At 40.2% G+C, this 72,089-nt stretch overlaps 1 protein-coding gene and 1 non-coding gene across 2 annotated transcripts; one reads left to right on the top strand and one right to left on the bottom strand.

Moving 5' to 3' along the window:
* Window positions 1-35,326: 35,326 nt before the first annotated feature.
* Window positions 35,327-36,529, bottom strand: LOC130981000 (uncharacterized). The gene has a single exon (XM_057904643.1). It carries the CDS (start codon window positions 36,527-36,529, stop codon window positions 35,327-35,329), a length of 1,203 nt encoding a protein of 400 aa, XP_057760626.1.
* Window positions 36,530-37,216: 687 nt separating this feature from the next.
* On the top strand, window positions 37,217-37,324 carry LOC130984149 (small nucleolar RNA R71). The gene has a single exon (XR_009088100.1). It is a non-coding gene; the product is annotated as a small nucleolar RNA R71 (small nucleolar RNA).
* Window positions 37,325-72,089: the final 34,765 nt, after the last annotated feature.

Raw genomic sequence — 72,089 nt, 5'->3', positions numbered from 1 at the left:
TTCACCACCATACGATCCTTATCCACCCAATACCAATCCAATTACTCCCAAGAACCACCACTGCCCCATACACATTACCCATATCCATCAAAGTCAGAATCACAGGTTAGTGGTGCGCGAAATTGTGATCACTACACAACTTTGCACAACTAACCAGCAAGTGCACTGGGTCGTCCAAGTAATACCTTACGCGAGTAAGGGTCGATCCCACGGAGATTGTTGGTATGAAGCAAGCTATGGTCACCTTGTAAATCTTAGTCAGGCGGACTCAAATGGGTATAGTGATATACGAATAAAGCATAAAGATAAAGATAGAGGTACTTATGTAATTCATTGGTAGGAACTTCAGATAAGCGTATGAAGATGCCTTCCCTTCCGTCTCTCTGCTTTCCTACTGTCTTCATCCAATCCTTCTTACTCCTTTCCATGGCAAGCTCATGTAGGGTTTCACCGTTGTCAGTGGCTACCTCCCATCCTCTCAGTGAAAATGTTCCTATGCTCTGTCACAGCATATGGCTAATCAGCTGTCGGTTCTCGGTCAGGCCGGAATAGAATCCAGTGATTCTTTTGCGTCTGTCACTAACACCCCGCCTGCTAGGAGTTTGAAGCACGTCACAGTCATTCAATCATTGAATCCTACTCAGAATACCACAGACAAGGTTAGACCTTCCGGATTCTCTTGAATGCCGCCATCAGTTCTTGCCTATACCACGAAGATTCCGGTTAAAGAATCCAAGAGATATTCACTAGAGCCTTGGTTGCTTGTAGAACAAAAGTTGTTGTCAGTCACCTTGTTCATAGGTGAGAATGATGATGAGTGTCACGGATCATCACATTCATCAAGTTGAAGAACAAGTGATATCTTGGACAAAGAACAAGCGGAATTGAATAGAAGAACAATAGTAATTGCATTAATACTCGAGGTACAGCAGAGCTCCACACCTTAATCTATGGTGTGTAGAAACTCCACCGTTGAAGATACATAAGAACAAGGTCTAGGCATGGCCGTGAGGCCAGCCTCCCAATGATCTAAGAACTAGATGTCCAAAGATGAAAATACAATAGTAAAAGGTCCTATATATAGAGAACTAGTAGCCTAGGGTGTACAGAGATGAGTAAATGACATAAAAATCCACTTCCGGGCCCACTTGGTGTGTGCTTGGGCTGAGCAATGAAGCAATTTCGTGTAGAGACTCTTCTTGGAGTTAAACGCCAGCTTTTATGCCAGTTTGGGCGTTTAACTCCCATTTTGGTGCCAGTTCCGGCGTTTAACGCTAGAATTTCTGAGGGTGACTTTGAACGCCGGTTTGGGCCATCAAATCTTGGGCAAAGTATGGACTATCATATATTGCTGGAAAGCCCAGGATGTCTACTTTCCAACGCCGTTGAGAGCGCGCCAATTGGGTTTCTGTAGCTCCAGAAAATCCACTTCGAGTGCAGGGAGGTCAGAATCCAACAGCATCTGCAGTCCTTTTCAGTCTCTGAATCAGATTTTTGCTCAGGTCCCTCAATTTCAGCCAGAAAATACCTGAAATCACAGAAAAACACACAAACTCATAGTAAAGTCCAGAAAAGTGAATTTTAACTAAAAACTAATAAAAATATACTAAGAACTCAACTAAAACTATTAAAAACATACTAAAAACAATGCCAAAAAGGGTACAAATTATCCGCTCATCACAACACCAAACTTAAATTGTTGCTTGTCCTCAAGCAACTGAAGATCAAATAAGATAAAAAGAAGAGAATATACTATAGACTCCAAATTATCAATGAAACATAGCTCCAAATTAGATGAGCGGGACTGGTAGCTTTTTGCCTCCGAACAGTTTTGGCACCTCACTTTATCCTTTGAAATTCAGAACGATTGGCATCTTTAGGAACTCAGAATCCAGATAGTGTTATTGATTCTCTTAGTTAAGTATGATGATTCTTGAACACAGCTACTTATTGAGTCTTGGCCGTGGCCCAAAGCACTCTGTCTTCCAGTATTACCACCGAATACATACATGCCACAGACACATAATTGGGTGAACCTTTTCAGATTGTGACTCAGCTTTGCTAAAGTCCCCAATTAGAGGTGTCCAGGGTTCTTAAGCACACTCTTTTTGCCTTGGATCACAACTTTATTTCTTTCTTTTTCTTTTTCTTTCTCCCCTTTTTTCTCGTTTTTCTCCTTCTTTTTTTTTGTATTCACTGCTTTTTCCTGCTTCAAGAATCATTTTTATGATTTTTCAGATCCTCAGTAACATGTCTCCTTTTTCATCATTCTTTCAAGAGCCAACAATTTTAACATTCATGAACAACAAATTCAAAAGACATATGCACTGTTTAAGCATACATTCAGAGAACAAAAGCATTGCCACCACATCAAACTAATTAAGCTAGTTTTAAAGATGAATTCGAAATCCTGTACTTCTTGTTCTTTTGTGATAAAAACAGTTTTCATTTAAGAAAGGTGATGGATTCATAGGACATTCATAACTTTAAGGCATAGACACTAATGATCATAAGACACAAACATAGACAAACATAAGCATGAAAATTTCGAAAAACAGGAAAATAAAGAACAAGGAGATTAAAGAACGGGTCCACCTTAGTGATGGCGGCTTGTTCTTCCTCTTGAAGGTCTTATGGAGTGCTTGAGCTCCTCAATGTCTCTTCCTTGTCTTTGTTGCTCCTCTCTCATGATTCTTTGATCTTCTCTAATTTCATGGAGGAGGATGGAATGTTCTTGGTGCTCCACCCTTAGTTGTCCCATGTTGGAACTCAATTCTCCTAGAGAGGTGTTGATTTGCTCCCAGTAGTTTTGTGGAGGAAGGTGCATCCCTTGAGGCATCTCAGGGATTTCATGATGAGGAATTTCCTCATGCTTGCTCCATCCTTTCTTAGTGATGGGCTTGAGGTCATGCCTTCTCAATTGAACTGGCTTCCCTCTTGAGTTTCTCTTCCATTGAGTGCCCTCTTCACAAATGTTTGTGAGGACTTGGTCCAACCTTTGATCAAAGTTGACCCTTTTTTGAGTTTGAAAGGGACCTCGGGGATCACCTTTTTCAAGGCCACAACTTCATAGAAGTGGTCTTGATGCACCCTTGAGATGAATCTCTCCATCTCCCATGACTCGGAGGTGGAAGCTTTTGCCTTCCATTTCCTCTTTCTAGAGGTTTCTCCGGCCTTGGATGCCATAAATGGTTATGGAAAAACGAAAAGCAACGCTTTTACCACACCAAACTTAAAAGGTTTGCTCGTCCTCGAGCAAAAGAAGAAAGAAGAGAGTAGAAGAAGAAGAAATGGAGGAGAGGGAGATGGCTCTGTGGTTCGGCCTTTATGGGTGGGTTTGGGTAGGAGAGTGGTGTGAATTTTGAATGGTGAGGTAGATGGGGTTTTATGAAGGATGGATGTGAGTGGTGAAGAGAAAGAAGGGATAGAGTGGTGGGGTTGGTGGGGATCCTGTGGGGTCTACAGATCCTGTGGTGTCAAGGAAAAGTCATCCCTGCACCAAATGGCATTCAAAATCACGTTTTGAGCCATTTCTGGCGTTAAACGCCGGGCTGTTGCCCATTCCTGGCATTTAACGCCAGGTTGTTGCCCTTTTCTGGCGTTTAACGCCAGTCTGGTGTCCCTTTCTAGCGTTAAACGCCCAGAATGGTGCCAGACTGGGCGTTAAACGCCCAACTGCTAGCCTCACTGCGTTTAAACGCCAGTGGGTTCTTCCTCCAGGGTGTGCTGTTTTTCTTCCTGTTTTTCATTCTGTTTTTGCTTTTTCAATTGATTTTGTGTCTTCTCATGATCATCAACCTACAAAAAACATAAAATAACAAAGAGAAATGGATAACCTATAACATTGGGTTGCCTCCCAACAAGCGCTTCTTTAATGTCATTAGCTTGACAGAGGACTCTCATGGAGCCTCACATTTTCTCAGAGCAATGTTGGAACCTCCCAACACCAAACTTAGAGTTTGAATGTGGGGGTTCAACACCAAACTTTAGAGTTTGGTTGTGGCCTCCCAACACCAAACTTAGAGTTTGACTGTGGGGGCTCTGTTTGACTCTGATTTGAGAGAAGCTCTTCATGCTTCCTCTCCATGGTGACAGAGGGATATCCTTGAGCCTTAAACACAAAGGATTCTTCATTCACTTGAATTTTCAGTTCGCCTCTATCAACATCAATCACGGCCTTTGCTGTGGCTAGGAAGGGTCTGCCAAGGATGATGGTTTCATCCATGCACTTCCCAGTCTCTAGGACTATGAAATCAGTAGGGATGTAATGGTTTTCAATCTTCACCAAAACATCCTCTACAAGTCCATGAGCTTGTTTTCTTGAGTTGTCTGCCATCTCTAATGAGATTCTTGCAGCTTGCACCTCAAAGATCCCTAGCTTCTCCATTACAGAGAGAGGCATGAGATTTACACTTGACCCTAAGTCACACAGAGCCTTCTTGAAGGTCATGGTGCCTATGGTACAAGGTATTGAAAACTTCCCAGGATCTTGTCTCTTTTGAGGTAATTTCTGCCTAGACAAATCATCCAGTTCTTTGGTGAGCAAAGGGGGTTCATTCTCCCAAGTCTCATTTCCAAATAACTTGTCATTTAGCTTCATGATTGCTCCAAGGTATTTAGCAACTTGCTCTTCAGTGACATACTCATCCTCTTCAGAGGAAGAATACTCATCAAAGCTCATGAAAGGCAGAAGTAAGTCCAATGGAATCTCTATGGTCTCATTTTGAGCCTCAGATTCCCATGGTTCCTCATTGGGGAACTCAATGGAGGTCAGTGCACGCCCACTGAGGTCTTCCTCAGTGGCGTCCACTTCCTCTTCCTCCTCTCCAAATTCGGCCATATTGATGGCCTTGCACTCTCCTTTTGGATTTTCTTCTGTATTGCTTGGAAGAGTACTAGGAGGGAGTTCAGTAATTTTCTTGCTCAGCTGTCCCACTTGTGCCTCCAAATTCCTAATGGAGGACCTTGTTTCAGTCATGAAACTTTGAGTGGTTTTGATTAGATCAGAGACCATGGTTGCTAAGTCAGAGGGGTTCTGCTTAGAATTCTCTGTCTGTTGCTGAGAAGATGATGGAAAAGGCTTGCCATTGCTAAACCTGTTTCTTCCACCATTATTGTTGTTGAAACCTTATTGAGGTCTCTGTTGATCCTTCCATGAGAAATTTGGGTGATTTCTCCATGAAGAATTATAGGTGTTTCCGTAGGGTTCTCCTAGGTAATTCACCTCTTCCATTGAAGGGTTCTCAGGATCATATGCTTCTTCTTCAGATGAAGCATCCTTAGTACTGCTTGGTGCATTTTGCATTCCAGACAGACTTTGAGAAATCAAATTGACTTGTTGAGTCAATATTTTATTCTGAGCCAAAATGGCATTCAGAGTATCAATCTCAAGAACTCCTTTCTTCTGACTAGTCCCATTGTTCACAGGATTCCTTTCAGAAGTGTACATGAATTGGTTATTTGCAACCATTTCAATTAGCTCTTGAGCTTCTGCAGGCGTCTTCTTCATATGAAGAGATCCTCCAGCAGAGCTATCCAAAGACATCTTGGACAGTTCAGAGAGACCATCATAGAAAATACCTATGATGCTCCATTCAGAAAGCATGTCAGAGGGACATTTTCTGATCAATTGTTTGTATCTTTCCCAAGCTTCATAGAGGGATTCTCCTTCCTTCTGTCTGAAGGTTTGGACTTCCACTCTAAGCTTACTCAATTTTTGAGGTGGAAAGAACTTTGCCAAGAAGGCATTGACTAGCTTTTCCCATGAGTCCAGGCTTTCTTTAGGTTGTGAGTCCAACCATGTCCTAGCTCTGTCTCTTACAGCAAAAGGGAATAGCATAAGTCTGTAGACCTCAGGGTCAACCCCATTAGTCTTGACAGTGTCACAGATTTGCAAGAATTCAGCTAAGAACTGATGAGGATCTTCCAGTGGAAGTCCATGGAACTTGCAATTCTGTTGCATTAGAGAAACTAATTGAGGCTTAAGCTCAAAGTTGTTTGCTCCAATGGCAGGGATAGAGATGCTTCTCCCATAGAAGTCGGGAGTAGGTGCAGTAAAGTCACCCAGCACCTTCCTTGCATTGTTTGCATTGTTGTTGTTTTCGGCTGCCATGTCTTCTTCTTCTTTGAAGATTTCTGTTAGGTCCTCTATAGAGAATTGTGCCTTAGCTTCTCTTAGCTTTCGCTTCAAGGTCCTTTCAGGTTCAGGGTTAGCTTCAACAAGAATGCTTTTGTCTTTGTTCCTGCTCATATGAAAGAGAAGAGAACAAGAAAATGTGGAATCCTCTATGTCACAGTATAGAGATTCCTTGAGGTGTCAGAGGAAAAGAAAAGTAGAAGACAAAAGTAGAAAATTCGAACTTATCAAAGAAGATGGAGTTCGAATTTTACATTAAGGAATAGTGTTAGTCCATAAATAGAAGGATGTGAGAAGAAGGAAAGTAATTTTCGAAAATTAAGTAAAGGATTTTGAAAATATTTTTGAAAAACACTACTTGATTTTCGAAAATGAAAGTGGAAAAGAAATCAAGTGATTTTTGAAAAAGATTTTGAAATTAGAAATCAAAAAGATTTGATTGAAAACTATTTTGAAAAAGATGTGGTTAAGAAGATATGATTAGTTCTAAAAAATATGTGATTGAGAAGATATGATTTGAAAACAATTTTAAAAAAGATTTGATTTTAAAAAAATTAATGACTTGCCTAACAAGAAAAGATATGATTCAAACATTAAACCTTTCTCAACAGAAAAGGCAACACACTTGAAATGTTCAATCAAATCATTAATTGTTAGCAAGTATCTTTGAAAAAGGAAAGAAATTGATTTTGAAAACATTTGATTGAAAAGATATGATTTAAAAAAGATTTGATTTTGAAAAACTTTGAAAACTTGAAAAAAAATTGATTTGAAAACAAAATCCTCCCCCTTGTGCCATCCTGGCGTTAAACGCCCAGAATGGTGCACATTCTGGCGTTTAACGCCCAATGCACTACCTTTTTGGGCGTTAAACGCCCAACCAGGTACCCTGGCTGGCGTTTAAACGCCAGTCTGTCCTTCTTCACTGGGCGTTTTGAACGCCCAGCTTTTTCTGTGCAATTCCTCTGCTGTATGTTCTGAATCTTCAATTCTCTGTATTATTGACTTGAGAAGACACAAATTAAAAATATTTTTTGGATTTTTAATAATCAAAATGCAACTAAAATCAAATAACAATGCATGCAAGACACCAAACTTAGCAGTTTGTACACTACTGACACTAATGAGAATGCATATGAGACACACAAAACACTCAAGTCAAGAGAATTTAAAGATTAGAGTAAGAAATCATCAATAACATCTTGAAGATCCTTAAGACACATGAATGAATGCATGCAATTGACACCAAACTTAAAATGAGACTAGTGTCTCAATAAGAAACATAACATATTTTTTTGGTTTTTATGATTTTGTAATTTTTTTTTTCGAAAATTATATGGAAAAGAAAATAAAGGTATCAAAATTCTTAATGAGAATTCCAGGAATCATGCAATGTTAGTCTAAAGCTTTAGTCTAAAGGAATTAGACATGGCTAGCCAAGCTTCAGCAGGACATTGCATTCAAGAGCTAAATTGATGAGAATCAATCAGCTTTGGTGATGATGAGAACATCACCTTGAAACACTAGAATTCATTCTTAAGAACTCTGAAGAAAAACACCTAATCTAAGCAACAAGATGAACCGTCAGTTGTCCATACACAAAACAATCCCCGGCAACGGCGCCAAAAACTTGGTGCGCGAAATTGTGATCACTACACAACTTTGCACAACTAACCAGCAAGTACACTGGGTCGTCCAAGTAATACCTTACGCGAGTAAGGGTCGATCCCACGGAGATTGTTGGTATGAAGCAAGCTATGGTCACCTTGTAAATCTTAGTCAGGCAGACTCAAATGGGTATAGTGATATACGAATAAAGCATAAAGATAAAGATAGAGGTACTTATGTAATTCATTGGTAGGAACTTCAGATAAGCGTATGAAGATGCCTTCCCTTCCGTCTCTCTGCTTTCCTACTGTCTTCATCCAATCCTTCTTACTCCTTTCCATGGCAAGCTAATGTAGGGTTTCACCGTTGTCAGTGGCTACCTCCCATCCTCTCAGTAAAAATGTTCCTATGCTCTGTCACAGCATATGGCTAATCAGCTGTCGGTTCTTGGTCAGGCCGGAATAGAATCCAGTGATTCTTTTGCGTCTGTCACTAACGCCCCGCCTGCTAGGAGTTTGAAGCACGTCACAGTCATTCAATCATTGAATCCTACTCAGAATACCACAGACAAGGTTTAGACCTTCCGGATTCTCTTGAATGCCGCCATCAGTTCTTGCCTATACCACGAAGATTCCGGTTAAAGAATCCAAGAGATATTCACTAGAGCCTTGGTTGCTTGTAGAACAAAAGTGGTTGTCAGTCACCTTGTTCATAGGTGAGAATGATGATGAGTGTCACGGATCATCACATTCATCAAGTTGAAGAACAAGTGATATCTTGGACAAAGAACAAGCGGAATTGAATAGAAGAACAATAGTAATTGCATTAATACTCGAGGTACAGCAGAGCTCCACACCTTAATCTATGGTGTGTAGAAACTCCACCGTTGAAGATACATAAGAACAAGGTCTAGGCATGGCCGTGAGGCCAGCCTCCCAATGATCTAAGAACTAGATGTCCAAAGATGAAAATACAATAGTAAAAGGTCCTATATATAGAGAACTAGTAGCCTAGGGTGTACAGAGATGAGTAAATGACATAAAAATCCACTTCCGGGCCCACTTGGTGTGTGCTTGGGCTGAGCAATGAAGCAATTTCGTGTAGAGACTCTTCTTGGAGTTAAACGCCAGCTTTTATGCCAGTTTGGGCGTTTAACTCCCATTTTGGTGCCAGTTCCGGCGTTTAACGCTAGAATTTCTGAGGGTGACTTTGAACGCCGGTTTGGGCCATCAAATCTTGGGCAAAGTATGGACTATCATATATTGCTGGAAAGCCCAGGATGTCTACTTTCCAACGCCGTTGAGAGCGCGCCAATTGGGTTTCTGTAGCTCCAGAAAATCCACTTTGAGTGCAGGGAGGTCAGAATCCAACAGCATCTGCAGTCCTTTTCAGTCTCTGAATCAGATTTTTGCTCAGGTCCCTCAATTTCAGCCAGAAAATACCTGAAATCACAGAAAAACACACAAACTCATAGTAAAGTCCAGAAAAGTGAATTTTAACTAAAAACTAATAAAAATATACTAAGAACTCAACTAAAACTACTAAAAACATACTAAAAACAATGCCAAAAAGGGTACAAATTATCCGCTCATCAGTTAGCCTCAAAGAATCAATGAAACAATGTACTGCGATCCTTCATCAACTGGAGCAAGCAATAGTGGAGAAGTTAAAACAATTATCTTCCAGACGCTCAGCCCCTCAACAGACCCCCATGGCTTTATATAGAGAATCCAATGAAGAACGCAGTACAAAAGAGACGCTGAAAGCTCCAGTGAACAGCATAGAGCATAACTTCATACTAGAACAAGTAGAGAAAGCTGTCATTACAGAAGAAGAAGAGTCGGTTGTTGTGAAGAACTCCGTCAAGGATGTTACAATTGATGCTGAGGAGGATTTTGCACCGCCTCCACTGCAAATATCTTATGAAGAACTGAACGAAATAACCCAGGACACAGGTTTCCTTGATGATGATGATCACGAGTCCTATTCTCATAGCGGCGAACTTGCATCCACAACTGATTTCTTTGAGACAGAAGAATCTTCCCCGAGTGAATATGAAGATGATGCTAAGGTAGATCTTTCTCAACCTCCAATATATGACTTGAGCGATGATGAGGGAGAAATTGAAGACTCTGATCAAGAGATGGTTGAAGTGGAAGAATTCACAGAAGATTATAAGGGAGTAGAACTTACAGAACCACTGGAAACACCTATCCCAAAGCCGTTACCGAACCACTGGAAACACCTATCCCAAGGCCGTTACCGCCCACCACAAACTATAAGTGGGTAAAATCCTTGTCTTTTATCTTCAATATTCCACTTGAATATGGTTTGCTTGAAACAGATGGCCATCTTAGAGCTCTCTGCGGCTTTAAGAGTAAAAGGGAAATGGCTCATACTCAGAGCCGGTGCACAAGGTTCGATAAGATTCCACGCTTCAACTCGAAGTGCAAGGATTGGTATCATGCTCAATTGAGTGGATCACGGAGAACATTTGGTCGCCGTGGTGAGAATCTAATTTCCAAACCACCCAGATGGAAAAGTATAGATCAAAACGAAAGCGGATTTGGAACCAAAGTTTGGGATCCTGGAAAATATTCTGATATTCATCACCCCAGGAGCCTGAAAATCTGTTTGAAGCTGTTCAGAAGCTTCACATGCCTATTTTGGGACCCCGGAGGCTATTGGCATTCCAAGCATTGGTGGAGATTTCGAGATGAATTTAAACACAAGCCGCCATAACAGGAAGCTCAACCAACGTCCAACTTAAGGACTTTAACCAAAAGTGCTAGGTGGGAGACAACCCACCATGGTATGATCGTTCCTTTTTCATTTTTTTATTTAGTTTTAGTTGTTTTCAAGTTTTATTTTATTTTTCATTGAACCTGGAATTACTCATATCATTCATATCATTTTGCATTCTGCATATTGCATAATTACATATCTGTAAAAAAAAAATGGCGTGCGACGCGACCACATCAATCATGCGATCGTGTCAATTGCGATAAAACACTCCCACGCGTCCGCGTCACTCACACGGTCACGTGCCCTGGAGATCGGCGTATAACCCCAACGTCCAGAAAGTTGGGCTGGAATCGTGCTGCCCTTGTGCTTTTCGCGCAAAAGACCCACGCGATCGCGTCCCTGACGCGATCGCGTCACATGTACATAACCAATTCCACGCGACCGCGTGAGCGATGCGACCACGTCACATGGACTGCACAACACCCTAGAAGGAGACAGAGAGTTGCGCTGAGATGACGCTGGAGTCGTGCGTCTCGTACAAATTCCAGTCGCGCGATCGCGTCCACCCCTCTCCTACCCCTCCCATGCGATCGCGCAATCCACGCGATCGCGCCCACCCATTTTTCACCCCTACCACGCGACCGCGTGCCCCACGCGGCCGCGTGGGTTTCAAAATATAACCCCCCAGCCACGCGAACCCTATCAGTCGCGCGCATACCCCCCACCCTCTTCCCCCTCTCTCCTTCCTCTATCCTCCACCACCACCCAGCCACCATTGACACCACTCAACCACCACCCGGACGCCGCCGACCACCCAGACGCCGCCGCCATCTACCCCCTCTCTCATCTCCCCTTCTTTCTTCTTCTTTCTTCTTTCTTCCTCCTCCTCCGCCACTGCCCACCGCCAACCGCCGCACCGGACGCCACCATCCCCGACACCCCCAGCCACCTCTCTGCCCCACTCTCCTTCTTAGCCTACCAGGTTCTGCAACACGCAAACCCTTTTCTCCATTCGTAGTTCTTCTTATTTTTTTCCGTTTTATGTTCCTGGTTAGGCTAGTTAGATATGCATGTTGTAGTGGATTTTAGGTTGTTAGGTAGCCTAGGATGTGGTTAGTGGATTTAGGTCTGTTTACTTGCACTGTTCATGTTCCTGTTTTATCAAATCTGCAATTCTGCTGTTGCTGTGACCTTGTTCATTTGCTGTTTCCTGCATTTGCTACTTATTACTCCGAATTTTCATGTTTATATTCATTATCTGTAACTGCAGCTTAATTTTTAATTCATATGAACTGCTTTGCCTGTCGTTTATTTTTCGGAATAGTCCAATTTTAGCCAGAATGCTGCCCAAATTTCTGTGAAATATTTTCATTCATGTTTTGGTTTGGCATTTTAAACTCTGTCTTCCTCTGCTTTATCCAAGCCATTTGTGATGTTTTGATTCCAATTTTTCTTTATATCTCTTTGAATCAGCATCTACTTGTTTTCCTTGTTTGGTTATGAGTTACTCATAGTTCCTACTTGTAAATCCTTATAACATGGAATATTTTCTTCTGCCACTTACTTTAACCCACTTTTTACTGACTCACTGATTTTAAACGACTAACTTCTTTTTCAAATTCTAACCAAACTAACCTTTTAAAATCTCTTTTTTGATTTTTCACTTTCCCTTAACATACTCACCATGGCATATTGAAAGTTTTTCTATTTAACATGAATTCAATTACATTTTGGATTGTGATTTTTCTTTTTGAACCTTTCACTCCTATACAATCCTTAATGCATATTTAATAAACTCATTTTCCTTATTTTATTTCCCCTTGCCACTTTGTGTTTTCTTTGACTATATGCCTATCTGCCTTCCTATTTTTATATATCCTGGTTTTCTGTTTCTCAGGATGTCTACCTCACAAAGAAAAGGGAAAGACAAGGCTACTACTGGCAAGCGTAAAAGAGGAGACCCCTCCCAGTCCATCATAGATCTAATGCATGATTCCTCATGGCGGGAGAAGAACTTTACCCAGCAGAAAAAAGTTGACCAGCTGCTCCCTGCAAATGATTCCATCAAATTTGCAAACCGGTACTGTGAGCTGAAGTATCCGGCATTTGCCGACTCCAGAAACCTATACCTGGAGAGAACTTTGAAAATTCCAGAAGCACTCCAGCAGTACACCACTGAGCAAATCAAGCAAAGAGGCTGGTTCTTTCTGGAGAGAGCACTGACAGAGGTCAATGCATCTTGGGTTAGGGAATTCTACTGCAACTACTACATCACTACCCTAGATGCAGTGAACCTGAGAGGGAAGCACATATTGGTCACTGAGGAGGCCATAGAGGATATTCTACAGCTCCCACCTAAGTCCAATCAGCCTGATGGTTACAAAAAGGCTGAGGAGGACATGCGTTTCTTGAAGTTTGATTGGGATGCTGTCAAGGCAAGGATAGCCCTGGACCCGACTGTTCCTTGGGAGATGGGTCAGGACACCACCTTGCCCAAGGGTATTAAGCGGGCATACTTAAATGATGAGGCTCGGTTATGGCATCAGATCTTGAGTAATTATGTGATGCCGAGTACTCATGAGACAGAGATTCCAGCTACTATGATCACCCTCCTATGGTGTGTGATGGAGGGTAAGGACCTGTACTTGCCATGCTTTATCCGGCATTATATGGCCAGGGTCCACGTCCGAGGCACTCTTCCCTTTCCTTATCTGGTTACACAGCTAGGCCGTCGAGCTGACGTGTCATGGGAGGATGCCGATGAGAGACCACCGGCTGCGGACTGCAGGAAGATCATTCCTCACAGTAGGAACTTCCTGGCTTTGGGCTACAGACCACCACCTTTCACTGCTACTGATGAGACAGCCCCACCGTTTGCCGGACCCTCTTCATCCACAGCTGCCCCTGCTGCCACCACTGCACCCCCACCTGCCTCAGAGCCCGTCTACCGCCTCGTGCACCCTTATTTCGACAGCTTGATCAGATGGAGCGTCGTAACCGGCGACGCTATGAGCATCTGAAGCTGATGATCCGACAGGGCAGTGACATCCCTTCCGAGCCTGACTCACCATCAGAGCCATCAGAGGAGGAGGCGGATGAGCATGAGGAGGAGGCTCATTCCCAGGAGGAGACCCGTCCGCAGGCAGGCACAGAGCAGGCTGCTCCCCAAGCAGAGGTTCCACATCAGATTGAAGCTACAGATCCTAAGATCCCGATCCAATCAGTACCTCCTCTACAGCAGCCAGACCCTCAGCCCACCACCACCATAGAGCCTCAAACTACCATCCCTACCAGTGATGACACCCCTTCACACCTAGTTTGACTGAGCATTAGGGACGATGCTTTATTTTAAGTGTGGGGAGGTCGCCATCTCTGGCGTTTTATTTTGGTGAACCACTACATCTCTTTTTCTTTTATTATGGATATTTTTCTGTATTTTTCTTTTTATTGTTATTTTCTGAGTACTTATACATTGCTACTTTGATGTATTTCTACTCTATTTCTGCATTTGGCATTTTTAGTTCATACTTTAGCTATTTAGTTTATTTTAGTTATTTAGTTTAGTTTGCAATTCTGACTTATTAGTGGATTAATTAGTATAGTTTACCCTTTTTAGTATATTATAGTTGACTTAATTGAAAAATAAAAAGGAAGTAAGCTAGAGACTTTAAACAAGATCAACACAATCCACACACTTTGTATATAAAGTATTACATCATGTAGTTAAGTTAACAACATTACATCAAGGAAGAATACTAGAACTTTAGCCATCTAATATATTTTACATTGAGAATAATGGGAAATTTTAACTAAACCTCCATGACATACATGAGTGATATATGATTTATGAGTTGGAGAACATACAGCCTGTGAGTTTTGAGCTTAATTGTATGGTTACATTTAAACCATAATATTTTATTCCTGTGTGTTCCACTCTTCTTTTTTATTCTGATGTTCTTTGCTTTGTTTTAATCTATATGTCCAGTTATAGAATATAGATACATATCAAGAGAGTGATTGGGGCCTTGTTTGATTTTAACTCACTATCCCAAATAAATCCTACCTTTTATGCCATCCTTGTTAGCCCTTTGAACCTTTTAATCCCCTCTTGTTCTATAACCACATTACTAGCCTTAAACAGAAAAACAAAATAAAATCCCAAGTTGAATCCTTGGTTAGCTTAAGATAGAAAGTTGTGTAATTAATTAAGTGTGGGGAAACTTTATGGGGACATGGATGACAGAAACAAGGGTAGAAAAATTGAAAATAAATCAAGAATTTTTGGAAAACAGGCTCATGTGGAATTAAAATAATTAATTACCACGTGCATTAAATATATATATATATATATATATATATATATATATATATATATATTTTTGCAAAATTAAGGCAAATGCACATGGTATAAGAACAAAATATGGGCATGTAACAACAAGTGGGAAAATATGGGAAAATAGGTAAAGAAGTTTTGTTTTACTGAGTATGTATGTTAGGTGAGATCTTAGACTAATTAAGGATTCACTCATTAGCTCATTCAGCCTTATACATATACCCTTACCTTTACCTTAGCCCCATTACAACCTTAATCAAAGACCTCATGATTTTTGGTATGTCTATATTTTATAGTTATTGATTGGTTAGATGAAAAACAAAGTTATAGAAAGTAAGGATAAAAAGAAGAATATAGTGATTAACCCAATAAACACCGAGTGATTAGAGAGTAAACACAAAATCCAGTGAGGGTTCACTAACTCATTAACATATATCTCTGTTTAAATTACTAATTGTCCTGCGAGTTTATAAATGGTTTTTTTCCATCTCAATTGTAAAAGTGCTTTATCACTATCTAAGGTTGGCTATATATATATGAATCCTTGAGAATGTGAATTGATTTAACTACATGTAAGCTTTATATATGAGTGAATAAAATTAGAATTGCATCATGCATTTAGTTAGTTGCATTTAGATTAGAATTGCATTGCATGGCATTCAACCACTTCAAAACCTTACTTTTTACCTTGGACATAGCATGAGGACATGCTATTACTTAAGTGTGGGGAGGTTGATAAACCCATATTTTATGATATATTTTATGCTTAATCTGAGTGATTTATTCTATCCTTCACCCACTTATTCATATTAATTATATGGTTTTACTTCTCCTTCCTTATTATGTGATGTATGTGAAAAACATGTTTCCTATGCTTTTAAATTAATTATTTTAATCACCTTTAATTCCATTCGATGTCGTGATTAGTGTGTTGAGTAATTTTAGATCTTCTAAGGCAGGAATGACTTAAAGAATGAAAAAGGAAACATACAAAAATGGAAGGAAAGCACAAAATGGAGTTTCTGAAGGAACTGGCATCCACGCGATCGCATGGACGACGCGATCGCGTGCCAGAAGCGAAGAGGCAACGACGCGGCCGCATGACTGACGTGACCGCGCGACTTGAGCAAATCGCATACGACGCAGACGCGTGACCGACGCGACCGCATGACAAGGAGAACTCCGAATGACGCGACCGCGTGACCCACGCGGACGCGTGACAGAGGCCACACACCAGAAATTGCAGAAAATGCTCATAGCGGATTCTGAAGCCCTTTTGGCCCAAATCCACGTCCTGAAGTCATAGATTAGAGGTTATGAAGTGGGAGAATGCATCCATTCGAAAGAGGGGAGAGAGAGAGCAATTTTCTGTTACTTTCGATGATTTAGATCTAGTTTTGAGAGAGGTTCTCTCCTCTCTTTTCTTAGGATTTAGGATTTAGGTAGGATTTTTAGAAATTAGGATTTAATTCGACTCTTCATCAGGTTCAATATTTCCTTTACTTTATATTTATCTCTTATCTTAGATACTTTAATGCTTTTATTGGTATTTGATTTGTGTTGCCCAATTGGCTTATGAACCTTTCATGTTAGGATTATACATTATTGAGATGTTTTTAGATTTAGGATTTCAATTCAGCTTTCCACCTTTTTGGTCTTGGTTAAGAAATTAGTAACTCAGGAGTTATCTTAGCTCAACATAATTGATAACTGTTATCTTTGCTAATTGAATTGAACTTAAATAATCCCAACCTTTTCTTAGGAAATAAATAGGATTCGAAGGTCAAACTAATTAGTCCCTTGACTTTCCTTTGCTTTAGCAAAGGTTAACTAAGTGGAATTAAGATTCAACTTCATTATTATTGATAAGAATAACTAAGTCTGGACTTCCAATTTCTTGTACCTTGCCAAATGGTTTGCTTTACAGTATTTATTTATTCTAATTGCCATTTAAATTACTTGCCATATTAATTCTTCATTCTCAACCCCAATTTACAATTTCCATAACTAATAATAAGAACATACTTCCCTGCAGTTCCTTGAGAAGACGACCCGAGGTTTAAATACTCGGTTATCAATTTTAAAGGGGGTTGTTACTTGTGACAACCAAAACGTTTGCACGAAGGGATTTCTGTTGGTTTAGAATCTATATCTACAACGCGACTATTCTTATAAAATTCTTTACTAGCAAAATTCCTAACGTCAAAATGGCGCCGTTGCCGGGGAATTGCAAACATGTGCCTTATTATTGGTTATTATAAATATTTTTCAAAAAAAAATATTTTTCTTTTACTTGTTTATTTGTTTCTCCTTTTTCCCCTTATTTCTGATAACTACTATGAATTCTCACCCCTCTCGCTTTGAGTTTGGTTCTAACTTTGTTGAAGGAAATAAAAACCACAGCAGGAATATGCATCAAGGTCAGACCAATCAAGGATGGATGGAGCCAAGAGGATCAGATCAACCCTTTAGACAACAACACCTTCCAAGATATCATGGACGAAGACCATTCTGCAATGCATACCAAAATGATAGATATCCTCAACATGACTTTGGACCAACATACTCACAAGCCTCTTTCCACTAAATACCTCCATATGACCCTAATCCTTATCCACCACACCAACCACCCTACGAGCCATACTTAGAACCACCACCTCAATATTCACCATCTCCATATCCTTATCAAGATGAACCACCTTCCTACCATGAACCCTTTCTCCCAACAAATGAACCCTCCTATCCACCCCAAACCTCCATGGAGAAAGCATTTACCAATCTAAACTCTACTATACAAGCTCTCGCCGCCTGAATTGGACCATCAAATACCTTTAACATTCAACCTTCAAGCTCTAGTGCACTTTCTTTTCAACCACATAATGATCTACCCATTTCATCACCACCCATCCTATCACCACCATCCATGGAAGAACACCCACATCCATCAATCCAAGAGCAAGATGATCCCAGTTATGCTATTGAAATGGAACAAGAGTCAAGGGAATGTCTCAAGGAAACAGTAGATCAATTTCATGCAACCCTTCATCAATTGGAGCAAGCAATAAATCAATTACCTTCCGGACGTTCGGACACTCAAGGAACCCCCATGGCTTCATGTGGAGAATCTACTGAAGAACGTAGCATGAAGAAGACACTAGAGATTCCAGTGGACAATAAGGAGCATAACTTTGTACTGGAACAAGTGGAGAAAGCCATAATAGTTGCAGAGGAAGAAGTGGTTGAAGATTTAGGAGATGCAGAACCTCCACGGGAACCTCAAGTCATAGAACCCTCTTCTAAGGAGTTTGAATTTGTTGTTGAGGAGGGTGTACAACCCCCAAGGCATGTTATGGTTGAAGACTAGGAAGAGGTTGATCAAGAGATGAAGATTCAAGAAGAAAAAGCACAACCTTCCATGCCCTTGGTGAACAATGAAGAGGAAATTGAATCAGAAGAAAGCTACCAAGAGGAAGAGGTTGATATTGAAAAAGCTTGCAAAGAGGTGGTAGTTATCAAAGAAGAGCACAAGGGAGTGGAGCTTGCACGTTCATTAGAAACACCTCCCCCTAAGTTGCCATCATCCTTCACAACATTCAAGTGGGTAAAATTCACATCCCTTAACTTTCTAATCCCACTTGAATATGGGCTACTGGAGATGGATGGTCAACTTAGAGCTCTCTGTGGCATCAAGAGTAAGAGGAAGATGGTTAGTGGTAAGTATTATCCTGCAAGGTTCAACATGGTTATGTGCTCAAAGTTTAAACGTAAAGGTTGGTGTAGAGCTCAGTTGAATGGGTCCAGGAAGTTATTTGGTAACTCCCCTGAGGATTCTAGAAAGTCATTTGACTGCTTAATAAACCCATATGTCATGGTTTATCTTGTGCTCAATTGAGTGGTTTTTATCAACTCTTTACCCACTTATTCATACTATTTGCATGTTTTTACATTTGCCTTCCTAATTATGTGCTTTGATTGAAAACATGTTTCTTTGGACTTATATTTGCTTATTATTAATCCTCTCTTATTACCATTAGATGTATTGATATGTGTGTTAAGTGTTTTCAGATATTATAAGGAAGGAATGGCTTGGGGGATGGGAAGGAAGCATGCAAAAGTGGAAAGAATACAATAAGTTGGAGAAATTGCTAAGCTGTCCAGCCTGACCTCTTCGCACTCAAACGGCTATAACTTTAGCTATAGAGGTCCAAACGACGCGGTTCCAGTTGCGTTGGAAAGCTAACGTCCGGGGCTTTGATTTGATATATAATTTGCCATAGCTGCTCCGACACCAGACGACACGAACGCGTGAGTCACGCGGACGCGTGACCTGGCAGGAATGCAACCCGCGCGGCCGCGTGAGCCATGCTGCCGCGTCACTTTTCTGCGACCTGTACGGACCAGAAAGCGCTGGAAGTGATTTCTGGGCTGTTCTGGACCCTGTTCTCGGCCCAGAAAACACAGATTAGAGGCTATAAAGTGGGGGAATGCATCCATTCATAATCATGCTCTGATAATGCTCTCATAATTCACTTTTCATATTTTTTAGATGTAGTTTTTAGTGAGAGAGGCTCTCTCCTCTCTCTTAGGATTAGGATTAGGATTAGAAATTAGGATTTTTAGAAACTAGGATTTATGACTTCTCTTGGTTTTTAAGAGTGACTCTCGATTCAGGTTCAATGTTCCTTTTTATTTATTTTTCCAATTAAATTTATGAACTCTTCTATGTTACAGATTACTCTTTTAATTTAATGCTATTTGAGATATTTCAGATCTATGATTGCTTTCTTTAATTTATGTTGTCGTTACTTATCCAAATTATTTTCATTCGAGTAGATAGTTATCCTTTTGGCTTTGGTTAAATAACTGGCGACTCTTGAGTTATCAAACTCATTGTTAATTGAAAATTGGAATTCATCCACTTAACTTACCTTCATAGTTAGAGGTTAACAAAGTGGGAGAAAAATCCAATTCTCATTACAATTGATAAGGATGACCAGGATAGGACCTCCAGTTCCCATATCTTGCCAAGAGTTTATTTTACAGTTATTTATTTATTTTTATTGCTTTGAAAATATACTTATGTCCATTGCCCAAATTCCAAAAACCCCAATTTTACCTTTTTCATAGCCAATAATAAGAACATACCTCCCTGCAATTCCTTGAGAAGACGACCCGAGTTTTAAATACTCGGTTATCAATTTTAAAAAGGGGTTTGTTACTTGTGACAACCAAAACGTTTGCACGAAGGGATTTTTGTTGGTTTAGAATCTATATCTACAACACGACTATTTTTATAAAATTCTTTACTGGCAAAAATCTTAACGTCAAAATGGCGCCGTTGCCGGGGAATTGCAAACGTGTGCCTTATTATTGGTTATTGTAAATATTTTTCTAAAAAAAATATTTTTTTTACTTGTTTATTTGTTTCTCCTTTTTCCCCCTTATTTCTGATAACTACTATGAATTCACCCCTCTCGCTTTGAGTTTGGTTTTAACTTTGTTGAAGGAAATAGAAACCACAGCAGGAATATGCATCAAGGTCAGACCAATCATGGATGGATGGAGCCAAGAGGATCTAATCAACCATTTAGGCAACAACACCATCCTAGATATCATGGACAAAGACCAGGCTACAATGCATCCCAAGCTGATAAATATGGTGGACCACCATGTAGCTACCAACAAGCCCCACCCTATGCCAAGAGATCATCCTTTCAACACAACCTCAACCCACCACACTCACAAGCCCCTTTCCGCCATTCACCTCCATATGACCCCAATCCTTGTTCACCACACCAACCACCATATGAACCATACACAGAACCACCACCTCAGTATACACCATCTCCTTATCCTTATCAAGATGAACCACCTTCCTACCATGAACCCTTTTTCCCAACAATTGAACCCTCCTATCCACCCCAAATCTCCTTGGAAAAAGTAATTGCTGATCAAAACTTTACTGTACAAGCTCTCGCCGCCCAAATCAGATTACCAAATCCCTTCAACAATCAACCCTCAAGCTCTAGTGCACTTCCTTTTCAACCACAGAATGATCTCTCCACCCCATCACTACCCTCCATGGAAGAGCACCAACATCCATCACTCTAAGAGCAACATGATCCCACTGACACTATTGACATAGAACAAGAGAGAAGGGATCATCTTCTCGAATCCATACTTCATAAGGAGCTAGAGGAGGCACTAAGGGTGAAGGTAGTAGACACCCTTGAAGTTGACAGCGCGATTGAAGAACTAGTGAAAGAAGACAACAAGGAGGACTTTGTGATTAAAGGTGAAGAAATAGTTGGAAGGAAAATCATTGAGGACGAATACGATTGCATACTTAAATACCTGGATCAAGAAAGAAATCGACTACCTTTCCAACGTTCGGACATTCAAAGAACCCCCGTGGTTTCATATGGGAAACCTACTGAAGAATGCAGCAGGAAGGAGAAATTGGGCACTCCGGTGGATAGTGAGCAGCACGATTTGATATTGGAACAAGTGGAAGAAGCCGAAATTATTAAAGAAGAAGAGGAGGCAGTGGTTGAAGACTTAGGAGATGCTGAACCTCCATGGAAAAGTCAAGACATAGAACCTCCTTTCAAGACGGTTACATTTGATGTTGAGGAGGGTGTACAATCTCCAAGGCATATCACAGTTAAAGACTTGGAAGAGGTTGATCAAGAGATGGAGATTCAAGAAGAAGAAGCACAACCTCCCATGCCCTTGGTGAGCAATGAAGAAAAGATTGAATTGGAAGAAAGCTACCAAGAGAAAGAGGTTGAAATTGAAGAAGCTTGCAAAGAGGTGGTAATTATCAGAGAAAAGCACAAGGGAGTGGAGCTTGCAATTTCATTAAAAACACCTCCTCCTAAGTTGCCATCATCCTTCACAACATTCAAGTGGGTAAAATTCATATCCCTTAGCTTTCTAATTCCACTTGAATATGGGCTACTGGAGACGGATGGTCAACTTAGAGCTGTTTGTGGCATTAAGAGTAAGAGGAAGATGGTCAGTGGTAAAAATTGTCCTGCAAGGTTCCTTATGGTTGGAAGCTCAAGGTTTAAACGCAAAGGTTGGTGCAAAGCTCAACTAAATGGGTCTAGGAAGTTGTTTGGCCACTTTAGTGAGAATTCAGATTGCCTGCCACCCGGTTAGAACACTAATGATCAACAAGAAGATGGGTGTAAAGGCAAGATTTGGGATCCTGGAATTCGCTCTGACATTTGTCACCCCGGGAGCCTAAGAATCTGTTTGAAGCTTCTTAAGGGCTTTACATGCCTAGTTTGGGATCCGGAGGACACTGGAATCACAAACATTGGTGGAGATTCCTGGATGAGTTCAAGCACAAGCCACCATAACAGGAAGCTCACCAAATGTCCAACTTAAGGACTTTAACTAAAAATGCTAGGTGGGAGACAACCCACCATGGTATGATCATTCCTTTTTCATTTTTATTTAGTTTTATTTGTTTTCAAGTTTTTTTTTTATTTTATTGTATTGAACCTGGAGTTTTGCATGACATTCATATTAGCATTGCATACTGCATACTTGCATATATATATAAAAAAAGAAAGAGAGCACGCGACGCGACCACATCAGCGACGCGTCCGCATCGCGAGGAGAGGGGAGAAAATAAAAAAACGAACAGAGAGTCACGCGAGAGCGTGGCTGGAGGCGTGCCAATGGCACAAATCGTCCCACGCGATCGCGTCACTCACGCGACCGCGTCATGTGGAACTTTGGCCTCCCACGCGACCGCGTCACCCACGCGGCCGCGTGCCCTGAAAATCGACGTCAAAAAGGTGCATGGCCGAAAGTTGTGCTGGAATTGGGCTGGACTCGTGCTAGAAGCCCAATCCCTCCCACGCGAACGCGTACCCCACGCAGTCGCGTCATTTTTCAAAAAATGGCCATCCACGCGATCGCGTCACCCAAAATTTGGCAAAATAAGATTTTGAACAGAGAGTTGTGCGAGCGCGAGGCTGCCCTCGCGCCAGTAGCCTAAATTGAGTCATGCAACCGCATGACCGACGTGACCACGTCGATTAACTTACAGCGCAAGTCGCGCGACCGTGTGCCCCACGCGTCCGCGTTGCTTGCGCCGTACTGCTTATCCTAATTTGCCAAATATCTTATCTTTTCTTCCCCAATCCTAATTTCTTCTATCTTTTCTTCTTTCTTCTTTCCTTCTTACTTACCTCTTCTTCCTTTCTTTCACTTCTCATTCTTCTTTTCTTTCATTTTATTTCATTTATTTGCATACTTTCATTCATTGCATTGTTTTCATTGGTGTTGGAATTTTATTTGGGTCATTATTTTTATGTTGCTTATGGATTGTTTAGGATTTGTTTAAACAATTGCATATTATTATAAGGGTTAATTGCATGTTCTAATTAGTATTTTCCATACCTTATTTAACATGCATGCTATGTGTTTGTGAAAACGCCCATATGGCATTTTGCACTATTTTTAGATTTCTTCTAAATCTACTACTCTATATGCCTGCTTTTCACAAAACCCCTTTTCTATTTTATTACTTAGATATAATTGTTTTTACAAACAACTTATTAATTTGAGCGACTTGGTAAACTAATTTGGACATTGGATGCTTGACCTATGCTTCTCATGCCCTTTGCCGGCATGCCAATAAACATCTTGCATTCAATTTTCCTCACATGCACTTGCTCTATTTCCACTGTTGATTTGCCACGTGTAGTCATGACCATGTGTTCACATCATTATCCATACCTGTGCATTGATTACCACCTTTCCTATTCTTCTCCTTGCTATAAACCTTGAATGCTAATGTCTTTTCTCGTTTCCTTTCAGGATGGCCACCAAGAAAGGTAAAGAGAACGCTACTCTTATACCACTGGCAAGGAAAGGAACACAAAGAGCACAAGCTGCGGAACAACCCGTCCACCTGTACATCTCAGCATGCACCGAGGACGGTGCAATCTTTAAGTGTGGGGAGGTGATAAACCACTATTTTATAGTTTATATTGTGTTTAATTGTGTGGTTTTGTCATGATCCTTACCCACTTATTCATCAATTTAGCATGCATTTAGATTTCCTTCCTGAATTTATTACATGTTTGAAAATTGCTTCCTAGAGACTTTAACTATTTAATTTTAATTCTCCTTTATTCCATTCGATGCCGTAATCTGTGTGTCAAGTGTTTCAGGCTTTATAGGGCATGAATGAGACGGAGATTGGAGAGGAAGCTAGCAAAAATGGAAGGAACACAAGAATTTGAGAAGATAACCAGTGAAAAGTGACCGCGCGAAGGAGCGCAATTCACGGTGACGCGGCCGCATGGCTTGCGCGGCCGCGCGGATTGGAAAGCACAAGCAACGCGGTAGCTTGGATGACGCGAACGCGTGAAGAAGAAAAGCGCAAGCGACGCGACCGCATGGACGACGCGATCGCGTGACATGCGCGATCTGCATAATCTGCAGAATCCGAAACCTGCGATTTTGGACCCTATTTCAGCCCAATTTTCGGCCCGGAACAGCAGACTAAAGTCGGAGAATATGCAGAAACAACGGGACACATTCATTCAGTAGTTTAGATCTAGTTTTTCGCTCTCTTAGGTTTTCTCTCTATAGCTTTTAGAATTTTAACTTTCAATTGGTCTTAGCATTGGAACATTGAGAAGAGTTATTTCCTCATCAAGACTTCATCACTCTAGTTTGTTCTCTTAACTTGGTTTTATTCTTCCATGTTCTTTGTTATGTTCAATTTTGTCATTCAGATACTTTTATGATTAATTAATGCAACGATTATTTCTTTTTAATTTAATTTCAATTCCAATAATCATGTCTTCTTTTAATTCCCTTTCATGTGCCATGGATTCTTTATTTACAATGCGTGAGTAGTTTCATTACTTGATGGGGAATTGATTAAAAGGAACTCTTGAGTTGGAAGGATTGAAGAAAAAGATTTGTAGTTGGGTTAATTGTTGGATTGCTATCCTATCACCAATGCCAATCCCTTTGAACTAAGTGGGTTGTAACTCGTGAACAGATCTAGCATTCCAACTTGTTTGACTTTCCCTTACCTAGTAAGGGATAACCAAACAGAGTAACCATTAATTATAAATCAATCTTAAAAATCATTCCATCAATGATAGAGATTCTAACCAATCAATTCCCAGTCAAGGCTTTTATTTATATTATTTAAAATTCCTCAATTTAAATCCCAATTTACTTAGCTCAACTTTTTGGAATATTTGATTAATAAAACAACACACTTTTCTGCAACTCGTTGGGAGACGACCTGGGACTTAAAACTCCCAGTAATTTTAATTTAAACTTTCTGTGACATATTTCTAAATTGATAGGCAGATTTTCGGTGAGTTAAGAACTATACTTGCAACATAACCATTTTAATAAATTTTTAATTCACCAGCTTCTGCACTCCATCAGGAGGTCGATACCGATCTCCGCGGGTCAGTTAGTCCCTTCTTAACACCAATCTTTGTTTTTCATTGTTGCATTTGCATGTTTGATTGCATGTCTGTTTTATTTGTGCATATTTTACCACTTGGTTGAAGTAATATTTTCTTTTTCAAGAGACTTTTTAGAGTATTTCACTAATTTGAATAAAACTTTTTGAAAAACTTGTATGAAAGAAATATTATTTTAGAACATGGTTTAAAGCTTGAACACACAAAACCAGTAAGATTTTGAGCCTATTTGATTGGTTGCATTTTATCAACCAATATTTAATTTTTGGTGTGTGTTTTTCTCTCTAAAATTGTGATCTTTGTCTTACTTGATTCTATATTTCCATTGTTTAAAGTATGCATACACTTATATGATTGAGGCCTTGTTTCACTGAGCTTATATACCCATATGGCCTTAACCTTTTCATTATCTATTGCAAACCAATTTTGAGCCTATTTTACCCCTTTGTTCTTTATTTTAGCACATCATTAACTCTAAGCGAAAAACAATAATGTCCTTAATTTGAATCCTTGGTTAGCTTAGACTAGTGAGGATGCTTATGAATTAAGTGTGGGGAAGAGTGGGTTTGAAAATATCTGGTTTGAGAATTGAGTATGTTAGAATTTTCTGAAAATGTGAAAGAAATGTTTAGGACATGTTAATGCACTCAATAAATTAATCATATGCAAAAAAAAAAGAGAGCAAAATAAGTGAAAGGGGACAAAATGCCCCAAAGTAAGTGGTGAAAGCAATGCATATGAGTTGTACTTAAAATTAGAATGCATGAATATGTGGAAAACATAGTTAATGGGAAGTCAGATTTTATATTATGATTACATGGATTGTCCTAAGTTAGGTGGAATAGTTTATGTTAATTAAGGATTCAAATTTTAGTCCACTTGGCCAAATACAATCCTACCTTGACCCCAACCCCATTACAACCCTTAAAAGACCTCTTGATTTGTGTATTGGTGCATTAAATTTTTGTTGATTGTTAGATGAGGAGCAAGCTATAGAAAGCAATATTAGTAGAGAATTGAGAGAATTGACCCTAGACACTTGAAAGTTAGAATGATATACACTACCAGTAAGGGTTCAGTGCTCAATTCTATGTTCCCTGCTTTCATGAGCTATCTTCTTCTTGCAAGTTATCTGTATTGTATTTTGTGATTTGAATTAGTGAAATCCAGTTCATATTTGTCTTGAAGAACTTATTTATTTTTAACCAAGTAGGTAGAAATATTTTGCATCTAGTTGCATTCATAGGTTGCATCTCATACATTCTATCATTCCTCTTCATTTCTTTATAGTTTCTCTTTAGCTTAGCATGAGGACATGCTAATGTTTAAGTGTGGAGAGGTTGATAAACCCATATTTCATGGTTTATCTTGTGCTCAATTGAGTGGTTTTTATCAACTCTTTACCCACTTATTCATACTATTTGCATGGTTTTACATTTGCCTTCCTAATTATGTGCTTTGATTGAAAACATGTTTCTTTGGACTTATATTTGTTTATTATTAAACCTCTCTTATTACCATTAGATGCCTTGATATGTGTGTTAAGTGTTTTCAGATATTATAAGGAAGGAATGGCTTGGGGGATGGGAAGGAAGCATGCAAAAGTGGAAGGAATACAATAAGTTGGAGAAATTACTAAGCTGTCCAGCCTGACCTCTTCGCACTCAAACGGCTATAACTTTAGCTACAGAGGTCCAAACAACGCGGTTCCAGTTGCATTGCAAAGCTAACATCCGGGGCTTTGATTTGATATATAATTTGCCATAGCTGCCCCGACGCCAGGCGACGCGAACGCGTGAGTCACGCGGACGCGTGACTTGGCAGGAAGGCAACCCGCGCGGCCGCGTGAGCCATGCGGCCGCATCACTTTTCCGCGACCTGTACGGACTAGAAAGCGCTGGAAATGATTTCTGGACTGTTTTGAACCCAGTTCTCGGCCCAAAAAACACAGATTAGAGGCTATAAAGTGGGGGAATGCATCCATTCATAATCTTGCTCTGATAATGCTCTCATAATTCACTTTTCATATTTTTTAGATGTAGTTTTTAGTGAGAGAGGCTCTCTCCTCTCTCTTAGAATTAGGATTAGGATTAGAAATTAGGATTTTTAGAAACTAGGATTTAGGACTTCTCTTGGTTTTTAAGAGTGACTCTCGATTCAGGTTCAATGTTCCTTTTTATTTATTTTTCCAATTAAATTTATGAACTCTTCTATGTTACAGATTACTCTTTTAATTTAATGCTATTTGAGATTTTTCAGATCTGTGATTGCTTTCTTTAATTTATGTTGTCGGTACTTATCCAAATTATTTTCATTCGAGTAGATAGTTTTCCTTTTGGCTTTGGTTAAATAACTGGCGACTCTTGAGTTATCTAACTCATTGTTAATTGAAAATTGGAATTCATCCACTTAGCTTACCTTTATAGTTAGAGGTTAACAAAGTGGGAGAAAAATTCAATTCTCATTACAATTGATAAGGATGACCAGGATAGGACCTCCAGTTCCCATATCTTGCCAAGAGTTTATTTTACAATTATTTATTTATTTTTATTGCTTTGAAAATATACTTTTGCCCATTGCCTAAATTCTAAAAACCCCAATTTTACCTTTTTCATAGCCAATAATAAGAACATACCTCCCTGCAATTCCTTGAGAAGACGACCCGAGGTTTAAATACTCGGTTATCAATTTTAAAAAGGGGTTTGTTACTTGTGACAACCAAAACGTTTGCACGAAGGGATTTCTGTTGGTTTAGAATCTATATCTACAACGCGACTATTTTTATAAAATTCTTTACTGGCAAAAATCCTAACGTCACAGCTCCCCTGAGGATTCAGATTGTTTGCTACCCAAATGGAATCATGATGATCAACAAGAAGACGGGTGCAGAAATAAGATTTGGGACCCCGGAGGCTACTGGAAGTCCAAGCATTGGCAGAGATTCCTGGATTAGTACAAGCATAAGCCACCATGACAAGGAGCTCGCCAAATGTCCAACTTAAGGACTTTAACTAAAAGTGCTAGGTGGGAGACAACCCACCATGGTATGATCGTCCCTTTTCAAGTTTTAATTCTAGTATGTTTTGTTTGTTTTTGAGTTTTGATTGAATCTGGCATTCTGCATAACATTCATGTTAGCATTGCATTCTGCATACTGCATAATAAAAAAAAGGGAAAACACGCACGCGACGTGGCAGCGTCGCTGACGCGTCCGCGTCACTAGTGCGTTGGGAAGAAAAGAATTGAACAAATAGTCACACGAGAGCGTGGCTGGAGGCGCACCATTAGCATAATTTGACCCCACGCGACCGCGTCATGTGGAACTTAGGCCTCCCACGCGACCGCTGATGCATGGAAACTTGTCTCTCAACAAATTTTCCTTCGGCAAGTATACCGAATTATCATCAAGTAAAACTCACTATAGAGTGAGGTCGAATCCCACAAGGATTGATTGGTCAAGCAACTTTAGTTAGAAGAATATGCTAGTTGAGCTAAACAGAATTGAGATTGAGATGCAAAAATTTAAATGACTAGAAATTAAATAGCAGAAATTAAAGTGCAGAATCTTAAATGGGGAATTGGGGTAATGCTCATAAAAGTAAATGGCAGAAACTAAAGAGAATGGGTAAGATCAGGAATGGGGAGATCATTGGGTTTAGGAGATGTTGCAATTCTCCGGATCAAATTCATTCTCATCTCTTCCTCAATCAATGCATTCATTGATCTCCTTGGCAATCTTAAGTGATTGGATTCCAATTTCTTGGTAATCCAATCTCTCAAATCTTGATCAATAGCCAATTCCTTGGTCAATTGCTCATGAGAAGAGATGAAGTATGGCCACTGATTATACCACATACATTTCCCAAATCAAGTATTGGTAGGATTATAGTCACATATCCATCCAAACCCAAATTGGTCCAGTATGAGAAAGCATTTCTAGCATGATCTCTTCATTCCTCTTCCAAGGTTCCGAAGAGATCCAATTATGGAGAGTTTCTTTTCCAAGACAACTAACTAATTGAATTAAGATTGAAAGCTTTCTAGTAAAATCAAGAGAAAAGATAGAAGAAGAAGAATGAAAACTAATATTGATCTATCAAATTACAGCAGAGCTCCCTAACCCAATGAAAGGGTTTAGTTGTTCATAGCTCTAGAAATCAAAATTGGCAGAAAAGAAGAATCCATGTTAGAAGTACAGAAAAGTAAATATGCAGAGAGTAGTTCCCAAAAGTCCAAAAATTCCTATCTAGTTCAAAACTACTCCTATATATACTACTCTTCATGATCTTCTAGTGAGTTCTTCAAGTCTTGGATGTGGGCTTTGGACCTTGAGTTGAAGCAATTCTCATTTTTAGTGGGCCCAGCTTGCAAAGAAATATGAATTAGGCTTGGGCATTTAGTGAGATTGACGTGGATTACATTTCTGGGTGTGAGAACGTTAGTGGCATTCACTTTTTCCACTAACGTTCTACCCTTATATGCCCACGTTATTCTCAACGTTAGAAGTCTTAACGTGACTTCTAACGTTCCTTATCAATTCTTGGCCAACGTTAATAGGACTCACTTTTCCCATTAACATTGGCTTGTGCCCCTTTTCGCAAACGTTAATGGGAATCACTTTTCCCATTAACGTTGCTTGCCTCGTGCCCCCTACGTTAGGTCTCACGTTAGCTTAGCTAATGTAGCTCTTAACGTGGGCATCTATCACCTTCGAGAGCGTTAGTGACACTCACCTTTGTCACTAACGCTCTAATTGCCTTAAGCCCCTACGTTAGAACCCACGTTAACTAAGTTAACGTGGCTCTTAACGTAGTAATGAATCCATTTCCCAACGTTAGTGACAAAAGAGAGTGTCACTAACGTTGGCTCTTTGAACCCCACTCCACGTTAACTTTCACGTTAACAATCTTAACGTGAGAGTTAACGTAGGCAATGCTAATGATCCAACGTTAGTGACAAAAGTGAATGTCACTAACGTTGGCATTGTTGATCCTCTTCCACGTTAGAGTTCACGTTAACTTAGTTAACGTAACTCTTAATGTGGGGCATTGCCTAGTTTCCCAACGTTAGTGGTGTTCACTTTTACCACTAACGTTGAGGAGAAACGTTATTGGAGTTCACGTTTTTCATTAACGTGGAGTCCTCTTTTTCTTATACGTTAAGTACCACGTTAACTTAGTTAACGTGGCTCTTAACGTAGGCTATGAATGGCTTCGCAGGCGTTATTGGTGATCACTTTTCTCATTAACGTTGTAAGCTATTTGCCATCCCACGTTAGTAGTCACGTTAACTAAGTTAACGTGAATGCTAACGTGATTCTTTCATGTTTCATTTGTCCTGAAATCAAGCAATTAAAGTGTATCAAAGCTCTAGCCAAAGTCATGAGATTATGCATCATTAGATTATCATGCAATTCTGGCAAAAATCTCATGAAATCATGCAAAATTCACAATAGTTGCTTAAATGAAGGTGTAAGTGTATTTTCACCCAAAACTTGCCTTGTTTACTAGGAAAATGCATGAAACTACCCTAAAACAGTAAGGAAAAGGTCAGTGAAATTGGCCTAGATGCCCTGGCATCACAACACCAAACTTAAAGCTTGCTTGTCCCTAAGCAAGTACTGAAGCATAAGAAAAATGAAATGAAAGAACAAGAAGATAAGATGGAAATAGCATTCATGGTTCATGGAGTTTCATGCATAGCAACTTAAGTTCTTTCCTTTTTGGTTTCAAGCCTTTATCAAATCCCTAGTCATTCTCTTGATTGCATCCCTTGAGGCTTCTTTCTTATTGATCCTTCTTTTTTTCTTTTCAAAGTTTATTTTTCTTTTTGCTAGGTGCTTTGTAAGAGGGCAACTTTTTATGATAAGCTTTCAGCCAACACTCCCAAACCAGTTGGTTTTAAGGTGCTAGGTGTTAAGACACCCCTAAGGACTTACTCCCTCAAGTCTCTTTCCCTCATACATACACACCACAGGCACATGGTTTGTTATTCTTTCTTTCTTTAGACCTTGGTGTCCAGCACCTCTTTGGGTTACTATGTGCTCTGTAACAAGGGTTACTCTTGATAGCGGACTTTCAGCTGATAATCCCGGATTAGTTAATCCAAGTTACCAAGTGATAAGGCACCCCTAAGAGCTTATTCATCCAAGTATATCCCTTGTACATAAACACCACAGACACATGCCTCAGTTTCAAAACCCTTGGTGCCTAGCATTATTTCTTATTGTGTTTCCTTTCTTATTTTCACTTGTATTACTCTTTTTCTTTTCTTGTTGGGATCTTATTATTTAGCTAGCCTCAAGGAATGTGTCTCAAACTTAGGACTTAGGATGGATAGTTGCTTTCTTTCCTTTCTTGGTGAACCAACTTAGCTTACTAATCATCCTACCACAAACATTCAGAATGTACTTTACAAAATAACTCCACTCTCATTTTTTTCATAACGTTTTCTTTTTGATTAACTTAAAGAGACAAGCATACAAGTAAGAAAGGTGCAAGTGAACATTCAAGACATTAGGCTCAATAACATAGACTTAAATAAGGAGAATTAAAGACAGAATTGAAAAGGTTCCAACTAACGAGCAACTATTAATCAAAGGTGCATTTGGGCTTCGAATTTTAACATTCTCAGCATATGGAATTAAGTAACAATACAACCTTCGGGTGATGGTTTCTAGTTGTCCTCCTCTTTGTCATCATACATAGTCTTTGCTACTTTACCTCCTTGGATGAAGGTGCACCATTTCCTCATAAGGTTCCTGCAAAGTTATTGGAAGTTGCTTGTTCCCGAAGCACTTGAGAAATAGTTAGCTTGCATGTATGCTTGTGAACTTCTGAACTGAATTTGGTGTGTGAACACCAAACTTAGTTCCTTGCCCAGTACAAAAGTTTGCATACATGCAGAGAACCTTATATCATGTTGTTAACAAAACAATTCTTAACTGGAAACTAAACTACAGCTAAGTGGTTCCCTTGATTGGTTGGAGCTAGCAATGTGTTTTGGGGGTGTAGTGTGATTCTAACTAATATCTTTGGTGGGACACCAAACTTAGAATTACACTTTCACTCTTGGATTGTTTTGGTGTGGAACACCAAACTTAGCTCCTCGCAATACAGGGGAAACAACTTGTGATCTTTATTGAAGTGAAGATGAAAATGAAACTACCTCAGGTTGGGTTGCCTCCCAACAAAGCGCTCTTTTAGCGTCGCTAGCTTGACGATTCCTCCATTACTTGAGATGATACTTTACTCTGGGGTTTTCCCCCATGTTGCCCATATAATGCTTCAGCCTTTGTCCGTTCACAGTGAAAGTCCTCTCTGAACATTCATCCATGATTTCTATGTGTCCATATGGCGAGACTTTTGTGACAAGAAAAGGTCCGGACCACCTTGATTTGAGTTTTCCTGGGAACAGTCTCAATTTGGAATTGTAGAGGAGTACGTGTTGCCCCTGTTCGAAACTCCTGGGTGCAATATGCAGGTCATGTCTTCTCTTTGCTTTTTCTTTATAAATCTTGGCATTCTCATAGGCTTGTGATCTAAATTCCTCCATCTCTTGCAGCTGCAAGATCCTCTTTGCACCAACAGCAATGCTGTCAAAATTTAGTATCTTGAGAACCCAGAGAGCTTTGTGTTCCAGCTCCAGTGGTAAATGACAAGCTTTCCCATACACCAGTTGATATGGGGACATTCCAATTGGTGTTTTGAATGCTGTTCGGTATGCCCAAAGAGCATCATCTAGCTTCTTCGCCCAATCCTTTCTTGATGCACCCACAGTCTTTTCCAAAATTCTTTTTAGCTCTCTGTTGGATATCTCTGTTTGCCCACTTGTTTGGGGATGGTAAGGTGTGGCAACCTTATGTTTTACCCCATATCGTAGGAGGAGAGCTTCTAGTGGTCTGTTACAAAAATGACTCCCTCCATCACTGATGAGTGCTCGGGGGACTCCAAAACGGCTAAAGATATTCTTCCTGAGGAAGTTCATGACCATTTTGTTATCATTCGTTGGAGTGGCAATAGCCTCTACCCACTTGGAAACGTAATCCACTGCTACAAAGATGTATTTAATTCAATATGAGGTTGGGAATGGTCCCATGAAATCGATTCCCCACACATCAAACAATTCCAGTTCCAAGATGAAATTTTGTGGCATCTCATTTCCTTTGGGCAAGTTTCCAGATCTTTGGCATTCATTACAGCTCTTTACTAGTTCTTTAGAATCCTTGAAAAGGGTGGGCCAAAAGAATCCGCTTTGTAACACCTTTGCTGCAGTTCTATCCCCTCCAAAATGGCCTCCATAGCATGAGCCGTGGCAATTCCATAGGACCTCTCGTCCTTCTTCTTCCGAGACACATCTTCTAAGGATTCCATCTGAACACTTCTTGAAGAGATATGGCTCATCCCAGACAAAATATTTTGCATCATTTATGAACTTTCTTTTTTTATGTTTATTGATCCCTGGAGGTAGGGCCCCGGTTGCCTTGAAGTTGGCAATGTCTGCAAACCATGGTGCTTTGTGAATTGTCATCAATTGCTCATCAGGGAAGAGCTCGTTCACACTTGTCTCATGTGTTCCACCTTCCTCATGACGGATTCTGGATAAGTGATCTGCTACCTTGTTCTCCACTCCTTTCTTGTCTCTGATTTCAATATTGAATTCCTGCAACAATAAGATCCATCTTATTAGTCTTGGTTTTGATTCTTGCTTGGCAAACAAATATTTAAGTGCTGTGTGATTTGTGAAAACAATCACTTTAGCACCAATGAGATATGATCTGAACTTGTCACATGCAAAAACTATTGCTAGCAACTCCTTTTCAGTAGTGGTATAGTTTCTTTGAGCATCATTGAAGACTTTGCTAGCATAGTATAGCACATGGACTAAGTTATTTTTCCTCTGCCCTAACACGGCCCCAAGTGCAAAACCAGATGCATCACACATCAATTCAAAGGGTAAGTTCCAATCAGGTGGGGAAATGATAGGAGCAGAGGACAATTTCTTTTTCAAGTTTTCAAAAGCTAGCATGCATTTCTCATCAAAATTAAATGGTGTATCAGACATTAGGAGATTGCTTAAGGGCTTGGCTATCTTTGAAAAATCTTTAATAAACCTTCTATAAAAGCCAGCATGCTCCAACAAGCTCCTAATTGCCTTGACATCACTGGGTGGAGGTAACTTTTCAATTAGCTCCACCTTAGCTCTGTCTACCTCAATGCCTTGATTAGAAACTTTATGGCCAAGAACTATTCCCTCTGTCACCATGAAGTGACATTTTTCCCAGTTCAAGACTAAGTTGGTTTCTTGACATCTTTTCAATACCAAGGCAAGATGGGTTAGGCAACAAGGGAAGAAATATCCAAATACTGAGAAGTCATCCATGAAAACTTCAATGAACTTCTCTATCATATCTGAAAAGATGGAGAGCATGCAGCGTTGGAAGGTTGCGGGTGCATTACATAGCCGGAATGGCATGCGCCTATAGGCAAACACTCCATATGGGCAAGTGAATGATGTCTTCTCTTGGTCTCTTGGATCAACCACTATTTGGTTATATCCTGAATAACCATCTAGAAAATAATAATATGCATGTCCCGCAAGTCTTTCCAACATTTGATCCATGAAGGGAAGTGGGAAATGATCTTTTCTTGTGGCCTCATTAAGCTTCTTGTAGTCAATACACATTCTCCAGCCTGTAATGGTTCTTGTAGGGATTAGCTCATTCCTTTCGTTGGGCACCACAGTGATTCCTCCCTTCTTGGGAACCACCTAAACTGGACTGACCCATTGGCTGTCTGAGATTGGATAGATTACTCCTATCTACCACAACTTCATGACTTCTTTCTGCACTACTTCTTTCATTGCTGGATTTGACCTTCTTTGGGGCTGAATGGAAGGTTTGGCACCTTCTTCTAGGAGTATCTTATGCATGCATATGGCTGAACTGATTCCCTTCAAGTCAGCATGTGTCCATCCAATGGCAACTTTATGCCTTCGTAAGACTTGAAGCAACTCTTCCTCTTGTTCTTAGCTGAGAGCTGAATTTATGATTACTTGATAGCTTTTATTTTCTCCCAAGTATGCATACTTGAGAGTGGTTGGCAGTGCTTTAAGCTCCAATTTGGGTGCTTCTTTTCTTTCTTCCTTCTCTTCTAGCCCACCTTGAACATGTATTTCAGCGGCTGCATCTTCTTCGCTTGTTGCTAACTCCTCTTCTGTTGATGCATCAAGCTCTTCTTCAAGAGTTTCTTGTACCAAAGCTTCTACTGAGTCCAACCTCATACATTCTCCCAATGAGTCATGTGGGTATCTCATGGCCTTAAACACATTGAATGTCATTTTCTCCTCGTGTAATCTGAGGACAAGTTCACCCTTTTGGACATCAATAATGGCTCCGGCAGTGGGTAAAAAAGGCCTCCCCAGGATGATGGAGGTTTTAGCTCCTTCTTCCATGTCTAGTACTACGAAATCTGCTGGGAAAATGAAGTCTCCCACCTTCACCAACAAGTCTTCTACTACCCCATGGGGAAATTTGAATGACCTGTCTGCTAGTTGGAGGGCCATTCTTATTGGTTTGACTTCTTCAATCTCCATCTTTTTCATCATTGCTAGAGACATTAGATTTATGCTGGCTCCTAGATCACATAAAGCCTTTTCCACAGTGATTTCTCCAATGATACAAGGGATTTGGAAACTCCCAGGATCCTTCAATTTTTGAGGCAATTTGTGTTGGATGATGGCACAGCATTCTTCTGTAAGTACCACAGTCTCATTGTTCTTCCAGCTTCTCTTTTTGGTCATCAACTCCTTCAAGAACTTGGCATAGAGTGGCATTTGCTTGATTGCTTCAGCAAAGGGTATGTTTATTTGTAATTTCTTGAAGATCTCCAAGAATCTTGAGAATTGGTTGTCCTCTCCCTTCTTCTTTAATTGCAGCTGCTGTGGGTATAGGGCCTTTGAGAGGAATGGATTGGGCACTTCTCTTTCTTGATGTGACTTGGGGATTGAGGTGTGAGATTCCTCATGTCCCTTGTTTTCTTCATCCAATTCCTTCTCTGGTGGTTTCTTGTGGGTCTCCTTCAATTCCTTCCCACGCCTGAGGGTGATGGCCTGACATTCTTCTCTTGGTATTGAGTTAATATTGCTGCAATTGTTGTGCCCAAGGGTTTGCTTGAATAAGAATTCAATCTGTGATTCCAGTTTCTTGATGGCAGCATCTTGATTCTGCATGTTAGATTGCACTTCTTCCCGGAAAGCTTTACTATCTTGAATTTCTTTACATAGAATTTTGAGTAGAGCCTCAATCTTTGAAAGCCTATCATCTGTGGATGATGGTTGGTTGAGATTAGGTGGTTGAAAAGGTTGGTTAAATGGATGTTGGTAATATCTCTGTGAAGTGTTTTGATGAGTGGTATTGTTGTTGGAGTTGAAGTTGGAACGTCTCTGATCTTGTCCTTGGTCTTGTTGGTTTCCCCATCCAAAGTTGAGGTGATTTCTCCATCCAGAGTTGTAGGTTTTAGAGTATGGATCATGGACTTGTCTATGTGAATTTCCCACATAGTTGGCTTGCTCCCAGCCACCTTCTTCTCCTATGTTTACTCCTTCATGAGTTGGTGATGAGGTGATGGCTGCTGCAACTTGGTTCCCTTCCACCTTCTTGGTAAGATCTGATAGTTGCTTGGTGATCATCTTATTTTGGGCTAACAGTGCATCCATGTGGTTCAGCTCCATTACTCCTCTAGTGTTACTTCTTTCAGAGGCATAGAAGTAGTCATTCTCAGCAACTGTTTCAATGACATCTATGGCTTCTTCAACGGTTTTCTTCTTGTTTAAAGAACCTTCTGATGAATGATCTATAGCCTTCTTTGACTCATAGGAAAGACCTTCATAGAAGATGTGAAGTTGAACCCACTCATTAAACATCTCTGGTGGACATCTCCTTGTCAAGTCTTTAAATCTCTCACATGCTTCATAAAGTGTCTCACCATCTTGTTGCCTGAAAGTTGGCACCTCAGTTCTTAGCCTATTAATCCTTTGAGGAGGATAAAATCTTGCTAAAAACTTGTTCACTACCTCCTCCCAATTTGTCAGGCTTTCTTTTGGGAAGGATTCAAGCCACTTTGTTGCCTTGTCCCTGAGTGAAAAGGGGAACAAGAGCAACCTATAGACATCGGGGTGAACTCCATTGGACTTCACCGTGTCACAAATCCTCAAGAAGGTGGTCAAATGTTGGTTAGGATCTTCTTGAGCACCTCCTCCAAATGAGCAATTATTTTGCACCAAAGTGATGAGCTGAGGTTTTAGCTCGAAATTGTTGGCATGTATGGTGGGTTTCTGAATGCTGCTTCCACAGTTTCCTGGATTAGGATTGATATAGGATCCTAAGACCCTTCTTTCATGCCCAGTCCGGTTTGCATGGCCTTCTCTGGCATGATTACGAGCTTCTTCTTCATGATTGTTCTCCAAATTCTCTTCCATGTTGGGTTCAAAATACTCCTCCTCTTCCTCAGCGCCAATAATTCTTTTTCCTCTTGCCTCCCTTTTTCGTCTCCAAAGGGTTCTCTCAGGTTCTGAATCAAAGGATGTTGAGATTCCTTCTCTTCTCCCTGTCATACAACAAACAGAATGCACAACAGGAGATATAGTGAAGACTATTTTTGTTAGAATGATTGTTAGTGTGAGTGATGCAATTTATCAAACAGTTAGTGGGTTAGTGAGCCAAATTATGATAAACTAAGAAAAAGAGAACAGAAAATAGAGAGGGTAGAGGGGATGAGGAAGAAATTAAAAACAAACTAAGGTAAATTACTGAATACAGAAAAAAATAACAAAAAAAATGCTCAATCTAGTGATCTTCTAGCTTAATCATTGTTGATTCAAAATCAATCCCCGGCAACGGCGCCATAAACTTGATGCATGGAAACTTGTCTCTCAATAAATTTTCCTTCGGCAAAGTATACCGAATTATCGTCAAGTAAAACTCACTATAGAGTGAGGTTGAATCCCACAAGGATTGATTGGTCAAGCAACTTTAGTTAGAAGAATATGCTAGTTGAGCTAAACAGAATTGAGATTGAGATGCAGAAATTTAAATGACTAGAAATAAAATGGCAGAAATTAAAGTGCAGGATCTTAAATGGGGAATTGGGGTAATGCTCATAAAAGTAAATGGCAGAAACTAAAGAGAATGGGTAAGATCAGGAATGGGGAGATCATTGGGTTTAGGAGATGTTACAATTCTCCGGATCAAATTCATTCTCATCTCTTCCTCAATTAATGCATTCATTGATCTCCTTGGCAATCTTAAGTGATTGGATTCCAATTCCTTGGTAATCCAATCTCTCAAATCTTGAACAATAGCCAATTCCTTGGTCAATTGCTCATGAGAAGAGATGAAGTATGGTCACTGATTATACCACATACATTTCCCAAATCAAGTATTGGTAGGATTATAGTCACATATCCATCCAAACCCAAATTGGTCCAGCATGAGAAAGCATTTCTAGCATGATCTCTTCATTCCTCTTCCAAGGTTCCAAAGAGATCCAATTATAGAGAGTTTCTTTTCCAAGACAACTAACTAATTGAATTAAGATTGAAAGCTTTCTAGTAAAATCAAGAGAAAAGATAGAAGAAAAAGAATGAAAACTAATATTGATCCATCAAATTACAGCAGAGCTCCCTAACCCAATGAAAGGGGTTTAGTTGTTCATAGCTCTAGGAATCAAAATTAGCAGAAAAGAAGAATCCATGCTAGAAGTACAGAAAAGTAAATATGCAGAGAGTAGTTCCCAAAAGTCCAAAAGCTCCTATCTAGTTCAAAACTACTCCTATATATACTACTCTTCATGATCTTCTAGTGAGTTCTTCAAGTCTTGGATGTGGGCTTTGGACCTTGAGTTGAAGCAATTCTCATCTTTAATGGGCCCAGCATGCAGTGAAATATGAATTAGGCTTGGGCATTTAGTGAGATTAACGTGGAATACATTTCTGGGTGCGAGAACATTAGTGGCATTCACCTTTTCCACTAACGTTCCACCCTTATATGCCCACGTTATTCTCAACGTTAGAAGTCTTAATGTGACTTCTAACGTTCCTTCTCAATTCTTGGCCAACGTTAATGGGACTCACTTTTCCCATTAACGTTGGCTTGTGCCCCTTTTCACAAACGTTAATGGGAATCACTTTTCCCATTAACGTTGCTTGCCTCGTGCCCCCTACGTTAGGTCTCACATTAGCTTAGCTAACGTAGATCATAACGTGGGCATCTATCACCTTCGAGAGCGTTAGTGACACTCACCTTTGTCACTAACGCTCTAATTGCCTTAAGCCCCTACGTTAGAACCCACGTTAACTAAGTTAACGTGGCTCTTAACGTAGTAATGAAGCCATCTCCCAACGTTAGTGACAAAAGTGAGTGTCACTAACGTTGGCTCTTTGAACCCCACTCCACGTTAACTTTCACGTTAACAATTTTAACGTGAGAGTTAACGTAGGCAATGCTAATGATCCAACGTTAATGACAAAAGTGAATGTCACTAACGTTGGCATTGTTGATCCTCTTCCACGTTAGAGTTCACGTTAACTTAGTTAACGTGACTCTTAACGTGGGGCATTGCCTAGTTTCCCAACGTTAGTGGTGTTCACTTTTACCACTAACGTTGAGGAGAAACATTATTGGAGTTCACATTTCTCATTAACATAGAGTCTTCTTTTTCTTCAATGTTAAGTACCACGTTAACTTAGTTAACGTGGCTCTTAACGTAGGCTATGAATGGCTTCGCAGGCGTAATTGGAGACCACTTTTCTCATTAACGTTGTAAGCTATTTGCCATCCCATGTTAGTAGTCACGTTAACTAAGTTAACGTGAATGCTAACGTGATTCTTTCATGCTTCATTTGTCCTGAAATCAAGCAATTAAAGTGTATCAAAGCTCTAGCCAAAGTCATGAGATTATGCATCATTAGATTATCATGCAATTCTGGCAAAAAATCTCATGAAATCATGCAAAATTCACAATAGTTGCTTAAATGAAGGTGTAAGTGTATTTTCACCCAAAACTTGCCTTGTTTACTAGGAAAATGCATGAAACTACCCTAAAACAGTAAGGAAAAGGTCAGTGAAATTGGCCTAGATGCCCTGACATGACAACACCAAACTTAAAGCTTGCTTGTCCCTAAGCAAGTACTGAAGCATAAGAAAAATGAAATGAAAGAACAGGAAGATAAGATGGAAATAGCATTCATGGTTCATGGAGTTTCATGCATAGCAACTTAGGTTCTTTCCTTTTTGGTTTCAAGCCTTTATCAAATCCCTAGTCATTCTCTTGATTGCATCCCTTGAGGCTTCTTTCTTATTGATCCTTCTTTTCAAAGTTTATTTTTCTTTTTGCTAGATGCTTTGTAAGAGGGCGACTTTTTATGATAAGCTTTCAGCCAACACTCCCAAACCAGTTGGTTTTAAGGTGCTAGGTGTTAAGACACCCCTAAGGACTTACTCCCTCAAGTCTCTTTCCCTCATACATACACACCACAGGCACATGGTTTGTTATTCTTTCTTTCTTTAGACCTTGGTGTCCAGCACCTCTTTGGGTTACTAAGTGCTCTATAACATGGGTTACTCTTGATAGTGGACTTTCAGCTGATAATCCCGGATTAGTTAATCCAAGTTACCAAGTGATAAGGCACCCCTAAGAGCTTATTCATCCAAGTATATCCCTTGTACATAAACACCACAGACACATGCCTCAGTTTCAAAACCCTTGGTGCCTAGCATTGTTTCTTATTGTGTTTCCTTTCTTATTTTCACTTGTATTACTCTTTTTCTTTTCTTGTTGGGATCTTATTATTTAGCTAGCCTCAAGGAATGTGTCTCAAACTTAGGACTTAGGATGGATAGTTGCTTTCTTTCCTTTCTTGGTGAACCAACTTAGCTTACTAATCATCCTACCACAAACACTCAAAATGCACTTTACAAAATAACTCCACTCTCATTCTTTTCATAACGTTTTCTTTTTGATTAACTTAAAGAGACAAGCATACAAGTAAGAAAGGTGCAAGTGAACATTCAAAACATTAGGCTCAATAACATAGACTTAAATAAGGAGAATTAAAGACAGAATTGAAAAGGTTCCAACTAACGAGCAACTATTAATCAAAGGTGCATTTGGACTTCCAATTTTAACATTCTCAGCATATGAAATTAAGTAACAATACAACCTTCGGGTGATGGTTTCTAGTTGTCCTCCTCTTTGTCATCATCCATAGTCTTTGCTACTTTACCTCCTTGGATGAAGGTGCACCATTTCTTCATAAGGTTCCTGCAAAGTTATTGGAAGTTGCTTGTTCCCGAAGCACTTGAGAAATAGTTAGCTTGCATGTATGCTTGTGAACTTCTGAACTGAATTTGGTGTGTGAACACCAAACTTAGTTCCTTGCCCAGTACAAAAGTTTGCATACATGCAGAGAACCTTATATCATGTTGTTAACAAAATAATTCTTAACTGGAAACTAAACTATAGCTAAGTGGTTCCCTTGATTGGTTGGAGCTAGCAATGTGTTTTGGGGGTGTAGTGTGATTCTAACTAATATCTTTGGTGGGACACCAAACTTAGAATTACACTTTCACTCTTGGATTGTTTTGGTGTGGAACACCAAACTTAGCTCCTCGCAATACAGGGGAAATAACTTGTGATCTTTATTGAAGTGAAGATGAAAAAGAAACTACCTCAGGTTGGGTTGCCTCCCAACAAAGCGCTCTTTTAGCGTCGCTAGCTCGACGATTCCTCCATTACTTGAGTTGATACTTTACTCTGGGGTTTTCCCCCATGTTGCCCATATAATGCTTCAGCCTTTGTCCGTTCACAGTGAAAGTCCTCTCTGAACTTTCATCCATGATTTTTATGTGTCCATATGGCGAGACTTTTGTGACAAGAAAAGGTCCGGACCACCTTGATTTGAGTTTTCCTGGAAACATTCTCAATTTGGAATTGTAGAGGAGTACTTGTTGCCCCTGTTCGAAACTCCTGGGTGCAATATGCAGGTCATGTCTTCTCTTTGCTTTTTCTTTATAAATCTTGGCATTCTCATAGGCTTGTGATCTAAATTCCTCCATCTCTTTCAGCTGCAAGATCCTCTTTACACCAGCATCAATGCTGTCAAAATTTAGTATCTTGAGAGCCCAGAGAGCTTTGTGTTCCAGCTCCAGCGGTAAATGACAAGCTTTCCCATACACCAGTTGATATGGGGACATTGCATTTGGTGTTTTGAATGCTGTTCGGTATGCCCAAAGAGCATCATCTAGCTTCTTCGCCCAAACCTTTCTTGATGCACCCACAGTCTTTTCCAAAATTCTTTTTAGCTCTCTGTTGGATATCTCAGTTTGCCCACTTGTTTGGGGATGGTAAGGTGTGGCAACCTTCTGTTTTACCCTATATCGTAGGAGGAGAGCTTCTAGTGGTCTGTTAAAAAAATGACTCCCTCCATCACTGATGAGTGCTCGGGGGACTCCAAAACGGCTAAAGATATTCTTCCTGAGGAAGTTCATGACCATCTTGTTATCATTCGTTGGAGTGGCAATAGCCTCTACCCACTTGGAAACGTAATCCACTGCTACCAAGATGTACTTGTTTGAATATAAGGTTGGGAATAGTCCCATGAAATCGATTCCCCACACATCAAACAGTTCCAGTTCCATGATGAAATTTTGTGGCATCTCATTTCCTTTGGGCAAGTTTCCAGATCTTTGGCATTCATTGCAGCTCTTTACTAGTTCTTTAGCATCCTTGAAAAGGGTGGGCCAAAAGAATCCGCTTTGTAACACCTTTGGTGCAGTTCTATCCCCTCCAAAATGGCCTCCATAGCATGAGCCGTGGCAATTCCATAGGACCTCTCGTCCTTCTTCTTCCGAGACACATCTTCTAAGGATTCCATCTGAACACTTCTTGAAGAGATATGACACATCCCAGACAAAATATTTTGCATCATTTATGAGCTTTCTTTTTTTATGTTTATTGATCCCTGGAGGTAGGGCCCCGGTTGCCTTGAAGTTGGCAATGTCTGCAAACCACGGTGCTTTGTGAATTGTCATCAATTGCTCATCAGGGAAGAGCTCGTTCACACTTGTATCATGTGTTCCACCTTCCTCATGACGGATTCTGGATAAGTGATCTGCTATCTTGTTCTCCACTCCTTTATTGTCTCTGATTTCAATATTGAATTCCTGCAACAATAAGATCCATCTTATTAGTCTTGGTTTTGATTCTTGCTTGGCAAACAAATATTTAAGTGCTGTGTGATCTGTGAAAACAATCACTTTAGCACCAATGAGATATGATCTGAACTTGTCACATGCAAAAACTATTGCTAGCAACTCCTTTTCAGTAGTGGTATAGTTTCTTTGAGCATCATTGAGGACTTTGCTAGCATAGTATATCACATGGACTAAGTTATCTTTCCTCTGCCCTAACACGGCCCCAAGTGCAAAATCATATGCATCACACATCAATTCAAAGGGTAAGTTCCAATCAGGTGGGGAAATGATAGGAGCAGAGGACAATTTCTTTTTCAAGTTTTCAAATGCTAGCATGCATTTCTCATCAAAATTAAATGGTGTATCAGACATTAGGAGATTGCTTAAGAGCTTGGCTATCTTTGAAAAATCTTTAATAAACCTTCTATAAAAGCCAGCATGCCCCCAAAAAGCTCCTAATTGCCTTGACATCACTGGGTGGAGGTAACTTTTCAATTAGCTCCACCTTAGCTCTGTCTACCTCAATGCCTTGATTAGAAACTTTATGGCCAAGAACTATTCCCTCTGTCACCATGAAGTGACATTTTTTCCAGTTCAAGACTAAGTTGGTTTCTTGACATCTTTTCAATACCAAGGCAAGATGGGTTAGGCAACTAGGGAAGGAATCTCCAAATACTGAGAAGTCATCCATGAAAACTTCAATGAACTTCTCTATCATATCTGAAAAGATGGAGAGCATGCAGCGTTGGAAGGTTGTGGGTGTATTACATAGCCGGAATGGCATGCGCCTATAGGCAAACACTCCATATGGGCAAGTGAATGATGTCTTCTCTTGGTCTCTTGGATCAACCACTATTTGGTTATATCCTGAATAACCATCTAGAAAACAATAATATGCATGTCCCGCAAGTCTTTCCAACATTTGATCCATGAAGGGAAGTGGGAAATGATCTTTTCTTGTGGCCTCATTAAGCTTCTTGTAGTCAATACACATTTTCCAGCCTGTAATGGTTCTTGTAGGGATTAGCTCATTCCTTTCGTTGGGCACCACAGTGATTCCTCCCTTCTTGGAAACCACCTGAACTGGACTGACCCATTGGCTGTCTGAGATTGGATAGATTACTCTTCCCTGCCACAACTTCATAATTTCTTTCTGCACTACTTCTTTCATTGTTGGATTTAACCTTCTTTGGGGCTGAATGAAAGGTTTGGCACCTTCTTCTAGGAGTATCTTATGCATGCATATGGCTGAACTGATTCCCTTCAAGTCAGCAAGTGTCCATCCAATGGCATCTTTATGCCTTCGTAAGACTTGAAGCAACTCTTCCTCTTGTTCTTGGCTGAGAGCTGAATTTATGATTATTGGATAGCTTTTATTTTCTCCCAAGTATGCATACTTGAGAGTGGTTGGCAGTGCTTTAAGCTCCAATTTGAGTACTTCTTTTCTTTCTTCCTTCTCTTCTAGCCCACCTTGAACATGTATTTCAGCGGCTGCAGCTTCTTCGCTTGTTGCTAACTCCTCTTCTGTTGATGCTTCAAGCTCTTCTTCAAGAGTTTATTGTACCAAAGCTTCTACTGAGTCCAACCTCATACATTCTCCCAATGAGTCATGTGGGTATCTCATGGCCTTAAACACATTGAATGTCATTTTCTCCTCGTGTAATCTGAGGACAAGTTTACCCTTTTGGACATCAATAATGGCTCCGGCAGTAGCTAAAAAAGGCCTCCCCAGGATGATGGAGGTCTTAGCTCCTTCTTCCATGTCTAGTACTACGAAATCTGCTGGGAAAATGAAGTCTCCCACCTTCACCAACAAGTCTTCTACTACCCCATGGGGAAATTTGAATGACATGGCTGCTAGTTGGAGGACCATTCTTGTTGGTTTGGCTTCTTCAATCTTCATCTTTTTCATCAATGCTAGAGACATTAGATTTATGCTGGCTCCTAGATCACATAAATTCTTTTCCACAGTGATTTCTCCAATGATACAAGGGATTTGGAATCTCCCAGGATGCTTCAATTTTTGAGGCAATTTGTGTTGGATGATGGCACTGCATTCTTCTGTAAGTACCACAGTCTCATTGTTCTTCCAACTTCTCTTTTTGGTCATCAACTCCTTCAAGAACTTGGCATAGAGTGGCATTTGCTCGATTGCTTCAGCAAATGGTATGTTTATTTGTAATTTCTTGAAGATCTCCAAGAATCTTGAGAATTGGTTGTCCTCTCCCTTCTTCTTTAATTGCAGCTGCTGTGGGTATGGGGCCTTTGAGAGGCATGGATTGGGCACTTCTCTGTCTTGATGTGATTTGGGGATTGAGGTGTGAGATTCCTCATGTCCCTTGTTTTCTTCATCCAATTCCTTCTCTGGTGGTTTCTTGTGGGTCTCCTTCAATTCCTTCCCACTTTTGAGGGTGATGGCATGACATTCTTCCCTTGGTATTGAGTTAATATTGCTGCAATTGTTGTGCCCAGGGGTTTGCTTGAATAAGAATTCAATCTGTGTTTCCAGTTTCTTGATGGCAGCATCTTGATTCTGCATGTTAGATTGCACTTCTTCCCGGAAAGCTTTACTATCTTGAATTTCTTTGCATAGAATTTTGAGTAGAGCCTCAATCTTTGAAAGCCTATCATCTGGGGATGATGGTTGGTTGAGATTAGGTGGTTGAGAAGGTTGGTTAGATGGATGTTGGTAATATCTCTGTGAAGTGTTTTGATGAGTGGCATTGTTGTTGGAGTTAAAGTTGGAACGTCTCTGATCTTGTCCTTGGTCTTGTTGGTTTCCCCATCCAAAGTTGGGGTGATTTCTCCATCCAGAGTTGTAGGTTTTAGAGTATGGATCTTGGACTTGTCTAGGTGAATTTCCCACATAGTTGGCTTGTTCCCAGTCACCTTCTTCTCCTATGTTTACTCCTTCATGAGTTGGTGATGAGGTGATGGCTGCTGCAACTTGGTTCCTTTCCACCTTCTTGGTAAGATTTGCTAGCTGCTTGGTGATCATCTTGTTTTGGGCTAACAATGCATCCATGTGGTTCAGCTCCATTACTCCTCTAGTGTTACTTCTTTCAGAGGCATAGAAGTAGTCATTCTCAGCAACTGTTTCAATGACATCTATGACTTCTTCAACGGTTTTCTTCTTGTTTAAAGAACCTCTTGATGAATGATCTACAGCCTTCTTTGACTCATAGGAAAGACCTTCATAGAAGATGTGAAGTTGAACCCACTCATTAAACATCTCTGGTGGACATCTCCTTGTCAAGTCTTTAAATCTCTCTCATGCTTCATAAAGTGTCTCACCATCTCGTTGCCTGAAAGTCGGCACCTCAGTTCTTAGCCTATTAATCCTTTGAGGAGGATAAAATCTTGCTAAAAACTTGTTCACTACCTCCTCCCAATTTGTCAGGCTTTCTTTTGGGAAGGATTCAAGCCACTTTGTTGCCTTATCCCTGAGTGAAAAGGGGAACAAGAGCAACCTATAGACATCGGGGTGGACTCCATTGGACTTCACCGTGTCACAAATCCTCAAGAAGGTGGTCAAATGTTGGTTAGGGTCTTCTTGAGCACCTCCTCCAAATGAGCAATTATTTTGCACCAAAGTGATGAGCTGAGGTTTTATCTTGAAATTGTTGGCATGTATGGTAGGTTTCTGAATGCTGCTTCCACAGTTTCCTGGATTAGGATTGATATAGGATCCTAAGACCCTTCTTTCATGCCCAGTCCGGTTTGCATGGCCTTCTCTGGCATGATTACGAGCTTCTTCTTCATGATTGTTCTCCAAATTCTCTTCCATGTTGGGTTCAAAATACTCCTCCTCTTCCTCAGCGCCAATAATTCTTTTTCCTCTTACCTCCCTTTTTCGTCTCCAAAGGGTTCTCTCAGGTTCTGAATCAAAGGATGTTGAGATTCCTTCTCTTCTCCCGTCATACAACAAACAGAATGCACAACAGGAGATATAGTGAAGACTATTTTTGTTAGAATGATGTTAGTGTGAGTGATGCAATTATCAAACAGTTAGTGGGTTAGTGAGCCGAATTATGATAACTAAGAAAAAGAGAACAGAAAATAGAGAGGGTAGAGGGGATGAGGAAGAAATTAAAACAAACTAAGGTAAATTACTGAATACAGAAAAAAATAACAAAAAAAATGCTCAATCTAGTGATCTTCTAGCTTAATCATTGTTGATTCAAAATCAATCCCCGGCAACGGCGCCATAAACTTGATGCATGGAAACTTGTCTCTCAACAAATTTTCCTTCGGCAAAGTATACCGAATTATCGTCAAGTAAAACTCACTATAGAGTGAGGTCGAATCCCACAAGGATTGATTGGTCAAGCAACTTTAGTTAGAAGAATATGCTAGTTGAGCTAAACAGAATGAGATTGAGATGCAGAAATTTAAATGACTAGAAATAAAATGGCAGAAATTAAAGTTCAGAATCTTAAATGGGGAATGGGGATCGTCAAGTAAAACTCACTATAGAGTGAGGTCGAATCCCACAAGGATTGATTGGTCAAGCAACTTTAGTTAGAAGAATATGCTAGTTGAGCTAAACAGAATTGAGATTGAGATGCAGAAATTTAAATGACTAGAAATAAAATGGCAGAAATTAAAGTTCAGAATCTTAAATGGGGAATTGGGGTAATGCTCATAAAAGTAAATGGCAGAAACTAAAGAGAATGGGTAAGATCAGGAATGGGGAGATCATTGGGTTTAGGAGATGTTACAATTCTCCGGATCAAATTCATTCTCATCTCTTCCTCAATCAATGCATTCATTGATCTCCTTGGCAATCTTAAGTGATTGGATTCCAATTCCTTGGTAATCCAATCTCTCAAATCTGATCAATAGCCAATTCCTTGGTCAATGCTCATGAGAAGAGATGAAGTATGGTCACTGATTATACCACATACATTTCCCAAATCAAGTATTGGTAGGATTATAGTCACATATCCATCCAAACCCAAATTGGTCCAGCATGAGAAAGCATTTCTAGCATGATCTCTTCATTCCTCTTCCAAGGTTCCGAAGAGATCCAATTATGGAGAGTTTCTTTACCAAGACAACTAACCAATTAAATTAAGATTGAAAGCTTTCTAGTAAAATCAAGAGAAAAGATAGAAGAAGAAGAATGAAAACTAATATTGATCCATCAAATTACAGCAGAGCTCCCTAACCCAATGAAAGGGGTTTAGTTGTTCATAGCTCTAGGAATCAAAATTGGCAGAAAAGAAGAATCCATGCTAGAAGTACAGAAAAGTAAATATGCAGAGAGTAGTTCCCAAAAGTCCAAAAGCTCCTATCTAGTTCAAAACTACTCCTATATATACTATCTTCATGATCTTTAGTGAGTTCTTCAAGTCTTGGATGTGGGCTTTGGACTTGAGTTGAAGCAATTCTCATCTTTAGTGGGCCCACCTTGTAGAGAAATATGAATTAGGCTTGGGCATTTAGTGAGATAACCTGGAATACATTTCTGGGTGCGAGAATGTTAGTGGCATTCCCTTTTCACTAACGTCCACCCTTATATGCCACGTTATTATCAACGTTAGAAGTCTTAACGTGACTTCTAACGTTCCTCTCAATTCTTGGCCAACGTTAATGGGACTCACTTTTCCCATTAACGTTGGCTTGTGCCCCTTTTCGCAAACGTTAATGAGAATCACTTTTCCATTAACGTTGCTTGCCTCGTGACCCTACGTTAGGTCTACATTAGCTTAGCTAACGTAGCTCTTAATGTGGGCATCATCACCTTCGAGAGCGTTAGTGACACTCACCTTTGCACTAACGCTAATTGCCTTAAGCCCCTACGTTAGAACCCACGTTAACTAAGTAACGGGCTCTTAACGTAGTAATGAAGACATCTCCCAACGTTAGTGACAAAAGTGAGTGTCACTAACGTGGCTCTTTGAACCCCACTCCACTTTAACTTCACGTTAACAATCTTAACGTGAGAGTTAACGTAGGCAATGCTAATGATCCAACGTTAGTGACAAAAGTGAAGTCATAACGTTGGCATGTTGATCTCCACGTTCACGGTAGTTAACGAAGCTTACGATTAACGTGGGGCATGCCTTTACCACTACGTGAGGAGAAACGTTATTGGAGTTCACGTTTCATTAACGTGGAGTCCTCTTTTCTTCTACGTTAAGTACCACGTTACTTTAACGGGCTTAACGTAGGCTATGAATGGCTTCGAAGGCTTGATGATCACTTTTCTCATTAACGTTGTAAGCTATTGCCATCCCATGTTAGTAGTCACGTTAACTAAGTTAACGTGATGCTAACGTGATTCTTTCATGCTTCATTTGTCCTGAAATCAAGCAATTAAAGTGCATCAAAGCTCTAGCCAAATTCATGAGATTATGCATCATTAGATTATCATGCAATTCTGGCAAAAATCTCATGAAATCATGTAAAATTCACAATAGTTGCTTAAATGAAGGTGTAAGTGTATTTTCACCAAAAACTTGCCTTGTTTACTAGAAAAATGCATGAAACTACCCTAAAACAGTAAGGAAAAGGTCAATGAAACTGGCCACTCGTGCTAGAAGCCCAAGTCCTCCCATGCGAACGCGTGCTCCATGCGGCCGCGTCGTCTTTCAAAAATGGCCATCCACGCGATCGCGTCACCCAGATTTTTGGCAAAATGCATTGAAACAGAGAGTTGCGCGAACGCGAGGCTGCACTCGCGCCAATCACACAAATCATACCACTCGATCGCATGACCCACGCGTCCGCGTCACCTGACCTTATCGCGCACCACGCGACCGCGTCACGCACGCGTCCGCGTCGCCTGCGCCGCACAACTCATTCAGAACCGCGCCAATTATCTTATCTTTTCTTTTCTAATCCTAATTTCTTCTTTCTCTCTCCTTTGTCACTCTCTTTTTCTTCTTCGCATCCTTTTTCACTTCCATTTTATTTTATTTATTTGCATATTTCATTCATTACATTTTAATTTTGTGCATATTTTATTTTCTTTTCTGAATTTTTTTATTTTTTCCATTGGTGTTAAAAAAAATATTTTCTTATTCAACTGTTGCATCTTTTCTTAAATTTATTTTGGTAACTTGTTTTACACTATGGGATGATATTAACTATCTGCCAATGCCAATCTTTTATGATACTTGCACTCCATTTGCATTGACATGAGCTTGTACTGATACTTTCATTACCCACACTCTTCCCCATTGTTGCAATTCTTGCACTATTGATATGCCGTATGCTTTTACTGTTTTCTCACTGCATGTTGTAGCTACCATGTAATTGAGACGTTTATCATTTGGCATTAACCCAACCATACTTCATTTATTTTCTTATCTTTATTTCTGGGTTACTTTTCTTCCCTATTTTCTTTCAGGATGGCCACCCGGAAGGAAAGCGGACGACGTTTACATAGGGAGAGAAGACAAGTCCATCTGCACAATCTTTTGAGAAAAACATCAGTTGGAACAACCCGTCCACCTGCACATCTTAGCATGCACCGAGGACGGTGCAATCTTTAAGTGTGGGGAGGTCGATACCAATCTCCATGGGTTAGTTATTTCCTATTTCAACACCAATGTTTTATTTTATTTGATAGTTCATTGTTGCATTTGCATATTTGTTTGATTTTTGCATATTTTACCACTTGGTTAAAGTAATATTTCTTTTGCAAGAAACTTTTATAGCATTCACTAATTAGAATAAATTTGTTACACTTGTTTGAAGTTGTATTTGGAACATGGTTTTTGAGCCAAAGAACACACAACCTGTGAGATTTTGAGCTTATTTATATGGTTACATTATCTAACCATAAATTTTCTTGTGTGTTTCCTTCTCTATAATTGCAATCTCTGCTTTGTTCCATTCTATATGTCCAATATTTAGTGTATTTACATGTTTGCATATGATTGAGGCCATTATTTGATTTTAGCTCACTTATCCCAAATAAGCCTACCCTTTACATCACCCTTGTTAGCTACCTTGAGCCTTTTAACCCCCTTTTGTTCTATAACCACACTAGCCTTAAGCAAAAAAACAAAAGTAAAAATCCCAAATCTTTGGTTAGCTTAAGATAGAGATTATGTATCAACTAAGTGTGGGAAAACTGTGGGAACATGGGTTAATAAGGGAATGTATCATGTTTCTAATTTATTTGAATATTGGGAATTTGGGAACCTACTCATGAAAAATCAAAATAGAAAAAAAAAAATATATATATATATATAATGAAAAATCCATGTGCATTGATAAGTTATGTTTCAGACAAAAAAAAAATCAATAAATAAGTAAGTGAATAAGGGGATAAAATTACCCCAATGTTAAGCTTTAATAAAGATCAATGCACATGTGATAAAAGTAAAGAAATATAAAAAAAAAATTGGTACATGAGTATGGGAATTATACAAAAGTGGGAATTATGGGTAGCTAGGCATGATTTTAGAAGTTATATAGAATGTATGTATGTTAGGTGATAGCTCAGGTTACTCAAAGATTCAATTTATAGATCACTTAGCCATACATATATCCTCACTCTTGCCTTGGCCCCATTACAACCTTGAAAAGACCTCATGATGTGTGCATTGGTACACTAAATATTTGTTGATTGGTTAGATGAAGAACAATGTTTAGAAAGCATGACTAGGGAAGAGTAGAGTGATTACCCTATACACTAGAGAGATTAGAGTGATATACACTACCAGTGAGGGTTCAGTGCTTAATTCTATGTTCCCTGCTTTCATGAGCTATCTTCTTACAAGTTTACTTGTCTTTATTTTATATGATTTGAATTAGTGAAATCTGATTTATGTTTGTCTTGGAGAACTTATTTTTTTTAACCAAGTAGGTAGAAACATTTTTGCATTTAGTTGCATTCATAGGTTGCATCTCATACATTCTATCATTCCTCTTCATCTCTTTATAGTTTCTCTTGAGCTTAGCATGAGGACATGCTATTGTTTAAGTGTGGGAAGGTTGATAAACCACTATTTTATGGTTTATCTTATGCTCAATTGAGTGGTTTTTATCAACTCTTTACTCACTTATTCATACAATTCGCATGTTTTACATTTTCCTTCCTGATTTTGTGCTATGATTGAAAACATGCTTCTTTGATCTTATATTTGCTTATTATTAATCCTCTCTTATTACCATTAGATGCCTTGATATGTGTGTTAAGTATTTTCAGATATTATAGGGCAGGAATGGCTTGGAGGATGGAAAGGAAGCATGCAAAAGTGGAAGGAATACAAGAAGTTGAAGAAGTTGTTAAGCTGTCCAGCCTGACCTCTTCGCACTCAAACGACTATAACTTTAGTTACAGAGGTCCAAACAACGCGGTTTCAGTTGCGTTGGAAAGCTAACGTCCGGGACTTCGATATGATATATAATTTACTATAGCTGCCTCGAAGTTAGGCGACGCAAACACGTGAATGACGCGCCCGTATCGCATCTGCGAACTGCAATCCGCGCGGACGCGTGGATGACGCCTCCGCGTCACTTGGCCGCGACCTGTACGGACCAGAAAGCGCTGGAAGTGACTTCTGACTGTTTCTGACCCAATTTTCGGCCCAGAGAATATAGATTAGAGGCTCTAAAGTGGGGGAATGCATCCATTGATGATCATGCTTTCATAATTCATAATTTTAGTTTGAGATCTAGTTTTTAGAGAGAGTGGTTCTCTCCTCTCTCTTAGGATTTAGGTAGGATTTTTAGAAATTAGGAAATAATTCGACTCTTCATCAGGTTCAATATTTCCTTTACTTTATATTTATCTCTTTATCTTAGATACTTTAATGCTTTTATTGGTATTTGATTTGTGTTGCCCAATTGGCTTATGAACCTTTCATGTTAGGATTATACATTATTGAGATGTTTTTAGATTTATGATTTCAATTCAACTTTCCACCTTTTTGGTCTTGGTTAAGAAATTAGTAACTCAGGAGTTATCTTAGCTCAATATAATTAATAACTATTATCTTTGCTAATTGAATTGAACTTCAATAATCCCAACCTTTTCTTAGGAAATAAATAGGATTCGAAGGTCAAACTAATTAGTCCCTTGACTTTCCTTTGCTTTAGCAAAGGTTAACTAAGTGGAATTAAGATTCAACTTTCATTATTATTGATAAGATTAACTAAGTCTGGACTTCCAATTTCTTGTACCTTGCCAAAGGATTTGCTTTACAGTATTTATTTATTCTAATTGCCATTTAAATTACTTGCCATATTAATTCTTCATTCTCAACCCCAATTTACAATCTCCATAACCAATAATAAGAACATACTTCCCTGCAGTTCCTTGAGAAGACGACCCGAGGTTTAAATACTCAGTTATCAATTTTAAAGGGGTTTGTTACTTGTGACAACCAAAACGTTTGCACGAAGGGATTTCTGTTGGTTTAGAATCTGTATCTACAACGCGACTATTCTTATAAAATTCTTTACTAGCAAAAATCCTAACGTCAGGTACCATGGCAAACCCAAGGTAGGAATCAGAAGAACAAGAAAAAGAGGCACCCATACCAAGTGGAATTTCTATGAAGAAAGAGGAGGTTATGAGAGTATATAAGCCTAAGGCTCCATACCCACAAAGGTTACTTGTGGTGACAAAGGAACATGCACACTCACTCCCAAAAGACTCAATGCAACATCATGTAGAAGAAAGGGAGGAAGTCAATCAAGGGAGTCCACACTACTCCAATAAAACAGAGAGTTGCATAAAGGGTGAGTTCATTGAACCACCAAGTCAAGAAGCTCTTGACAAAGAGGATGCTCCAACCATCATACAACACCCAAGTACTGAAATTAAGGTGGTGAAAGCCTTCCCCTACCCCAACAAGCAAGTCTACTGGTGCGCGAAATTGTGAACTATACTTTTCACAACTCTCATAATCCCGGTCATGAACCCCAAAAACTTGGTAGCTCAATTCCATGGCATTACACAACTTCGCACAACTAACCAGCAAGTGCACTGGGTCGTCCAAGTAATACCTTACGTGAGTAAGGGTCGATCCCACGGAGATTGTTAGTATGAAGCAAGCTATGGTCATCTTGTAAATCTTAGTCAGGCAGACTCAAATGGATATGATGATGAACGAAAATAATATAAAGATAAAGATAGAGATACTTATGTAATTCATTGGTAGGAACTTCAGATAAGCGCATGAAGATGCCTTCCCTTCCGTCTCTCTGCTTTCCTATGTCTTCATCCAATCCTTCTTATTCTTCCATGGCAAGCTCGTGTAGGGTTTCACCGTTGTCAATGGCCCCATCCTCTCAGTGAAAACGATTGCATATGCTCTGTCACAGCACGCGGAATTCAGCTGTCGGTTCTCGGTCAGGCCGGAATAAGATCCATCGATACTTTTGCGTCTGTCACTAACCCGCCTGCTAGGAGTTTGAAGCACGTCACAGTCATTCAATCATTGAATCCTACTCAGAATACCACAGACAAGGTTTAGACCTTCCGGATTCTCTTGAATGCTGCCATCAGTTCTTGCCTATACCACGAAGATTCCGGTTAAAGAATCCAAGAGATATTCACTAGAGCCTTGGTTGCTTGTAGACAGAAGTGGTTGTCAGTCACCTGTTCATAAGTGAGAATGATGATGAGTGTCACGGATCATCACATTCATCAAGTTGAAGAACAAGTGATATCTTGGACAAAGAACAAGCGGAATTGAATGGAAGAACAATAGTAATTGCATTAATACTCGAGGTACAGCAGAGCTCCACACCTTAATCTATGGTGTGTAGAAACTCCACCGTTGAAAATACATAAGAACAAGGTCTAGGCATGGCCGTGAGTCCAGCCTCCCAATGATCTAAGAACTAGATGTCCAAAGATGATCAAAGGATCAAAACAATCCAAGATGAAATACAATAGCAAAAGGTCCTACTTATAGAAAACTAGTAGCCTAAGGTTTACATAGATGAGTAAATGACATAAAAATCCACTTCCGGGCCCACTTGGTGTGTGCTTGGGCTGAGCAATGAAGCATTTTCGTGTAGAGACTCTTCTTGGAGTTAAACGCCAGCTTTATGCCAGTTTGGGCGTTTAACTCCCATCTGGGTGCCAGTTCCAGCGTTTAACGCTGGGATTCCTGAGGGTGACTTTGAACGCCGGTTTGGGCCATCAAATCTTGGGCAAAGTGATGCAAATGCATATTTGCATTATTAGTTAGTTAGTTTAGTTAGTTTTAGCTTAATTTCACTCATTTTCTCTAAATAAACAAGTCCTTTTATGAGTTTTGTTTCCATGCATGATGATATCAAGGAACATGTTAATTTTAGCCAAATTCATGCAAATGCTTTAAGGAATGCATATATGAATGAGTATGAATGAATCTCATGAAATTTATTGCATGAATTGGTAAGACTTTGAAGCTATTTCCCTTGTTGATGATAGGTGATGAAACAAGGAAGCATGGAAGCAAGAATGATGCAAGCTGGGCAAGAAGTTGGCGTTGCCAACTTGGATACAATGGGCGTTGTTCTTGGCAACTCCAGGAAGAGGAGTTGGCGTTGCCAACTTGAGGAAGAAGGTGCGTTGTTAAGGACAACGCCAGGCAGCCCTGGAGAAGCAAAGTTGGCGTTGCCAACTCTAGGACCACGTTGCCAACGCCACAACACAAGCAAGTTTGGCAGCCGTGGGAGCAAAGTTGGCGTTGCCAACTTGAGGAGCACGTTGCCAACGCCACACACAAGCAAGGCAAGCTTGGCCCTGGAAGAGGCAAAGTTGGCGTTGCCAACTTGAGAAGGGCGTTGCCAACGCCCACCCAAGCAATCTTGGGGAGCTAATTTGGAGCCTCGAGCACGTTGCCAGCCTAGAGATGAGGGGCGTTTTTGAGGACAACGCAGGCTAACAACGCCAACCAATCAAGCTTGGCCCTGGAAGAAAAGGAGCTGGCATTGCCAACTCAAGATGGGCGTTGCCAACGCCACACAACCAAGCAACAAATGGAGCCCTGGAAGAAAAGGAGCTGGCGTTGCCAACTCAAGATGGGCGTTGCCAACGCCACAAAAGAATGCTTGGCTAGGCACCAAGTCTTGGTGCCAACCAAGTTACCAACGCCCACAAGCCTTGCCAACCAGGTTGCCAACGTCCAATGGCCGCACCAACCAGGTTGCCAACGCCCACAAGGCGCACCAACCACGTTGCCAACGCCCACAAGCGCACCAAACACGTTGCCAACGCCCAATGGCCTTGCCATGCACGTTGCCAACGCCAGGAAGCAAGCATGGAGCCTTGAGAAGGGCTCGAGCACGTTGCCAACGTGCTAAAGAGAAGGAGTTATTCACAACAACGCCAGGAAATTATGGTGCACGTTGCTAACTTGAAATGTATGGGCGTTATTCACAACAACTCCAACAAGGCAGCCTGACCATGTCCTCTTCAATGGAAGATATCTTGAGCTACAGAGATCCAAATTGAGTGCTTCCAGTTGCATTGGAAAGCTGACATTCAGAGCTTTCCAACCATATATAATAGTCTATGATGGAGCACAAAATTGAAGCCAAACCAGAGTCATCTTTAGGCCCTAAAAACAAGAACATGAAGTGAAATTCAAGAAAGCTAGAGATTGGCCTTGGGGTGTGGTCGAGCACGTTGCCAACGTGCCACAAGGGGGGCGTGTTTTGCAACAACGCCAGCCCCAAGTCCTTGCCTTGGGAGAGTGATGCACGGGCACGTTGCCAACTTGGGGTTGAGGGTGCGCTATTCACAACAACTTGGCAACAACTTGGCAGCTTGACCTTACCTTCTTTGAGGAACCATAACTTGAGCTAGGAAAGTCCAATTGAGGTGATTCCAGTGGCATTAGAAAATAGACATCAAGAGCTTTCCAATGATGTATAATAGTCCATATTGAAGCTGAAGGTTGACACTCAAATTCTGGGCTACATTTAGCATGAAAGTAAGGCCAAGAAGAGGAAAAGCAAGTTGTTGGCAACAACTTGGGCTAGCAACGCCCAAGTCTCATACTTCATGCCCAGGAAATTGTCCTGCACGTTGCCAACGTGCATTTGGCCTGGAGTTAGTGCCAATAACGCCAAGCCAATGGGCCAGAATCATGATGAATGCACCCTTCCTTTCCAAGCCTAGCAACACCTCCAATTGAGCCAAGAATTCAACAATGAGAAAGCCCACATTGCTAACCCAAATTGAAGATCTCTGAAGAGTTTTAGAGTAGTATAAATAGAAGAGATTGATGTACTTGTAGAGGACTTTTTTTACACTTTTGGAATACTTTCTAACACTTAGAATTTTTAGACTCTTTAGCACTTTTGAGAACTCTTGTGGTACTTCCGAGAGGAGACCCAGAGAGCTAATTGTTGGTTCATCTTGGAACTTCTCTTCTTCATTCTCTTAATTTTTAAGCATTTCTTCTTCTTCTTCTTCTTCCTTTACACTTAGTTTAATTCTTGTTTATGGCAATTGTTGTTGAAATTGGAGCAATGACTCACTAAACCCCACTTTCATTAGGGGGAGGAGCTCTGTTTGTTGGAATGGATTGATGAACCCATCTTTCCTCCTCAATTCTAGTGGTTGATCTAAAGAGGGAACTCTTGATCTTCACAGATTCAACCACCATCGAGAGAGGGTTAATCTATATGAATTATGTGGTGAGTTTGAGGAATGAGCCACAGAATTCAGTTTAGAGTTCATCCTTTCATGATTTCTTTAATCAATATACCTTGGTTAGTATGTGAGATGTAACTCTCCTTGGTTGAGATTATAGAAATTGTGTGGCTGGACAACATATGAGCTTCATCTCTTCTCATGAACAATTAGATCACGAGAGTGGCAATTGGTTATGTTGAGAGAGATTGAATCACCAAGAGATTGGGGTTCAATCACCCACTTGCCATAGATCTATACCCATGATTGAGAAGGATTTGACTAACATCAATTCATGAAAACTAACATCTCTGATCCCTAATGATCCTCTCTATCATAACTCTCATTTCTTTTGTTCTTAGTGTTTGAAAACCCATTGCCCAATTCCCTTCTACATTCTTGCAATTTATTATTCTTGTCATTTACATTCTGTTTCCTTATTTCTTACTCGTATGCTCTTTAGAATTCAGCACTTTATTTTCTTGCAATTTACTTTTGATGTCATTTAAGTTTCTTGCAATTTAAGTTTCCGTCATTTACTTCCATTTTATTTCTATTGTCCTGTTTTTAAATTCCTTGCAATTTACATTCCTGCACTTATGTTCAAAAGTTACATTAATCACAAAATCAAAATCTTATTCGCTTAACTAAATTTACCATTTAACTAAAGTTGCTTAATCTCCCAATCCTCGTGGGATCGACCTCACTCCTAGTGAGTCTTATTACTTGATACGACCCGGTATACTTGCCGGTAAATACGTGAATTCTTAATTTTTACGTATCAAGTTTTTGGCGCCGTTGCCGGGGATTGGAAAGATTGACAATGATTAAGTGAAAGGTGGTTTAGATTAAGCATTTTTTATTGTGTTTTTGTTAAGCCCACTAACTGTTTGATACTTTGTTTCACTAACCCCAATTTCACTCTAGTTCTAGAGTGTCTCACTTGTGATTTTGGTTTTGTTTGTGTATGTCAGGAGCTAGTAGACTTAATATTGAGGACGAGAGAACCCTCCGAAGGATAAGGAGAGCAGAAAGAGGAAAGTTCATAGTTGGTGAAGAGGAGTCAGAGGAATCAGAGAGAGAAGACCAAGTCATGGAGGATGAGATACAAAATCCTCCTGGAGGGGTCAACAATAATGGTGGACACGCTAGAAGGGTGTTATCTTCGTATACCATCCCTGATCCAAGACATTGTGGGAGCAGCATTGCCACTCCAACCGTTCAGGCCAATAACTTTGAGTTAAAACCTCAGCTCATCACTTTGGTACAGAACAATTGCTCTTATGGAGGGGGACCTCTTGAAGACCCAAATCAACATCTATCTGTTTTTCTGAGGATATGCAATACAGTGAAGACAAATGGAGTACATCCAGATGTCTACAAGTTGTTGCTATTCCCATTCTCTTTGAGGGATAAAGCCACTCAATGGCTAGAGTCATTCCCCAAGGAAAGCCTCAATGATTAGAATGAAGTGATGGGCAAATTTCTAGCAAAGTTCTACCCACCTCAAAAGATCATCAAGTTGAAGACAGAGGTTCAGACTTTTAGGCAAATGGAAGGGGAGTCATTGTATGAAGCCTGGGAAAGATATAAGGCACTAATGAGAAAATGTCCCCCTGACATGTTTAGTGATTGGGTTAAGCTCCAAAACTTCTATGAAGGCTTAAGCTTAGAAGCAAGGAAGGGACTAGACTACTCATCAGGAGGATCACTCAACATGATGAAAACTGCCGAGGAGGCTCAAAACCTCATTGAGATTGTGGCAAACAATCAATATTATTACTCATCAGAGAGGCAACACAATCCACCCCCAAAGAAAGGTGTAATGGAGCTTGAAGGTGTTGATGCTATCTTGGCACAAAACAAGTTAATGCACCAACAAATCCAACAACAAATGGAGATGATAACAAAGAGAATGGATGGTATGCAACTTGCATCAGTGAACACAACAAATCAACCATCACTTGAATGGAGCCAAGGTGAAGGGATCATGGTTGAACAACCACAAGAACAAGTTCAATACATGCAGAATACCTCAAATTCTCAGGATGAATTCCATGGTGATACATACAACTCATCTTGGAAGAATCATCCCAATTTAAAGTGGGGAGAAAACCATTGGCAAAAGAACAACAACCACAATCACACCCGTAACACAAACAACCAAAATCACCATACCAACAACACTAACCAATATAGAAAAACACAAAACACATATCAACACCCCCATCATAACTCACAAACTCACCAAAATAACTTCTCTGCGCCATCATCCAACTCACAAAATTTCCACACTAATCCACCCAACAACTTCCAACAACAATCAACCCCCATCATACCTCCAATTGACCATCATGAGGCCAGAATCTCAAGTCTGGAAGCAACCTTGCAAGCACTTGCTCAAACCACTCAAGCTTTAGCTAAGGGACAACAGGAACAAGCGGTCACTATGAAGAACATTGAGAGACAAGTGGGACAATTAGCCAAACAAGCCGAGAAACCAACCAATGTTCTCCCAAGTGACACAATACCCAACCCAAGAGAAGAATGTAAGGCTTTGCAGTTAAGGAGTGGCAAGGTAGTTGGTGAAAGTTCAAATAAAGAAGCAATAAAACCCAAGGAGCAAGACACAGTGGAAGTACATGTGGAAAGGAAAGATGAAGAAAAGGGTTCAACATCTAACAAAGGCAAAGAAGTTACTAAGCCACAAAGTAACCCACCTGGACAAGGAGGCAACCGTGACAACAATGGGAGTGTGAATCCACAACAAGAAGGAGTAAAAGCCTATGTACCCAAGCTTCCATACCCAACTAGGATACACAAAGGAGCAAAGGACCAACAATTCCCAAGGTTCTTAGAGATCTTCAAGAAACTTGAAATCAACATCCCATTGGCAGAAGCTCTAGAACAAATGCCATTATATGCAAAGTTTCTTAAGGAATTGATCACCAAGAAGAGAAGTTGGCAAGAAAAAGAAACCGTGGTTCTCAATCAAGAGTGTAGTGCCATCATTCAACAAGGGTTACCTCCAAAACTCAAAGACCCTGGCAGCTTTCTCATACCTTGCACGATTGGGAGCATGGCTGTTGACAAATCACTTTGTGACCTGGGAGCAAGCATTAACTTAATGCCCCTTACCATGATGAGGAAAATGATGATTGAAGAGCTCAAACCCACAAGGATGTCACTTCAACTTGCTGACAGATCCATCAAAGTACCAAATGGAGTAGTTGAGAACCTCTTGGTGAAGGTGGGAAACTTCATATTCCCAGCCGATTTTGTGGTCCTAGACATGGATGAAGAGGGGAACAATTCAGTCATTCTTGGTAGACCCTTTTTGGCTACAGCTAGAACAATCATTGATGTGGAAAAGGGAGAGATGATCTTCAGGGTGCATGATGAACAAATGACCATAAATGTCTTCAAAGCAATGCAACACCCTGTTGAGAAAGAAAATTGCATGAGGATTGATGTAGTGGACTCTTTGGTTGAAGAAGTGCTTAACACAAACCATCAAATGAAACAAGAGGAAGTCCATAACATCAAGGGACAAGAAGAGGACAAATTGGAAGCATCAAGGGAACCAAGTGAAGCTACCAAAGAAGAGGCACCACAACAAGAGTTGAAACCACTACCCCCTCATCTTAAATATGCATTTCTTGGTGAGAAAGACAGCTTCCCAGTGATCATCAATTCCACATTGAATGCAGAGGAAGAAGAAAAGCTCCTTGTGGTTTTGAGAGCTCACAAAGAGGCCTTGGGGTGGACCATTGATGATTTGAAAGGCATAAGCCCTGCCATATGCATGCACAAGATACTCTTGGAGGAGAACTCCAAACCTGTGGTACAACCTCAAAGAAGATTGAATCCCACAATGAAGGAGGTTGTTCAAAAGGAAGTTCTGAAGTTGTGTAAAGCTGGGATCATCTACCCTATATCTGACAGCCCATGGGTCAGTCCAGTGCAAGTAGTACCCAAGAAAGGAGGGATGACTGTCATTGTTAATGAGAAGAATGAGCTTATCCCAACACGAACAGTGACAGGGTGGAGGATGTGCATAGACTATAGGAGGTTGAATGATGCCACAAGAAAAGATCACTTTCCTCTACCTTTCATTGACCAGATGCTTGAGAGGTTGGCTGGCCATGCTTATTATTGTTTTCTTGATGGATATTCTGGGTATAATCAGATTGTGGTTGACCCCATGGATCAAGAGAAGACTTCCTTCACTTGTCCCTTTGGAGTCTTTGCATACCGGAGGATGCCATTTGGATTATGTAATGCTCCAGCTACCTTTCAAAGATGCATGCTATCAATCTTCTCAGACATGGTAGAAAAATTTATTGAAGTATTTATGGATGACTTTTCTGTTTTTGGTGATTCCTTCAATACTTGCTTGCACCATCTTACCTTAGTCTTGAAAAGATGCCAAGAAACAAACTTAGTTTTGAATTGGGAAAAATGCCATTTCATGGTACCCGAAGGCATTGTTCTTGGTCATAAAATTTCAAGAAAAGGTATAGAGGTTGACAAAGCAAAAGTAGAAATTATAGAAAAACTTCCTTTGCCAACTAGTGTGAAAGCCGTTAGGAGTTTCTTGGGGCATGCTGGATTTTATAGGAGATTCATCAAAGATTTTTCAAAAATAGCAAAGCCACTAAGCAATTTGCTAGTGGTAGACAATCCTTTTATCTTTGATGATGGATGTAAACATGCTTTTGAAACTCTAAAGGCTAAGCTCACCACAGTACCAATCATCACACCCCCAACTTGGGGACTACCTTTTGAACTCATGTGTGATGCAAGCAACCTTGCAATCGGTGCTGTGTTGGGGCAGAGGAAGGAAAAGAAGCTTCATGTTATCTACTATGCAAGTAAGGTATTGAATGAAGCTCAAAGAAACTACACCACAACAGAGAAAGAGCTACTAGCTGTGGTATATGCTTTTGATAAGTTTAGACAATACTTGATTGGATCTAAAGTCTTAGTGTATACTGACCATGCTGCTCTCAAGTATCTTATGTCAAAACAGGATGCAAAACCAAGGCTAATCAGATGGGTGCTACTCCTACAAGAGTTTGACATTGAGATCAAAGATAGAAAGGGCAATGAAAATCAAGTTGCTGATCACTTATGAAGGGTACCACAAGATGCATGTCAAGACAACTTTCCATCAATCAATGAAGAATTTCCAGATGAACATCTCTTGCACATTCAACATGTCCCTTGGTTTGCAGACATGGCCAACTACAAGGCAGGAAGAATCATTCCACAAGAGTACACAAAACAACAAGTCAAGAAGCTGTTGCATGAGGCTAAGTTCTTCTTCTGGGATGACCCATTCTTGTTCAAAAGATGCCCAGATGGAATGATAAGAAGATGTGTGTCAGAGGATGAGATGAAGGACATACTATGGCATTGTCACAACTCCAATTATGGTGGTCATTTTGGGGCTGAAAGAACGGCTACAAAGGTCCTACAAAGTGGTTTCTATTGGCCTTCAATCTTCAAGGATGCTAGAGAGTTTGTGAGCCATTGCAATGAATGTCAAAGAACAGGGGGTTTGTCAAAAAAAAATGAGATGCCTCAGAAGTTCATTTTGGAAGTGGAACTCTTTGATCTATGGGGAATAGATTTCATGGGACCTTTTCCTCCATCCTATACATTCAAATACATCTTGGTAGCAGTAGAGTATGTCTCCAAATGGGTAGAAGAAATAGCCACCACCACATGTGACACCAACGTGGTCTTGCAATTTCTCAAGAAGAACATCTTCACTAGATTTGGAGTGCCCAAAGGACTTATAAGTGATGGGGGAAGCCACTTTTGCAACAAGCAACTAAACTCCTTACTCCACAAATATGGTGTTACTCACAAAGTGGCTACACCATACCACCCACAAACCAATGGGCAAGCTGAACTTGCCAACAGAGAGCTAAAAAGGATCTTGGAGAAGACTGTGGGAACAACAAGAAAAGACTGGGTTAGGAAGCTGGATGATGCACTTTGGGCATATAGGACAGCCTTCAAGACACCCATAGGAAAATCTCCATTTCAGTTGGTGTATGGAAAGGCATGCCACCTCCCTGTGGAGCTTGAACATAAGGCCTTTTGGGCCACCAAACTTCTGAATTTAGATGCTCAAGCAGCAGGAGAGAAGAGGTTGCTACAACTCAATGAACTTGAAGAGTTCAGGTTGGAGGCATATGACAATGCCAAGATATACAAAGAGAGAGCAAAGAGATGGCATGATAAGAGGATCTCTCAAAGAACATTTGAACCGGGCCAAAAGGTGTTGCTATTCAATTCAAGATTGAAGATCTTCCCTGGGAAGCTGAGGTCTAGATGGACTGGTCCATACACCATCACCAAAGTATCACCTCATGGCTATGTTGAATTGCTTGATGAAGCCTCAAAACAAACCTTCACAGCCAATGGACATAGGGTGAAGCACTATTTTGGTGGCCCTTGGAGCAAGGAAGAGAGTGTGCAACTCTTAACATGAGCAAAGAAGCTGCATTGTCGAGCTAAGGACAGTAAACAAAGCGCTTCATGGGAGGCAACCCATGCACAGGGAGTCTTTTAATTTCATATTTTAGTAGTCAATAATGATTAAGTAGACTAGTACATGGTGTATGCAAGGCACTAAGTTTGGTGTGACCAATCTTGAAGTAATGGTAAAAGTGTGTTCTACAACACTTAGCCACAAACTAAGTTTGGTGTCCATACATACACGAAAATGCTAGACTATGGAAGTATAGTCATTTATTTTAGTTAAAAAAAAAAAAGAGAGAAAAAAAAAACGTTGAAATAGCATGCATATAATGTAGGTAAAATACTAAGTTTGATGTGGCTATCTCTGGAATTAATTCCATAAAACACTTAGTCACAAACTAAGTTTGGTGTCTTTACTTGCATTATTAATGCTAAAAAAATAGATTAGGAAATCTAATTTAGTCAATTTTGCATAGGAACATCATCATAAGTTTTTAGCCATTAATGTCACTTTAAGAATCTCAAGCCTTTGGCATTTTGTTGCAGGAAAGAAAGAAAGAAGTGATGGGGAATCTTGGAAGCATATAATGAAAGAAAGAAAGAAATGATGGGGAATCTTGGTGAGTGAGGTCACGGATACACAAGGAAGGGAAGTCACATGAGTTTTGAACTTTGTGCATGGGGAAAAACAAATCAACATGCATTGGGCACAAGGAAGCATGCCATGACCGAGCCTTAAATGCCTTCCCACCAACTTTCACTTTAAACACTTCAACCATATTCATTCATCATTCATTCTTCTACCCCCATAACCTCATTTAAGTATCCGAACTCATACCCAACCTCCAACCTATTCCATGTTTCACAAATTCTAACCTTAAACCTCATCTTTACCAAACAAAACCCTTGAAGTATCACATCTCCTCACATAACCGAAACACTCCAACTCCCCTCACCATCATTTTCTAGCTTGCCTAAGTCACGTTGTGGCCATACATCTATCCCATTCACAACCATTTTCCTTGTGCTTGAGGACAAGCATTCATCTAAGTTTGGTGTGGAAGATTCAACCCTTGCAAGTGAATTTCAATGGCCTCATCATCAAGGGATAGGAGAGGAGATGAAGGACAAGATACCTTTGATGAAAGAAGATTTAAATCCAAGCATAATGAGCGCATCTTTAGTTGGATGTCAAGCAAAGATGTTGTTCCGGAGTTACCTTTCAAGCTAAAGAAAGATGAGTACCCTGAGATACAAAAAATAATCAGAAAAAGGGGATGGGAGCTTCTCTGTGACCAACCTCAAGAAGTGAGCATGCTTCTCATCCATGAGTTCTACACTAATGTGATAAGAGAATATGATGATGAAGAACCATACATGAGCTATGTAAGAGGTGTGGATGTTGATTTTAGCCCGGACACCATCAATAGAGTGCTAAGGGTCAAGCACAAACAGTTCAAACGAGCTAGCTATGAAGAAAGGGTTGAAAATAACCCAAGATATGTGGATGTGGTGAGTGACTTATGCAGAATAGGCACGGATTGGGTGTTGGATTCACATGGACAACCACTCAAGCTTCGGAGAGGTGATCTCATACCTCAAGCAAAAGGATGGCATGACATAGTGAGGAGATCATTGATGTCCACTTCAAATAATTCTGAGGTAACCGTGAATAGAGCAATAATGATCCATTGTATAATGAAAGGAGGAGAAATCAATGTTGGAGACATTATAGCCAAGAACATCATTGACATAGCTCAAAAAGTCAAACAGGACAGCTGGCTAGGATATCCTAGTACTATTCTACGCCTATGTGAAGAAGCTGGAGTGCCTCTGGAAGAATTTGGAGAAACTGATTTGGTCTCTGTTGGGAAACCTCTTACCAAAGAAAGGTTGGAGTTCATCACCACAACTCAATTGGAAAGGCAACCTTTAGCAAGAAGGAAAAAAAGGAAAGAAGTAAGACAAGAGGAGGAGCCTCAAGAAATGGAAGAACCCCACACTTTAAACATGAACCAACTCCAAGCCGCCTTGGAAGGGATTTCTGGGCAATATTCACAAATTCAAAGAAGCCAAGAGGAACAAGCACAACAACAAAGGGACCTTTGGCAATTGATGGATCAACAAAGAGGGGTTCAAGTTCAATGGATGAACCAACAAAATGAGTACCAAGCACACATGATGGAGTTACAACAAGAACAATATGCCAAGATGCAGGAAGCCATTAACAATTCAACTATGGAACATGAAAAAGCCATGGAGAAAGTGATACAAGAACAAGCTCAACTAAGGATAGAGCAAGCTCAGCAAAGAGAACTTCTCCATAGGTTGGATGCTAGACATGAAACACTCTACAGAGATTTCAATGAAAACAGAATGTTCAGGGAAGCCAGGCACAAGGACAGACTTGACTATGACATATGCACCCAAGAAAAGCTCAGTTACCTCTGTTCCACACCTCCATTACTCAACCCACAAATCAAAACCTTTAATGAAGCTCGCAAGATATTTGAAGAGCAGGAGCTTGCAAGGGTGAGATTTAATCAACGGAGGTTAAAGGAGACAATGATAAGCTCAGGAATTTGGCAAGAAGAGGGGGATGCAACAACAATGCAACAAGGAGAACGGAGAAGCAAAAAGAAAGAAGATCCAAAGGGGGATTCAACAACAAAGCAACAAGGAGAGTTAAGAAGTAAAAAGAAACAAGATCCAAAGGGCAAAGGAAAGCAAGGAGAAACAAGCAAAGGAAAAGAGACATGAAGACTAAAGGTGGTGAAGTTCCTTTGTTTTTCTTTATGTTTCTTTATGTTTTAAATAAAGAAGATGTATGTCTGAAATATGGTATACCTTCTAGGATGCATTTTCTTTTTGAAGCATTGTCTTTTATATTGCCCATTCCATGCATCACCACTCACAAATTTGGAATGGTTGCTTGTCTTTAGTACTTTTACTTGTCATTGGAATAAAAGGTGTAGTTTGATGTAAGAACAGAGAGAATTCTAGCTTAAAAAGAATCATGTTGTCCCATGAGAGAAGTGCTAGCATACATGCATTTATTGTGAAAGAATCAAGGTTCAATGAACTCAAAAGAATGCTTGCTTATACAAGATTAGTTTGGTTAAGGATTCACAAGGACTTTATCAGTAAAAGCACAAATAACCTTGACAATAAAGAAAATAGAATACAAAGAATGAAAGGCTAGGCATCAATGACAAAATTTGGATATGTGTCTGTGGTGATTGATGTTAAGAGACATACTTGGGCTAGTAAATCCGAGGGGTGCTTCATCACCCGGTAACTTGAGTTAACTAACTCGGGATTATCGATTGAAAACCCACAATCAAGAGTAGCTCTATAGCAGAACATTTAGCAACCCAAAGAGGTGCTGGACACCACTATCCAAACAAAATTTCAATGTTATATGCCTGTGACTGAATGTGTTAAGGAAAGAGGCTTGAGTTAGTAAATCTTTAAGAGTGTCTCAACACTTAACAACTTGAACCAACTGGTTTGGGATTGTTGATTGAAAGCTTATGCTAAAGAGCCGCCTTAAGACAAGATTTCGAGCTTAATTGAAAAAAAGGGGAAAGAAAAAAAAAAGAAGGAAAAAGAAATAAGCAGAAAAAATTGGTTCAAGGATCATGTGCTAAGGTATGAAAGAAGTCTAGTGAAGTTAACCAATTTAGTAGTGAAGCAAGCATTTTAATTGAAAAAGTTGAATAGTTGTGTTCAGTTACAATAAATTAATGACCACACAAGTGAGGACAATATGCTCAATGAAAATTACTCTCTGGAAGAACATTCAAGTCTTACATCTTAAATTCTTGTGACAAAGTCCTTTATATTTTGCTTGAGGACAAGCAATACTTTAAGTTTGGTGTTGTGATGCAAATGCATATTTGCATTATTAGTTAGTTAGTTTAGTTAGTTTTAGCTTAATTTCACTCATTTTCTCTAAATAAACAAGTCCTTTTATGAGTTTTGTTTCCATGCATGATGATATCAAGGAACATGTTAATTTTAGCCAAATTCATGCAAATGCTTTAAGGAATGCATATATGAATGAGTATGAATGAATCTCATGAAATTTATTGCATGAATTGGTAAGACTTTGAAGCTATTTCCCTTGTTGATGATAGGTGATGAAACAAGGAAGCATGGAAGCAAGAATGATGCAAGCTGGGCAAGAAGTTGGCGTTGCCAACTTGGATACAATGGGCGTTGTTCTTGGCAACTCCAGGAAGAGGAGTTGGCGTTGCCAACTTGAGGAAGAAGGTGCGTTGTTAAGGACAACGCCAGGCAGCCCTGGAGAAGCAAAGTTGGCGTTGCCAACTCTAGGACCACGTTGCCAACGCCACAACACAAGCAAGTTTGGCAGCCTTGGGAGCAAAGTTGGCGTTGCCAACTTGAGGAGCACGTTGCCAACGCCACACGCAAGCAAGGCAAGCTTGGCCCTGGAAGAGGCAAAGTTGGCGTTGCCAACTTGAGAAGGGCGTTGCCAACGCCCACCCAAGCAATCTTGGGGAGCTAATTTGGAGCCTCGAGCACGTTGCCAGCCTAGAGATGAGGGGCGTTTTTGAGGACAACGCAGGCTAACAACGCCAACCAATCAAGCTTGGCCCTGGAAGAAAAGGAGCTGGCGTTGCCAACTCAAGATGGGCGTTGCCAACGCCACACAACCAAGCAACAAATGGAGCCCTGGAAGAAAAGGAGCTGGCGTTGCCAACTCAAGATGGGCGTCGCCAACGCCACAAAAGAATGCTTGGCTAGGCACCAAGTCTTGGTGCCAACCAAGTTACCAACGCCCACAAGCCTTGCCAACCAGGTTGCCAACGTCCAATGGCCACACCAACCAGGTTGCCAACGCCCACAAGGCGCACCAACCACGTTGCCAACGCCCACAAGCGCACCAAACACGTTGCCAACGCCCAATGGCCTTGCCATGCACGTTGCCAACGCCAGGAAGCAAGCATGGAGCCTTGAGAAGGGCTCGAGCACGTTGCCAACGTGCTAAAGAGAAGGAGTTATTCACAACAACGCCAGGAAATTATGGTGCACGTTGCTAACTTGAAATGTATGGGCGTTATTCACAACAACTCCAACAAGGCAGCCTGACCATGTCCTCTTCAATGGAAGATATCTTGAGCTACAGAGATCCAAATTGAGTGCTTCCAGTTGCATTGGAAAGCTGACATTCAGAGCTTTCCAACCATATATAATAGTCTATGATGGAGCACAAAATTGAAGCCAAACCAGAGTCATCTTTAGGCCCTAAAAACAAGAACATGAAGTGAAATTCAAGAAAGCTAGAGATTGGCCTTGGGGTGTGGGTCGAGCACGTTGCCAACGTGCCACAAGGGGGGCGTGTTTTGCAACAACGCCAGCCCAATGTCCTTGCCTTGGGAGAGTGATGCACGGGCACGTTGCCAACTTGGGGTTGAGGGTGCGCTATTCACAACAACTTGGCAACAACTTGGCAGCTTGACCTTACCTTCTTTGAGGAACCATAACTTGAGCTAGGAAAGTCCAATTGAGGTGATTCCAGTGGCATTAGAAAATAGACATCAAGAGCTTTCCAATGATGTATAATAGTCCATATTGAAGCTGAAGGTTGATACTCAAATTCTGGGCTACATTTAGCATGAAAGTAAGGCCAAGAAGAGGAAAAGCAAGTTGTTGGCAACAACTTGGGCTAGCAACGCCCAAGTCTCATACTTCATGCCCAGGAAATTGTCCTGCACGTTGCCAACGTGCATTTGGCCTGGAGTTAGTGCCAATAACGCCAAGCCAATGGGCCAGAATCATGATGAATGCACCCTTCCTTTCCAAGCCTAGCAACACCTCCAATTGAGCCAAGAATTCAACAATGAGAAAGCCCACATTGCTAACCCAAATTGAAGATCTCTGAAGAGTTTTAGAGTAGTATAAATAAAAGAGATTGATGTACTTGTAGAGGACTTTTTTTACACTTTTGGAATACTTTCTAACACTTAGAATTTTTAGACTCTTTAGCACTTTTGAGAACTCTTGTGGTACTTCCGAGAGGAGACCCAGAGAGCTAATTGTTGGTTCATCTTGGAACTTCTCTTCTTCATTCTCTTAATTTTTAAGCATTTCTTCTTCTTCTTCTTCTTCCTTTACACTTAGTTTAATTCTTGTTTATGGCAATTGTTGTTGAAATTGGAGCAATGACTCACTAAACCCCACTTTCATTAGGGGGAGGAGCTCTGTTTGTTGGAATGGATTGATGAACCCATCTTTCCTCCTCAATTCTAGTGGTTGATCTAAAGAGGGAACTCTTGATCTTCACAGATTCAACCACCATCGAGAGAGGGGTTAATCTATATGAATTATGTGGTGAGTTTGAGGAATGAGCCACAGAATTCAGTTTAGAGTTCATCCTTTCATGATTTCTTTAATCAATATACCTTGGTTAGTATGTGAGATGTAACTCTCCTTGGTTGAGATTATAGAAATTGTGTGGCTGGACAACATATGAGCTTCATCTCTTCTCATGAACAATTAGATCACGAGAGTGGCAATTGGTTATGTTGAGAGAGATTGAATCACCAAGAGATTGGGGTTCAATCACCCACTTGCCATAGATCTATACCCATGATTGAGAAGGATTTGACTAACATCAATTCATGAAAACTAACATCTCTGATCCCTAATGATCCTCTCTATCATTAACTCTCATTTCTTTTGTTCTTAGTGTTTGAAAACCCATTGCCCAATTCCCTTCTACATTCTTGCAATTTATTATTCTTGTCATTTACATTCTGTTTCCTTATTTCTTACTCGTATGCTCTTTAGAATTCAGCACTTTATTTTCTTGCAATTTACTTTTGATGTCATTTAAGTTTCTTGCAATTTAAGTTTCCGTCATTTACTTCCATTTTATTTCTATTGTCCTGTTTTTAAATTCCTTGCAATTTACATTCCTGCACTTATGTTCAAAAGTTACATTAATCACAAAATCAAAATCTTATTCGCTTAACTAAATTTACCATTTAACTAAAGTTGCTTAATCTCCCAATCCTCGTGGGATCGACCTCACTCCTAGTGAGTCTTATTACTTGATACGACCCGGTATACTTGCCGGTAAATACGTGAATTCTTAATTTTTACGTATCACAAAGTATGGACTATCATATATTGCTGGAAAGCCCAGGATGTCTACTTTCCAACGCCGTTGAGGGTGCGCCAATTGGGCTTCTGTAGCTCCAGAAAATCCACTTCGAGTGCAGGGAGGTCAGAATCCAACAGCATCTACAGTCCTTTTCAGTCTCTGAATCAGATTTTTGCTCAGGTCCCTCAATTTCAGCCAGAAAATACCAGAAATCACAGAAAAACACACAAACTCATAGTAAAGTCCAGAAAAGTGAATTTTAGCTAAAAACTAATAAAAATATACTAGAAACTAACTAGATCATACCAAAAAC

The sequence above is a fragment of the Arachis stenosperma genome, chromosome 5 (assembly GCF_014773155.1).
Source record: "Arachis stenosperma cultivar V10309 chromosome 5, arast.V10309.gnm1.PFL2, whole genome shotgun sequence".
NCBI lineage: Eukaryota > Viridiplantae > Streptophyta > Magnoliopsida > Fabales > Fabaceae > Arachis > Arachis stenosperma.
The sequence above is the reverse complement of the archived record's forward strand: the minus strand, read 5'-3'. Positions and strand labels throughout refer to the sequence as shown.

What these genes read in the sequence shown, in the direction of transcription:
- LOC130981000 (XM_057904643.1), bottom strand. Translation starts at nt 36,529, where the DNA reads ATGCAGAATCAAGATGCTGCCATCAAGAAACTGGAATCACAGATTGAA.